The sequence below is a fragment of the Lolium rigidum genome, chromosome 1, assembly GCF_022539505.1.
Source record: "Lolium rigidum isolate FL_2022 chromosome 1, APGP_CSIRO_Lrig_0.1, whole genome shotgun sequence".
NCBI classification, from domain to species: domain Eukaryota; kingdom Viridiplantae; phylum Streptophyta; class Magnoliopsida; order Poales; family Poaceae; genus Lolium; species Lolium rigidum.
Window position 1 is genome coordinate 18290896 of NC_061508.1, and position 69869 is coordinate 18360764.

General features: G+C 45.5%; 8 protein-coding genes across 8 annotated transcripts; 3 read left to right on the forward strand and 5 right to left on the reverse strand.

Moving 5' to 3' along the window:
- Window positions 1-3669: 3669 nt before the first annotated feature.
- Window positions 3670-8793, reverse strand: LOC124685002 (SPX domain-containing membrane protein OsI_21475). Its single transcript, XM_047219271.1, has 10 exons — window positions 8681-8793; window positions 8236-8356; window positions 7071-7382; window positions 6809-6913; window positions 6223-6680; window positions 5395-5696; window positions 5076-5272; window positions 4285-4475; window positions 4011-4144; window positions 3670-3936 (listed from the first exon to the last, which is right to left on the reverse strand). The coding sequence occupies exons 1-10, from the start codon at window positions 8731-8733 to the stop codon at window positions 3698-3700; spliced, it is 2112 nt and encodes a 703-aa protein (XP_047075227.1). The 5' UTR covers window positions 8734-8793; the 3' UTR covers window positions 3670-3697.
- A 9760-nt stretch (window positions 8794-18553) lies between these two features.
- LOC124704734 (cinnamoyl-CoA reductase 1-like) lies at window positions 18554-22857 on the reverse strand. Its single transcript, XM_047237000.1, has 6 exons — window positions 22725-22857; window positions 22448-22617; window positions 21637-21822; window positions 20069-20234; window positions 18828-19017; window positions 18554-18740 (listed from the first exon to the last, which is right to left on the reverse strand). Exons 1-6 carry the CDS (start codon window positions 22855-22857, stop codon window positions 18554-18556), a joined length of 1032 nt encoding a protein of 343 aa, XP_047092956.1.
- A 5460-nt stretch (window positions 22858-28317) lies between these two features.
- On the forward strand, window positions 28318-29541 carry LOC124704745. The gene has a single exon (XM_047237008.1). It carries the CDS (start codon window positions 28318-28320, stop codon window positions 29539-29541), a length of 1224 nt encoding a protein of 407 aa, XP_047092964.1.
- Window positions 29542-32823: 3282 nt separating this feature from the next.
- LOC124685003 (pentatricopeptide repeat-containing protein At1g60770) lies at window positions 32824-37352 on the reverse strand. Its single transcript, XM_047219272.1, has 2 exons — window positions 37121-37352; window positions 32824-34491 (listed from the first exon to the last, which is right to left on the reverse strand). The coding sequence occupies exons 1-2, from the start codon at window positions 37334-37336 to the stop codon at window positions 33100-33102; spliced, it is 1608 nt and encodes a 535-aa protein (XP_047075228.1). The 5' UTR covers window positions 37337-37352; the 3' UTR covers window positions 32824-33099.
- Window positions 37353-37606: 254 nt separating this feature from the next.
- LOC124685006 lies at window positions 37607-42196 on the forward strand. Its single transcript, XM_047219275.1, has 5 exons — window positions 37607-37889; window positions 40344-40549; window positions 40642-40740; window positions 41250-41323; window positions 41934-42196. Exons 1-5 carry the CDS (start codon window positions 37607-37609, stop codon window positions 42148-42150), a joined length of 879 nt encoding a protein of 292 aa, XP_047075231.1. The 3' UTR covers window positions 42151-42196.
- A 2030-nt stretch (window positions 42197-44226) lies between these two features.
- LOC124685004 (BTB/POZ domain-containing protein At3g05675-like) lies at window positions 44227-45703 on the forward strand. Its single transcript, XM_047219273.1, has one exon. It carries the CDS (start codon window positions 44264-44266, stop codon window positions 45557-45559), a length of 1296 nt encoding a protein of 431 aa, XP_047075229.1. The 5' UTR covers window positions 44227-44263; the 3' UTR covers window positions 45560-45703.
- A 1213-nt stretch (window positions 45704-46916) lies between these two features.
- On the reverse strand, window positions 46917-48862 carry LOC124685005 (short-chain dehydrogenase TIC 32 B, chloroplastic-like). The gene is made up of 6 exons (XM_047219274.1): window positions 48495-48862; window positions 48158-48400; window positions 48012-48093; window positions 47825-47912; window positions 47571-47617; window positions 46917-47490 (listed from the first exon to the last, which is right to left on the reverse strand). The coding sequence occupies exons 1-6, from the start codon at window positions 48860-48862 to the stop codon at window positions 47245-47247; spliced, it is 1074 nt and encodes a 357-aa protein (XP_047075230.1). The 3' UTR covers window positions 46917-47244.
- Window positions 48863-67773: 18911 nt separating this feature from the next.
- LOC124668323 lies at window positions 67774-69414 on the reverse strand. Its single transcript, XM_047205490.1, has one exon. The coding sequence runs from the start codon at window positions 69354-69356 to the stop codon at window positions 68202-68204; it is 1155 nt and encodes a 384-aa protein (XP_047061446.1). The 5' UTR covers window positions 69357-69414; the 3' UTR covers window positions 67774-68201.
- Window positions 69415-69869: the final 455 nt, after the last annotated feature.

Genomic DNA, 69869 nt, shown 5'->3' on the forward strand with positions numbered 1-69869 from the left:
CGCTCCCCACGCCCAAATCCGGCGAAATTTTCGTCCGGATTGGATGAAGATTTGGCGTGGGGAGCGCCGAAGTTCCAGCCGTCCCCCCGGCAGGAAACCCCCAACCTCGACCATTTGACATATTTCAAACAAATTCAACATAAAATTTAACAAGTTCGGCAAACAAGAGGACGAAAATTGCTGAAACAAATTCGGCGATAACGAGTACAATGTTTAACAAGTGCTGAAACAAATGAAGCACACAAATTTCACAATTTTTCAAACAAATTAAGACAGACTAGTTGGCGTCGGCGTTGGCGTTGCCTCGGAGCCTCCATATGTGCTCCACCAGATCATCTTGCAGCAGCTGGTGCATTGTAGAGTCTCGAATCTCCTGCCGCATAGCAATGAAGGCGGCCCATGATGGAGGCACCTGGTGATTAGGCTGTGCAAGAGGACCCTCTCTCTCATATGGTGCTTCTTGCTCAGCCAGAGGAACCGGATGCTTTCGCTCATCTTCAATAATCATGTTGTGTAGGCACACACGGCAGTTCATCACCTCCCACATCTGATCTTTGGACCAAGTCATAGCGGGGAACCGGACGACGAGCAAATCTCTGCTGTAGGACACCAAATGCTCGCTCGACGTCTTTTCGGCAAGCTTCTTGTTTCTTGACAAACTCGCAAAGTTTGGGGGTGCTAGGGTTGGAGATCGTCTTCACAAATGTTGCCCACTTTGGATAGATACCGTCCGCAAGGTAGTATCCTTTGTTGTAGTGCCGACCATTGATCACATAGTCCACCGGGGAGCATGACCCTCAACAAGCTTGGAAAAGACCGGGGAGCAGTTTAGGACGTTGATGTCATTGTTGGATCCAGGCATACCAAAGAAAGAGTGCCAAATCCAAAGATCATGGGTAGCCACTGCTTCAAGTATCACGGTGCAGCCTTTTTTGTGAGCCTTGTACATTCCCTGCCACGCAAACGGACAGTTCTTCCATTGCCAATGCATGCGGTCAATGCTTCCAAGCATCCCTGGAAAACCTCTAGCTTCATTTGTTGCAAGGATCCTCCGAGTGTCTTCGACAGTGGGTGATCTCAAGTAATAGTCCCCGAACACTCGCTATGACGGCCCTGCGGAACCGGTAGAAACAATCAAGGGCGGTGGACTCCACCATCCGAAGATAGTCATCTGCGGTATCACCGGGAGCTCCATACGCCGGCATCCTCATAGCCACTGTGCACTTCGCGGTGACGAAAATCCAACCAAACCGAGTGCAATCCGCCTTGCATCCGAAGTAGGGATCAAAGTGGCGGATGGCATACACAATTTGCAGAAATAGCTTTCTGCTCATCCTGAAACGACGCCGGAAAACAGTCTCACCGTGCAATGGATTGTCGGCGAAGTAGTCGGCGTACAACATGCAGTAGCCCTCCATTCGCTGTCTCGGCTTGCACTTCCGGCGACCTCGTGCCGACCCACCACGCCGACGAGGTGCCAGTCCGGCGTACATGCTTGCCAAGCAACCAAGGATCATCATGTGCTCGTCGTCTTGGGCGGCTGCTGCCATCTCTTCTTGCATAAGCTCGATGAACATCTGCTCCTCCTCTTCGTCCGAGTCCATGGCCGGCGAGGCAAATGGAGGAACACCTGACGGGCGTGGTCGAGGCAACCCGAGCCGCGAGCGACGACGAGCAAGCAGGCCGGAAAACAGGCCGCCGGAAGAGCAGCCAGATAGGCCGTCGTCCAAACACGGCGGAATATAGGCAGGTGGGGAAGGAGTGGCGGCGCAATCTGGGCAACAAGCCGGCGGGGTGGTTCCGGCGGCGAGAGAGATACGAGGGGTGGGGGAGATTTTGAGCGATGTGGCGGTGGGGTTCGTGCGTCGAGTCACCGACAGATCGGGCCCTTCCCCGCTTTTCACTCGTCCGGAGTCCCCGAGCGCTCCCCGGGGGCCGGGGGGGGCGTGGGATCGCCGGATGAATTTAGGCCCAAATCCGGACGAAAACGAGGAACCGGGGGCGCGACTGGGCCGAATTACGCCGTCCGGATGGAAAAAACGCTCGCCGGGGGCCTCCTCGGGGGACGAGTGGAGATGCTCTCAGCACCAAGCTAGCTGCATATGCTTGAGTAGTTAATTGTGGAGCATGCAGCATGCACTGGAACAGGGCTCCGGCCACGCACGTCAGGATGCCCCGTGCCATTCAGATAGCAGTAACTATAGCTGGAATCACGTGGATCCATGCTGGGAGCATCCAAATCAAAACATATTGTCAGCATTGTATATACATTGGTGAAATATAAGCCTTTGGATCGCTCACACTGGCTCAAATATTGATTCCGGCCTTGATAAGCTACGGAGCACATGCGCCAGATATATGGGTATCTCAATTTCAAGAGTTTAATTAGCTGAGTCGGACAAGGGAAGCCTCGTTTGACTTCCAGTTAGTACCAGCGGCAAGCAAGCTGCTAGCTTTTGCTTTTCTAAGTTAATCAATCTTCAAAATTGGTCTGTCTCCCTCGATTTCAAGTTTGTGCGCACAACATCAATGCAAGCGCATGCATGCATGATCACTTTAAATTTGTTCAACTTTGTTGATATGCAACTTGGTTGATATTTCTGGGTGAGTGCTCCATAGCATAGTATGCTCCACATCAACAAAGTTGAACAAGTTTAATTCATGTTACTTCCTCCGACTCTAAATCCTATTTAGGTAAAATTTAGATAAAATCTGTCAAGATTTTTATTAGACATGTGACAACCGGAAACTCAAAACTGATCACGGATGCACCCACTATGTATAAAACATATTTCAAAAAGTAAAAAAAAAAATCCATATTACTTCCTCCGACTCTAAATACTAGGTAAATTTTAGATAAAACCTATGGAGATTTTTATTAAACATGTGGCAACGGGAAACTCAAAACTGATCTCGGATGCATATGCATCCGGTATGTACAAAACATATTTTAAAAATTTAGGAAGAAAATTTTGCATGTAGAGGAACATGTTTTATATGCGCATGTACAGGGCACTAAACATGTCAGATTATTGTTGAAACAACTTTGCTAGCATGTAACATATCAAGATACACACGAGATATTTTTTGTTTTTATTTAACATTTTAAAATATGTTTAAATGCATTTTGAATAAAGGGTGCATATGTACCCAGGAGCACAAACAACCTGTCCACCCTGCTTCGCTGGGTTATCCACGAAAACTGAAAACTGGCAATTATTTTGCAGTTTTTGCAATCTATGCTAGAGTTGCTGTAAGGGATGCTAGTGCGGGTGTACACACTTACCGCTAATCAACTGCGGGTACGTGCAGAAATTATGCGGCCCCGCATCATGTCCCACTTACAGCCTGATGCAGCATCTCAAGTTTCGAGCTCATGGCTTGATAAAGAATGGGTAGGCGAGTTTATGGCCAAATTAAAGAAATGTTTGCTACTCCCTTATATCCAAATTACTTGTCACAGTCAAAGAAAGACAGATTTTAGGCAATATTTTACCTAAATCTGGAACAAGACATTTTGCCTAAATCTGTGGTAAATAATTTTGATCGGAGGAAGTAACTGATTTGCTTGTCAACACAGATCAAAACCAATCAAAATTTTGTGGGAGGCTGCCCCAGAACAACATACACAACAACCTCTTAAGGCAAACTCAGAATCACTAGTCTAGCAGTGGCCAGCTAGATTTCAGAAATCAGATCAGAAGAGGGAGTTGTAGGTCAAGAAGGTGCATGCAATCGACACAGCGCAGATCACCAGCGAGGGCAACAGGGTGACATTGAGGAGGCTCCCGATGCCCAGGTATCCTGCTGCGGTGATGGTGCAGTCAGCAACCACCCTCGCCAGGGTCCCAGCCTCCGTTGAGAGGAGACCGCCGTTGTAGGTTCCACGGGAGAGGCGTGATGACATCACACTCGAAAGGAGGGAGAGGTTGACACCTGCATTCGGCAATAAGATTCTTAGACACTCGTCTCCATACAAGATTGGCTAGGATGTCGCATGGATTTGTTACCTTCAAGAACTTCAGCAGACACAAATGTAATGAGAGCTGAAATGACATACTGGACGACAGAGTATGTACTCGTGACTTTGAAGCTGAAAATAATGCCTACGAGCAGCATAATTTGAGAAGCCATCAAGAGTTGCCTGTCGAAACATAAATAAGCTTGGTAAGGAAGTCTATATCTGCAACTTTGTTGGCACAGGAGGCAAAAAGAACCTTGGTCCTTATGGGCTTATGGTAACACAAAAAATAACAAGGCTTCAGAAACATAAGATTCACAAACCTGTCCTCAAACATGTTGCTGATGTATGTCCCAACAACGGCGTTAATAGGCAGTACTGTCAAGCCAAGAATCGCCAGAAATATTGCCACTGCGCTTGTATTCCATTTGAAGTAGTGACTGGTAATAACGCTCGACTCAGAAAGCAAAATCTCCATTGCGTATTTGAGCATGAAGTATATCAACAACTGGACCTATATGAGCAAAGTACAATAGGTGAACAAGTGCACAAAATGAAAGAAATGATTTTCGAGAAAACTTAAAAATCAGCACAGCAATGGTTCCAGGCCTTGCTTGGATGAGGTAAATTAGCGTGAAATAATAAATTGGAGACATTCACTCTACATCACATCTGCACGATGGTGTTCAAATCCGAAAACCTTGTTGTACAGCTAAATTAAGGGCTTGAGGAAACCACATAGGTATTTTATTCCAATCTACCATCCTGCTGTATTTCGTTTTTTTTTTGGGAAAAAAACACACTTCTTAACTTAAAATTTATTCCATGTCCTTCTGAAAATAGCAGAGGCAACTGGCATTAATCAAAACCACCTACCATAAAGCCCACTAAGATATTACAACAGAAAGCTAGCGCTGCACTTCCTCTGTTATTTGTTAAAGCATACGAGGAAGAAATAAACCCACCTGAAGGTCATCTTGAAAAGTAAATACTAGATAAACTGAAACTATATACAACCTACTTCCAGCACTTCACCATCCTATCCCAACAAATTCTAACCAGGCAGGTAGAAAAGACAAAGAAGCAACCTATGGATAGTTTAGCAGGAACATACCTTTACTGATGGAGTGAGCAATCTGTATGCTGAACCAATCGAAGTTGCAGGTTTCCGAGAATCTTGCGCACATTCTTCACTATCGTCTTCTTCATCATCATCATCATCATCTTCTTCTTCATTTTCTTTAGTCTCAGAATTTCCAAGCAATGGCTGTGCAAGTCCATTTTCAACCTGCTCGATATCCACTCGTTGTCCTGCAATCATAATGACCACCCAAGTTAAATCAAGAGAATATACGAGAGAATTTCCATTACAAATTTATAATACACGATCTAGGTGGTAATGAAGGCAGGAACACACAAGATAATGGACTTACCAGAAGCAGTATTTTGTTGGGTATCATAGACCTCATCAGCACGATTTGGTTCCTTAAAAGAGATACATAGCCAAACTAAGTACAGTAGCCATGCAACTGCCATCAACCAACCAGGTAGAGTTGACTGACTGAATGTAACCATGTAAATCTTGAATCTCCACTGAAGTAAACCAGCCAGCGCTGGCCCACAAGCCATGCCAAGTGCACTTGCACTTACAAACCCTGCTGAAGCTTGCATGCGTATCCTTGCAGGGACACAATCACTAATGTACCGACGGTTGACAGCTCTTGCAGAACCAAACCTGCATAACAATAATCACATTTTCACTGAACATGAAACATAAAAGTGCTAAAATTAAAGTTAACTGGCACAGGGAGTTCGGAATAACGGAAGGTCACAGAAATCGCTTAACTACTGGAAAATTCAATCGCTTTAATAGCATAAATATTCTATGAATACAATGATATGAGAACTTTGCAATTGTATCATTGCATGTGAATGCTCAACCATATGTATATCTCCTACATACCTAAATGATCTGACATATTCACATTTCCCAATTGTACGGAACTGTATCATATCAATAATATTTAGAAAGGAAAAGATACTTGCTACAGAAGATCTTCCTACTATGGACTCAACCAACAATATGACAGGTTATTATTAATGATATGGCATAGTTCTCTGATAGGAAAATGTTTTGATCTTCCTAAAAAATATAGAGCAGACAACAATATAAACTTAAGCAAAAAAAAAGGCAGGTAATTACCATACATCTAAAATAAATTACGATAAGAGAACAAATGCCTCCATGTATAGGTACTTACCCACAGAGTAGGCGGCCAATGATAAGGACTGTCAGGGAGTTCATATCGTAAGCCATTGCATAGCAAACATTCCCCAAGAAAAGAACAATACTGCTGAACACAAGTGGTCTAAAATATGACTTGTTGGACCATGCACTGAAGTACACTGAGGAGAATACTTGTGCAACAGCCATTGAACCAATAACAACACCACAAACAGTAGAAGCAGCACCAAGGCTCACTGAGTAATCATCTGCAGTTGGCACAATGATGTATGTGTTGACCATGTACAGAAATGTGTTCACCAAATTCAACATAAGAGATATGAAATGATATTTCTGGTCTTCTATTTCTTCCTCTCCTGCGGTACTAGGAGACTCCTCATGCGCAATTAGGGCATGTTGTCCCAAAAACCGCAGAAAATTAGTTGAGCGCGTTAACTTATCCACTGATGAGTTTATCATATCAATGATGGGGTCCTACAATCAATAAAGAATGGCTCACTCAGAAAAAAACTCTATTTCTTTAAGCATAGTGAAAACTTTAAGGGTCAGAAGAAAAATACTATCACTTTAGCATAAGGAAAGTGACGAAGAAAACAGCAAACCTTAAGAGCAGTAGTTGGTTGGTCATAAATAGATAGATAACTTCCTTGGCGCTCCTGAAGGTCAACAAGGTTACGTGACAAGGCTCCTACAACAGCTCCTACACCCTGGTTGATAATAGATTGTAAGATAAAATGATGTTCCAAGCTTAGAGGGATTGGAAAGCAAGATAACAGGTTAGAAACAAATACCGTATACAAAATGGAAATAAGGTGTATAACAGATGAACTGAATGACAATTAAATTCTGGAGACAGTACATTACCACGTGCTTAAAGACCTGCTGCAGCTGAGAGTACGGGTGATTTGATCTACTTGACACATAGTAATCAGTAAATCTGTAACTGAAGCGCTTATCAAACTTCTTCAAAATTTTCCTAATGCCAGTTGCATTCAGATCGACAAATTTAAGAAGTTTGATAAGGTCCAGACCAACTTCTCTATAAGCTTCTCGCAAATCAGCAATACCCGATATATCTGGCTGTTCTGCCAGTATCGCCCTTTGTTTTCCTAGCTTTTCTATCCTGCTTGCCAGCATTCCTTGTTGCTCCAACAGAAATAGGACAATCTTCTCAATCTGAATTAATAGAAAAAAAAACCATCGGGAAAAACTTAGATTTCAGAGGGAACAATTTCATGAAACTAGTAAGTGATGTCAGAGATGAAAAAAATTATGGTGATAACACCAGGGCAAAAGGTATTTTTTCATGAAAGAGTGGGAACGGTTTAGTTCTTTTCTTTCAAGTTTTAACAAAAAAGATGTCTAATAAAAGAAGTATTCAAGATCTGAAGGTGAATAACTTAAGTTGACTTATAATTACTTTATCTATGGTGACGTGGCTTAGTGAGATTAGGAGTGAATTTTGGAGTGAAGGAAGATATCTCACATCAATATATTTTCAAGAAACATACCAGATAAATTAGCACGGACTAACAACTCTGGGGTGCTATAGAGCATGGATTACAGAAAGAAAGCGTCAATTCCACAAAAAAAAAACAAAGAACAACTTATGCAATAGGTCAATAACAAGAAAGGTGCAATTCGTAAGTTCTTAATAGTGTGCCCTAGCATAATGTCAGATATGTACAAGTTTTTTATGAGCCATTTACATAGATGGCATGGCATTGCCAAACATACAACAGGAAAGCCCAGACCTATGAGCTCCTTCGGCAACTAAGGTCATATGTGGATAATTTTGCACATGCATGGTCAACCATAGATGATGCAACAGACAAATATCTACACACATGGTGGTATCATGTTGAGGCTGTGGGGTAGTTAGGTCATGATATACTAAATGCAGTGCAATTTTGTAAGTAATACTAATAATTATTATTGACGCCACAAGGTTGCCACTGGCAGTGGACTATGCACACAACAGAGGAACAAAATTCTGTACTCGGCATGGAGATTTATCTGTTAACATTACCTGATCATCAAGCATCTTCGAGAAATCCTTGAGAACCCGGCGGCGGTCTTTCTCACCCTGTTGGAGCTGCTGTCCGTATTGTTTAACTTTCTTCTTCATGAGCTTGTAGTTTATATAGTAGCTGCAAACATCGACATAAGCAAAACGCAAGCTAAAAGATTGGGTTCTGAGGACATACATAAACAATCTTTGACACAAGTAGATGGGCATAGCTCAATGGTGTGTTGTATGATAGTAAAGAATAAGACCATGATATGTGATTAAAGACAAATCAAAAGGTTCCATAATTCCAATGTTTGATTATCTGCTTGTTCAGTAAACCTGATAAGAAATCTAGATAACTTTCCGCAGATACAGTTCACATGAACTGCTATATGAACGAATACTTCAGAGAACTCATTGGCACAGATCGATTCAAAGCAGAAAAAGGAACCCTGGACCATACCCTCTCCACTCTGGAACTTGGTCGGCCGTCAACTTTTTCCCAAAGTTAACCATCTTGACTTGAATAAGTTAACCTGCCAGGAAATAGAAAGATGTGTGAGTAACATAACTAGAATGTCAGACTATACTGTAATCGCTGAGATGCAGGTGCAATAAAATGCAAGAAGTTATTAAGGCACCACTCTGCTTCGTACATCTCAGCACTCTGTGCAGTCATACTGAGCAGATGCATCATGTAGGAGATGGTCTTGGAAAACTCGGAACGGGTGTAGAAATTTTAAGTTGGACAAACAGCAAACTTAGTGAGGTGATGAACGAATGTACAGCCTAGGATTGGAAATCGCCACCCGACAGGCTCCTCGAAACTCCGTGTCCTAACACAAAACTACTCCGGTTCTTGCTATCAACGAGGCAGTTACAGTCAGAACTTAATTCTCCGGTCCTTTTCCACATGCCTAACATGCGTAACCAATCATAGAAGGATAACCAACATGTCACAGTCTTAGAAACCACTATAAAAAGACAAGTAGGCGCAAGCGTCCACTGCCACTTACAAGAGCACGTTTATTTCAGTCAATCGTGGAATTGATCAACGAACTGTCTTTTCCCAGCAATTTGAAACGCAGCATGTGGAGGTAACAGTAAGCAGAGCTACAATTACTAATCCTGGGAAACCAATTGGGCACGATTGTTGAGGAGCCGCAAGGAGAATGTTATTAGTGTTTGGTTGCGAGGGTCAAAAGCTCTGTAGTACAGCCCGACCCACTCCACACCACATGGCCTCAACTTTAACCTCGCTGGAACAAGAATAATTCAAGCAGAAACAAGAAAGACTCAAGTAAAACCAAACGCTCGTGGCTACTACCGAAAACTGGAATCAAGCGTCCGCTGAGCTCACAGAGAAGACAAAGTCTGCCCCGGATTAATTACGCCTAGAAACCTGGAAAGGCCTCCACATGAACCTTAAGCAATCGCAGCGTCTCGAAAGGGGAAGAAGAAAAAGGAAGGGATTCAAGCTTGGTAGGGCGGAAACAAAACCACACTCCGTACCTTTTCAATCAGTCAGCATCGTGAAAGCCTAGTCAGGTTTTTCCTTAGAGGCCCCAATTTGAAGGCCCAAAAAAGCACTCAATCCCTGGACTCTATCTCTATCTCTCTCTCGCCCCACCCCACATAATCAATCCCAGCAGGCGACTATCGGTTTCCGGTGCAGAATTCCGCCGGCGACGAGAGGACCAGGGAACCAATCCATTGGTCCCGAAACCGGACTAAGCGAAGGAGGGGAAAGGAGTGAGAGATGAGGGGCGAGGAGTGGATTTACCTGGCGATGGAGCGTGGGCAGATCGGATCGGCGGTGGGCGGGAAGGGAGGAGGGACGCGCGGCGGAAGGCGCGAGCGAGTATATGTTTATAGGCTGGGCAGAGAGGGAGGGGGCAGCCGCCGCCGCGAGGCGAGGCTAGGCAAGGCGAGCGGCGGTGGGTGGGCGCCTGTCGTCTCTCGACTCGACTGTGTGTTTAACTTTCCAAGAGATGGCTCTCTGATTAGGGTATCTCCAATGAGGACCGTTTGCGTCCGTCGAGCTGAAAAATGCGTCTGGTATCACCTCCAACGGGGCGATGCAAAGTGATCGTGCCGTCCGCGGCAACGTAAACCTACCTCGAGCTCCGATGAGTAGTTCGACGACGACGACAGCACGGACGACCTCCTCGATCCGGTCAGGGACGCCAAGGCCCTGGCTGAAGCGGAGAAGAAAGCAGAGGAGGAGCGGGCGGCCCATGCGGCGTTCGACGCCGAGATGGAACGTCGCGGAGCGGCGGCGGCCGCAGCCGTAGAGGACGACTCCGACTCCGACATCTCATGGTCTTCCGATAACCCTGGTGCGCCAGGAGGAGAAGGCGGCGGAGAGGCTATAGTCGAGTCCTTCGAGACCCTCAAGGACGACGCCGCCGACGCGAGGCTGCGGCAGTGCCTGCTAGAGGACGCGGCGGCGCACCGAGCCCTAGCGGCCGCACGTGAGACGGTAGAGAAGCAGACGAGAGAGCGACGCAACGACGAGGCCGGCCCATCAGAAAGCAAATAGTCTAGACTTCTAAAAATCGGTCGTCCCGCTGGGAGCAAACACAGACGCAAACGAACGCGCAGACAAAATATATCCACAAGCGACGGAAACGGACGATCGCGATCACTTTTGAGCGTCCAATATGTGTCAGATGCGCTATGCAGGTCCCGATCCCCGAGGTGTATGATGCGAAAATGGGCTCGCCGTCGTCCTTCCGCGGCCAGGTGCGGAAAGCAAAGCAAATCCGTCCGCCCGCTTTTTGTGCGTTGCGGTGCTTTACTTTTGTTAATCCGTCCGCCCGCCACGCGGCACGCCGTCCGCCACGTTCCGTTGCGGCGGTAGGCACCGGATCAGATCGGACTGTGGGTGGTATGATCTGCCCCTGCGCGGCAAACCCCTTCGGATTGTCAGCAATGGCAAATACTGCCCAACCCTTATCTTTTTTTTTTTTAACAATGCCCAACCCTTATCGAGGACAGTTGTGCCGTTCACCGTTTTAGTTTTGATGTTACACCTACATCAAGCCGTCCGCTGATAAGTAAATACGTCTATAAAATAGGAGACCATTTATTTCTCTCTTATCTTTTAGGCTGTTCATTCTATCATATAGTAGTATCATACATACGATACTTGTCTATGATACTATCTCTATAGTGGATGGTACTATAGAGTAGTATCATAACTTTTTAAATTTATTGTTTTGTAGAATCTCAACACAAATACGTGTACGAAATCTATTTAGCATTAACTTTTCTCGCAACGTGTGTTACGATACAGAACCTCCTATGGTACTCTAATCATATCTCTCATCTTTAATTAGATACCACATGAGCATTTTTTGAAGCCTAGGATGCATGAGGCTGGCCATAGTGGGTAGTATCATATAGTAGCATCATGTATATGATACTTTTGTATGATACTAGATCCATAATGCATAGTATCATAGACTAGTATCATAGTTTTGCTATATTAATTGATTTGTAGTATGCCAATACAAATTTGTGTACAAGATTTATTTGGTACTAACTTTTCTCGTGATGTGCGCTATGATACAGTATCTACCTATGATATTCTAATCTCCTCTCTCACCCATAATTACCTGCCATATCAGCATTTTTGGTGGGGCTAGAATGCATGATACTAGCTAAGATACTAGCACTATGGCTAGCTCGATAGTACCTAAGATACTAGCATTATGGGCAGCCTTATGAGTTTTCAATCTATTAATCGAAAGAGAAAAATAATGATTGGTGATTGAGGTGGAAAAGACTCGCAGTCGCAGTCTGCTCGATCGCTATGCCCCACCAGTCAGGCATCGGTTGGCCGCCATGATTTGTACTACAGTACTCAAAGTCAAATACAGTAGCACTCATGATGTTTGGACAAACTAGAGCGACCATCACAGATCTCGTTTCCCCTCTCGTTCCACGCAAGCTTACAAATGCACCCAACTTGCCGACGGGGACAGCAAGGCGGCGACGTGCGTAGCTACCTAGTCTGCAGGTACAGTATATTAGGCTAAGATTGGCGACGGTGATGTGCTGAGAATTCAGAAATGCACGCAGGAGGGAATCGCAACAACCGCCTATCTATGGATTATGTAAAATTGAGGGCTTAAAACATTTTCCCCGTATTGAGATCCAAGCTCTCTTTTTTTCTGTAAGATGCAACTTCTACGTACGGCATCATGTGCGTTGTGAAATGGAGGAGAGATGTTAGCATAAACTTACCGCTTTTGTATATAAATGTACTAAATGATACCGCTTTACATTTTGGCAACCACCACTTCACGGCTAATTTTTGTTATTCACGCAAATGATCGTTTGCTCAGATTGATACCAAAATTGGCAGATAGGACGTCGGTAGTCGAGGCGGCAGAAACAAGAGCAATTCCCTAGGTCCCACATGTCATCGCAATTAAACAACCACTAATTATCTAAAAAAAAAATTCCAACTCTCAATTCCCACCCGACCCCTGTACGCATGTTCGGTTGAATGTCAGTAGCCCTATCGTGAGGACCGCTAGTGTGCGTTGCAGAATGGCACAACAACTCAGTGGTGAGCAGGGCGATGCATAGCCGACAACAATGCTTATGCATGGGTACGGGCGAGCAGGGCGCTGCATAACCGACAACAATGCTTAGGCATGGGTATGAGCGGCGGCGAGCAGGTGTGCACAACATGTTTGACTGTGAGGAGCATGTCCAGAACATGACACCGTGGCAAGCTCAGCTCGAGGAAGCTGGGCTCCCATGGGTGGTGCCGGAGCTGCATCCATGGCCGCCCTTACTACAGTAGACGAATGCCAAGACATAGGAGGAAGACGAAAACCCCATGAAATTGCTTTTTAAGATAATTATTGTTTAATTCCACTAATGTGTGGGACCCAACCAGTTGTTGCTCCATTTTTTTTTGGAAACCATATTTCTACCACTTCAGCGTTGATAAATGAATACCATGGTTTCGGTGTTAATTCGCGAGTAAACAGTTATTTGCACAAATTATTAAAAAAAAAGTCATGAAGTAGTAGATTTTGGTTACCAAAATGTAAAATGATATAATTTACTCCGTAGTAAGTTTCGGCTACAAAAGTGACAGATTTATGCTAACTACTCCATGTAGGAAGCACATGCTACACTACTCACTATCTCAACCTCTGGCTGCCATGCATGCAATGGATGCATGCATCAAGTGTGCATGGAGACGATGAAGCATAACATGACAAATGATAATGCATATTAATTAATTAACGTTCAAATGGTTGTAGTTGTCGCCAGGTAGTTCAGCGACATATGTTTCTAATTTTTTTACTTTTGAATTTTTCCTTCCATTGAAAACTATGAATAGATTGGTGGACTTTTCACCTGTCTATCGGTTTGTACTAAATCGACCGGAGACAAGAATGTAAACAATCAATTCAGCTTTGAGGCCCGATGTACGATGGGATCGCGGCTGTTGGAGAAAAAGAATTGTGATAATGTGATATGACATGATCCTACCACGTGCTGACGTGTCGTGATCTGCTCCTGTTACGTTCATCTCGATCTATCTTAACCAAGTGGGCACGCAGCAGTACGTGCTGTAGCTGAGATGCGTTTTTGTCTTGTTTGGCTCGCCGGAGTGTGGAGTGGAAAATGATTGGCAAGCAAACCGCCTCGAGGCATGATTGGCACTTTGGCAGCAGGAGATACACGAGACGAGAGGTTCACAACGCGCGCATGTACACATGGGCACACCTCATCGATCCAGTCGTGTGCATATGGAACGAGATCATTTTACATGTTCTATACCAACTTGAGATCGGTATATATGCGCGATGGCATCTAGCTTGATATGGCATGTTAGGAGTACTTGGCTTCTTCTAACACGGGCCTACCAGAGTGATCGATCACGAATTCGAATCATCCTTTCGCAGCGCTGGAAATAATCATTCTTAGCTTGGGGCTTTGTGACTGCTGACTTGGCACATGAACGTGGGCTCCCACGTGGGATTGTTAGCATGTCGTCTTGCGAGTCCTCCAAGTCGTGTCCATTAAGTGTCTCATCAGCCTATCGAAGACGGTAATTGTTGACTTTCTTTAACATGTATAATTGTTATTAAACTCTAGACGTGAGCAAAGTATCGCCCGCTAGTCGTCTAGAGCAACAATCTTGATTTTGAACATAAAGTCTCAGCTCAACTTTATAATAATAAATTAAGCCACAACGGCAGATTATAAGAATATTGAGAACAACTTACAACCCAAAGAAGTTACAAGCGAACAACGGAGAAAAATGAAGAACAACTTGCAACACCATAGTCCTCTTCAGCGATTAGCTGCCCGGCACTAGTGGAGCTCGAGAGGAAGTCGGCAAGTGAGGCGTGACATGGAAAGCCCTAGTGAATCGAGCATCAGCGTCAACCTTTCCATCGCTATAGAAGGCTCCCCGCCCTAGCTCAAAGGGTGTCGTATCGTCGGCCGATGGCGGCCCTCCCCTGAGCTTGGCTGCACACTAACAACGAGGATTGAGGGACACGAATCCAAGCACGCCGACACCATGCCACACACACTGAGAAGCACAACAGCAAACCAGAGATTGAACGCGTCGGAGACGAAGCAGCGGAAAGCTTGAGAAGAGGACCGACGTCGGCACACCTCCAAACACACAACCTGCGCCCACAACCTACCCGAGCTCCCCAAGACCGCGCCTTCAACAAGGTGAGAAATTCTACGACGCCACCACAACCCAATCCAAGATTAGGTTTTCACCCAGGGAGCAAGGAGGAAGGGGGAGAGACAGTACCTCGGCAGCCCATGGACGTCGTCGTCCTGACCGGTGCACCGGTCGAGTATTTCTCATGGTCGCAGATTCCCGCCACCAGCAACTAGTCTGATACAGGACCGGCGAGCTAGGACACCGTTGATGAGAGAAGGGTCTAGAGCCTTCAGATCTGCGTCGGCGACCACTGAGGGGGGCCCGGACCATGGCTAGCGCCCACCGGCTCCGTGCCACCCACACGACCGCAGAGACCAGCCCGGACCCGCAAACACCGCTCCCCACCGGGTCGGAGTCGCCCCACCACCAGATCAGGGCCACCGCCCTGAGATTCCGAGCCCCCACCGAGGAGACCACCGGCCAAGTACTCGCGAACCCACAACTGAGCCAAGGCTAGCCATCAATGCCGGAGGATGAACCAAGAGGCCGCATCAGCTGCGGTGAACTTGGCGTGAAGCTCTTCCACCCGTACGCCGCGCGAGATCCAATGGCCCAGATCCCCGCCGCCCTCTTCACCGGCGTCTCGAGCCATGCCCGGCGGCACCTCACGGAGCGACGAGGAGGGAGGGGGGAGGAGCGACAATGGTGGAGGTTAGGGTTTCAAATGACGGCTGGAGGGGGCGATGCAAGGGGTGTGTTTTTCCTGACGGCTCCGACCCGCAACAACCTTGACTGGTCGCGTTGGTGAATTACTTGGGTACTCAGATCGCAACCCCATCATTCCAAGCTTCAAATGTCGGTAAACCAAATAGTCGTGATGGTACTGGTATACAATTGAAAACTTTGGCAACCGAAAAAATCCGGAACTCACCAAACTATCCAAATTAGGGTAATGTTCGGATATATATTAAAGCCCGAATTGACTGAGTTTTTACGCAATATAATATGTTTTGAACTTTCTTTACCTATTCTGAAATTACGATGTTGTGAAAAGCAGTTTTACCAAAAGTTATTTGTGGAAAAGGGTAACTCAAATGATGGTGAACCACACATCGATAAATAGAAAATTATATACATAGCCACTACAGAAAAGTCACAAGGTGCCGACAACCTTCGACCGTTGGCACAGGCTTGCGTCGATGGTGGCCGTCGGCCCAATACTGTCGGCATAGACCTAACAGCCGTTTGGCAAATCTAGCTCGGGGTTTTCTCATTTTTCACATGGATCATTTTTTAACTCTAACTACACTTAGGTCAAATTACACGAATGGTTAAATTTTTCGGTCGGTCACCCATCCTCACACTACTCCATCTCTATCACGCTTAACTTTTATGTTCCTTCGAGGTGAGCTTCCTAGAGAGGAGCTTTGTTGACAATTGAACTGTATCAATCCTATTAACCCTTGTTCCATGATATAACCTTCTTTATTTTTGAAATCTAAACAATTATTTAGTAAAAGTAATGAATAAGATAAGTGATAATAAATCTTAAAACAATGAAATAAATTTAATTTTTTGCCCAAAAATTAAAAGCTGAAAAGTCCCCGTTTTGAATTTCAGGGATCTAAAAATTGTCTAAAAGGCCGTTTTTCATTGTTGGATGTAAACTTTTCTATAGATATATTTTCATATAAAATATTTTCATCGGAGGTCGTATGCAACTGAAAAAGCCGTTTTACTGAAAGATGACACCATTTTGCATCATATATGAAAATTCATGTTTATTAATTTTCCTTAAAACACATGGCCATCTCGAAGGTTTTTATTTTTTGAATTTTCTACCATTTCTGTTATATTTTCCAAAACTGAAAAGGCGATATCGATGGGGGGGGGGGGGGTGCGTGAAGAAAAAAAGTGGTTGTGCCGTCGGCATAGGACCTACCCCCTAACGTCGTCTGCCCGCCTGTCACGGCAGAGGCCCCTGTGCCGACAGAACCGACGGTCTTTCGGGACCTGTGCCAATGACCTTTTTCCGTGCCGACGGTGGCCGTCGAGATAAACTTTCCTGTGCTGACGACCTTCTTTGCAGCCTGCCTTGTTCGAAACATGTGCCAATAACTCCGATAAAAAGTCATCGTCACAGATTTTGGCCATCGGCACCTTGACATTTTCCTGTAGTGAGCAACAGGTCTTACGTGAAGAGAGCAGAACGTAAGACAAAGCCGATCACCTCTGTTTCAGGCTCATGCATGTACAATGGAACATGATGCAGTTGTGATAATATAAGGCTGGTCCACATGCATCGATCAGTCACACAAGATTGAAACAAATTAAGAAAACAACAAATTTGCATAATATTTATGTACAAGGGGAAGAGAAGGCGAAATGAACAGGGTAGTACATGGAGCATGAGCTTGTTTGAACGAAAGCTTAGTAGTGCATCAATATTGTTTTTTTCTCTCAGCATTTCGAAGAATGAACCCTTTAAATTATTACAGCCCACTCTTATTTGGTTGATCAACCCTTAAATGTGAAACCGTTCAAAAATACCCCTTCTCTCATTTGGCTGATTTTGAACTAGGTTTTCTTGCCAAGTCAACATTTTTTCCCGTATGCCAACACAAGTACCACGTACAAGTATTTGTGTATGTTCGTATGCATGATTACATGTGGGATTGTGAGTCGGATATTCCATTGACAATGGCACGATTCTTGGACCGAGAAGGCGAAGATAGATAATAGCTGAAGAAGTAGAACAGTGATTCTAAAGATATATGTATAACAGGATTGATGCCAATTCCCTAGAAATAATGCTCTTTCCAACCATATGTTTGTTCTTCAATATTTTTCATGTTTTTTTTTGCGATCTTCAATATTTTTCATGTTAAATCAACATATATATATTTTTAAATATAATGAGTAGATAATAGATGTCTTGTGTTGCCATTGTACGGGGTTTAACATGCCAATGGTAATTTTACATCTCATCATTGACATGAAATAGCAAAATAGAACAACAAGGCTAAACATGCATGAATTTATAAGCGATCGGTTGAAAAACGGAATGTGTTTTCTCCCAATACTCATAGCAGAATGGAGTGGAGTGATAGAGTAGTTCCAGAGTAGGAATGGAGGTGGAAGATGTAACTAACAAGTATTGTGACATTAGAAAGGCACCAGCACTATGTCTAGAGATTTGTTTCGCTCACTCCACCGCAAGGCATGGATATTTAGCTAAAGTTACCATTCCGCATTATGTAAACTTAGTAAATTGATGCAAATCTGAAGTCAAACTTCTCGTAACTAAACAAAAAAAATCATAAATATGATCATCAGTTCATCACACCATTGAAAAATCACAAATACGTGGATACAAAAAAATGCTACCAAAAGTTAGAGAGAGACTGATATGTTGTTATTAACCGATAGAATATATTGCCACGCATGAAGGGTCGGTTTGTCACTAGTGAGAGTAACTGACTGGGAAATAAAAGTGGAAAGTGGAAACACATTACATATATACAGAATTATGGATTTAGCAAAAAGAATCATACAACAAATAATATAATTTACATCTACGCTCATGATAAACTGAATAGATGAGCCAGGACCCCAGGAGAAGGAACATATGGTGCTGTCCTTATTTGCAATCAGAATGTAGAAACTGTGTTGCCTGGTTTATTCCTGGACAGTCGGCACGAGGAACAAGAATGGAAGCCGGCAAGGTTCCGAAACCTGAAGGAAGCCTGCCTCTTCGTAGGATTCTACGCTGTCAGCAAGTGTCTCCTCCAGCTTCCTTGGTTTCCACCCTAGATTCTTCAGCCTATGTGAGGTCATTTCAATCCTATAATCCGCGTCAACGATCCTGCCAAAAGAAATAGGAGTGGTTAACCATGTATTGGACACAAACATAACCCACTCTAGCGTTTTTCGTAGATATGATGGCACTTACTTGTCTGCATAACTGTAATTAGGGTACATGTTCTTTAGGATTTCAAGCAAATCCTTCATGTCAAGTAGGTCTAATGAGCATAGGTATCTCTCAGATGACCCTGCCTTGTTGTATAACAGGAGTAGCGCATCAGCAACATCACGAACATCAACAATGGGCCATGATTTGTTGGTCATCGTGTCAGGACCTCCTGCGCGTCATCCAACATAATAGAATTGCATTTAGGTACAAATTTGACTTTCTTTCATCTTCTGAATTTTATTGTTCTTCTATAATTCAACAGTAAGGGAGTAGTTAGCTTTCGTGGACAGCTCTCTAAGATTGCACGCACAAGAACAACACTATTTACGGGTAAACTTGGAAGCTCCTAGTTAACTGATTTCTCTTTACATCACAGGCATCTGTTCAATAAAGATACACGCTTCTAGATTGATAAGAGCCGTTAGTTCGATGCCATCCATTACTGGTCGCCTCCTAGAAAAGATGTTATCGATTGTTCTATCGCCTACTATATAAAATGTCTACAAGTTTTGAAAAACATATGCCATTCTATGTTCCCACACAAATTTGTATTAAAACTGCTTGTAACATGTGTAAAAATGAAAAATTTCTGGTGCTCCAAACACGAGATTTTTTTCTTTTTTACACATTCCATAAAAATGTCTTTTTTTTCTACAAAACTTTGTGCGGAAACATAGAATGTTTGAATGTCCACCGGTTTATTAGGCTGACACGTAATTTAAGAAAAAAGTTAGACTATAAATTTAGTCAACAAAACATGAATTATATGTCAGAAAAATTATATCGTTGGATTCACATTCAAAAGATATTTCCAATGGTATATTTATATTCTTATTTTTGACACCTACGTGCTTGTAAAATGCGTTTTCATTTTTTTGACATGAAGATACCATTTGTTAGATTACACATATTAGATATGAAAATATGCATGTTCTAAGTACAAAGTATATTGATTATAAATTACTCAAGCAATGTGGACAATATATATGTTTTCCATTGCAACACGTCCTTCAGATAAGCACAAAAAATTACCAACAGTGGAAGAATCCATGTTGTATTCCATTAAGAGAGTAGAGTCTCTAACCCTTACTTGCTAGCACACCACCTCATGTCCTAGCAAGTAACCCATGGTAATTATTCTAGCAATATAGTGAGAAAATAAATTGTTCAAAGTATCTCAAAAAATTGTTGTAGAAAATAATGTGGACTCGGATGTGAACCTTTTATGATGTACACAAGGACCTTGCTGGTAGTATTCAGCACCATGTGCTGCAAGAGTGGGCCAAAAACAACACCAGGGCAAAGGCTGATGACTTGCAATCCGTTCTTCTTTCCGTATTCCAAGGCTATCTCTTCTGCTTCGGTCTTTGCAAGAGCATACCAGATCTGCCAACAGAAAAGTTGACACTAAGTCATTCCTGCGAGTCAGAATTCAAAAGTCTCTAAGAACTCACTTAGTACTGAAATTCTTATGTATTATAGTATGACCTTAAGAATACTTCCGCATGGACATTTATTATTAGCTGCATAGTATGTAAACTTTTCATGTTTTCCAGATACTTGCAATTTATATGAGTTAAAATTAGACGATGGTTACTTTTTCTGAAAGGAGGATGAACCCCGGCCTCTGAATCGGCTTATGTAGATGGCCATATTAAATGATCAGTATGAGAATTGATGATATACTATGTATTGGCCTGTGCACAGAAACGGTAATAAGGCTAAGAGAATATTTTCATCATTGTTTAGTTATTTTTGCGCCACATAGATAAAAATTTAGAGTAAATTCTATTTTTTACTCCCTAGTTTTTTATATATTTGTGACACTAATTACCCCATTTAACAAAAAACATCTTCTACTTACCTCATTAGTGCAACTTATGATAGATTTTACCCCATTTAAGATTTGGAAGCCTTGTAAGACGAGATGCAGTCATCGCGTCTATGTGCCGCCCTACAACGGAAGGCTATTATTTTCTTAGGAGGAGTAAAATCATATAAGACGCTTCAGTCAATCATCTATGCTTATGAGGAATGAGTCATTATCCGTGCAACAAACAAGCAAATGTGATAATTTATCACAACACAACCAACAAATTCGTGTGTTGAGCTCGTAGCAACCATAAATTGCCTCCTAGTCTTATTTTTTAATTTTTTCTATTAACTGAGATGGTTAATTAAGATGGAGAATGCTAGTGCTCCCGAATTACAGAAACTTTGTTGTGCGGTAGCCTCACTACAGCGTGGTGCATGCATGGTTTGTCTCTTGGTCAAGAGTTTAGTGTTCCTGTATAACCAAGGATTATGAACACGATCATGGCAAGCGTCGGTTCGAGGCCCAACTCTATGTCGATCTCTATCATTAGCCGAGAGTGGAGCACATCCGTTCCGACAATATGGCATACTTCTGGCACACCATGGTCACATGTTTTCATACCGCCATAGCTCGCAGCCGAAGCTGCATGAGGAAATGTTGAGGCTGTAGTTGGCCTACGAGCTCTCATCGCTATAAGGGATGTTGCAAGCATCAGCCCAGCGCCATCTCCCGTCCACCAATACACTTTCAGATCTTATGAAGGGTAAAATGTGGAATAAGTTTTACTAAATGGGCTTAATAGGTGGAATTTTAATTACATGTGGTAATTGCTGTCATAAATGGCAAACTAGGGGGTATAAAATGGAATTCACTAAAAAAAAAATAACCGAGTCCACATCTTGAAACACTAGGAAAGGTCTAAAAAACATAATACATGTATCAAATAACTAGCATTAGTTGCTGTGTGCTGACCTCATTCTCCATGCAGAACTCTTTGTCTGACCAGCTGCTCTCATCTCTTACTTTACCTTGAGGCCAGCCTGGGTTATAAACAGCAGCGACGACAGATGACACCTGAATGAATTTCTTGACGTTCATAGCCGAGCAAGCCTTGAGTACATTCCTGGTGCCTTCTATAGCTGGAGTCATCATCTCTTTCTGCACAGTTGTGTGCGGCACAAGATCAGTAACAGTCAAGCAGTTTTTTCCTAATACAAAACGATAAGTACAACAACCTAGTACTGACATATGTGCTATACTGAAACTGAAAGTCTACTCACATGCGTACTACGTAGTATACTACAGAAAGAGCATAATAAACTGCTGGTCACCTGGCTCAGATAAGGGAGCTTACATTGACAGGCATGTTCCAGTCTAATCAGCGCAACAATTAAATTTTATTTTTGGACAAATAGAGATAAGTGACCTTTGTAAGGTTGTCTGTGTGTATCTCCTCTGTGAGGAGTCTGGAAAAGAAATAAAATTCTACCTGGAAGACATTTACAATTTGGAGCAACTTGCTGCAACGTTGTACTCTATTTTGGAAGACTTACCTGCACCACAGGTCCCAGAGCTCTTGGTCTTTGTACGGGACAAAGATATCGCAATAGTGGAATGAGGAAGTGCAAGTTGGGATGGTGGTTCTTTTGTTGACTCGGTGAAAATGCTTCTCTTATTCCTCTATTTTCTATACTACTTCCTTGGTAGACTAGTTCAAGATTATCAGGGTCGGTGGTCTTGATACCAGCCCCAAACCTAACAGTAGAATAGATGATGCACTTGCCTCTGGATCAACCAGTTTGCCTTCGGGCACCGGAGAGGCGACATGGAAGACGCCTTCGCACCCGGCGAACGGGGCCGTCAGCGTGTCGTAGTCGAGCATGTTAGCCTTGAACAGGCGCAGGTTCTCCGGAGCCCCGTCCAGCTGCTTCAGGAACGCGTTCTTCGGATCACCTGAAGAAATGAGCAATATGCGGATCGAATATGTAGCATCAGCCATCAGGTGATCGAGCTAGCATGTAATATGTGAAGCCATGTCAGTGTCACCGGCCAGTACGTACATGGGTCGCGGACGGTGGCGTGCACGGCGTAGCCGCGGGAGAGGAGCAGCTTCACGAGCCACGAGGCGATGAACCCGCCGCCTCCGGTCACGCACACGCGCGGCAGCAGCGATGACGACGGCACGGACTCCATCGATCTCTGGTCGGCCGCTTGCCCCGTTTGGTATATGGATGTAGAGAGAAAACGGAGCCGGGATGTTGGAGAAGACAGACGATCGAGGAGAGCTATTTATTTTACTCCCAATCTATGACTCTACGCACACAATGAGACGACCGACACCACGTATAGACGACAAGGATGGCCCGCTCAGCCAGCTGATTGTCAATTGTTTCCCTCTAATCCTGACTAGCGCGGCGATTAAACTATGCTGGATCGTGGATTTACAGATCGCGTGATGGCATCTCTTCACGGGAAAACAGCAAGCAGAGTTGACTATGCTAGCTAGGCTGCTTAGTACAAAAAATTAAGACTATGCTAGGCTGCTATAGCTAAAGAATGCTTTTAGGCTAGTCATAGTGGGGAGTAACTTAGACTAGTAACATGACATATGTTACTAGTCTAAGTTACTACCTCCATAGTGGGTAGTAACTAATATGTGGTGTCATGCATTGTACTCCCTCTGTTCCATTTTATAGTGCCTATAGTTTTTTAGCACGGAAATTAGCGCAAGAGTATTTTTTACACAAGACCCCTAGCTAAACGATTTGAGATCAACGTTAAATTTGGGAAATCCATATCTTACTAACTTATCATAACAAATTCGGGACCTGGACGATTTGGGAGCTGAACGGAGAGGGGGTAATTGAGAAAAAAACTAAGCTACAACTTTATATTCTGAAACAAATGCCGAAAATCTATAGGCACTATAGAAAGGAACGGAGGGAGTATCATTTACTATGGTGTAGACTCAACTTGTATTGGGGTGTGTGATGTTATGGTAACATAGCTAGTTACCACCTCATTCTCTTTCTTCATTCATTGCTATGCCATGTCACCAAAATACCTTGGGTTGTGTGATGTTACTAGCTAAGTTACTCCCACTATGAGCAGTCTTAGCCACGGAGGTCTGGCCGCGTCAAACCGACAACGACAAACATCACGCAGACTCGTGTTCATTAAATCCTCGCAACAAACGACAACAGCCCCGCGTAAAAATTGAAAGAAAAAAACAGCGCGCGGTTTCTTTCCTCCAACCACTAACGATATTTGTTTGACACGAACCGAAGCTTCCAGTGGGTGATTGGCATCCTTGCACAAAGATCAGAAAGCCCAGCAAATTTGAACGTCTATAGCGGCTGTTTATGTACGTGCAGGACACTACCAATCCATACAGATTATTTTTACAGTATGACATACAGTACTATATAATGCCAGCAATTTCTTATAACCTTCTTTAGAACAAATCTACATCCTGGCCAACTCGTCCAGGTCATATAGTTGGCAAGGACTCAGGCTGGTTGTTTATTAGTACTTGGTTTCCGAGGACCCTGAGGACATGCTGGTCTTCTTGAAATATCTCTCTAGGCCTCGAAAAACCTGCATGGCTTCCAGAAAATTGTTCACGTCAGACGATCCATCGTACGCGAGCGATTGATCACCCCGAGTGTTGATGTTGTTGTGCGCTATTTATCTTTTTTTTGTCCGGCCCATACCTTCCCACAAGAGCGGCGGGCTATCTGGCAACCGAGCATGCATGCATGTTTCGGTGAGCCATCAGTTGTTGCTAGGTACGGAGTAGCATACATGCCCACGCCGCAGAGTTATATGGCATGGGCCATTTTCAGTTTTTCTTTTTAATCATGTTATGTGTAGCACGTATGAGGCCTATTTTGCATGCATGATTTGGTGCAATGTGTACCTGCACAAAGCTAATTATTCTTGAAATTATGTTGCACTGCTACTTACATGAGGTTTTTTTTTGCGTAATCCTAATCACAAGCCTTTTTTGTTGTAGAAGACAAAAATGTATGCTACGTACATGACGATTTTGCATCTCTAGTTTCACTTTTTGGTTGTAATCGTCTAAGATTTTTGGAAATTTTGGATAGTTTTTGTTGCAAGTAAATCTGAAATCGCAGCAAAATTGATGCTTAGCCACTTTATTATTATTGTGGACACATATTATTTTCCTTGTAACTGCTTGCAATTTTTATTACACACCATTGTGTACACCAATTTGTTCGGACTCCGGGCACAGAGTGATGTAGTAAGCGGGATTTCCCCACAAGGTATGACGAATTTACACTAGTGGAAAACAGGGCTTTCGTGCAAGCCTTTTGTCACGGGCGCGTCTGCAGCCGCGACAAATGGCCTGGCCACGTCGCCCCGAAACATTTTGGAGCGCTCCGGGCCTTTTGTCGCGGGTCGTACCATGACCCGCGACAAAAGGGGTCTAAGTCTTTGTGCCACCTGCTGGCACCCCTTTTATCGCGGGTCGTGATACGGCCAGCGACAAAAGGTAGGAGGGAGAATTAGTGGTGGTGCGAAAAAAGAGAAACGCACGCGTGAGTAATCAGAGCGAGTGGACCGGGATTGATTCATCATCAGTAATAATTAATAATTCATCAAGATTGTAGCTATAGTACGTACGCGTAGGTTTGGATTTCCCCGGCCGGCCGGCGACACGTACGCGTCGTATGTACGTACGTACGTATAATGGAGGTGCTATAGATTTGGGAAGCAGTAGTACGTACTAGCTAGTCTAGTGGACTATATATGGAGGCGCTTAATTAATTATGGATTCAACTACTACGTAAGTTGGTGTCTACTGTACAGTAGTAGTACTGTCGATAATTCAGGATTCAGTTATTAAGTTGGAGGAATTAGTAATTCGCGTCAAAAAATGAATAAACAATAAATTACTTCATATTTAAATTCCTCAAATTTTTCTAATAATAATGGACATATTATTTGTCCAAATGCGATTTATAGATTTAAAGATATTAATTATGCCATATTATATGAATAATAGATATATTATATAATAATAGTAATAAAAATGAATAAAAATAAATTATTTATATTTAAATTCCTCACGTTTTTCTAATAATAATGGACATATTATTTGTCCAATTTCGATTTACAGGTTCAAAGATATTAATTATGCCATATTATATGAATAATATATATATTATTTAATAATAGTAATAAAAATGAATAAAAATAAATTATTTATATTTAAATTCCTCACGTTTTTCTAATAATAATGGACATATTATTTGTCCAATTGCGATTTGCAGATTCAAAGATATTAGTTATGCCATATCATATGAATAATAGATATATTATTTAATAATAGTAATAAAAATGAAAAAAAAATCATATTTAAATTCCTCACATTTTTCTAATAATAATGGACATATTATTTGTCCAAATGCGATTTACAGATTCAAAGATATTAATTATGCCATATTATATGAATAATAGATATATTATATAATAATAGTAATAAAACTGAATAAAAAATAAATTATTTATATTTAAATTCCTCACGTTTTTCTAATAATAATGGACATATTAATTGTCCAATTGCGATTTACAGATTCAAAGATATTAATTATGCCATATTATATGAATAATAGATATATTATTTAATAATAGTAATAAAAATGAATAAAAAATAAATTATTTATATTTAAATTCCTCATGATTTTCTAATAATAATGGACATATTATTTGTCCAATTGCGATTTGCAGATTCAATGATATTACTTATGCCATATTACATGAATAATAGATATATTATTTAATAAAATAGTTTTATTACTTATTCTACTTTCATTAGAATTTAATATTATTATCTTATAAATTATTGTTTACTTAAATAATTGTTTTTGTTTTTTTTCAAAAAATACAGAAAAGTGACACAATGGTATAAGAGTTAATAAGATTGATATGGTAGTATTGACAACAAGGTACAATCAGCTTCGCGGGAACACAACAAGAAAGAATAGAGAAGTTAAGCGTGCTGAGGGTGGAGTAGTGTGAGGATGGGTGACCGACCGGGAAGTGTGACTAAAATTTGAATTTGACTAAAGATTAAGTGTAATTAGTGTTAACAATGGTCCATGTGAGAGAGTAATGAGTCAAACAAAAAGAAAAAAAGAAAAAAAGAGAAAAGAAAAAAAATAAAAATAAAAATAAAAAAATGAAAAATGAAAATGAAAAACCCTAAAGGAGCAGCTTCCTGCGTGCGCCATATAGAGGGCCTTTTGTCGCGGGCGGTGTTACCACCCGCGACAAAAGGGGGTGTCCCCTGCGCGCCCCGCGACTGCCACGTGGTGGACCTTATGTCGCGGGTGGTAAGCGACCCGCGACAAAAGGTTGGGCCTTTTGTCGCGCCTCCGTTGTCGCGGCTGGCCGCACGCGACAAAAGGGTCTTACGACCCGCGACATTAGGCCTGTTTTCCACTAGTGTTAATATCAAACTCTCAGAGAAATAGAATACCTCTAGTATCAACCTACAAAACAAGATGATTTTTCTTGTGTCCCCAACTCCACCGTAGTGGTTGTCAAGCACACCGCATGTAAGCTAGATGAAAACAAAACAAAGTAAAGGTAAAACTAAAATAAAATGCAATGATGTAAAAAATAGTGCAGCAGTGATGGGAATGGTGAATACAAAAATTAAACTAAAATGCAAGAGAGATAAATATTTTGGCATTATAGAATTAATCAATGCATAAAATAAAAGAGTGTTACAGAGAAATTGCGGGCCAAATATCGCAAACATTTCAAAAATGGTACAATTAGTTTTATTTTATGCATTGATTAATTTTATAATACATAGATTATAGGTCAGCTCCTTTGACGTGAAGTCCTCGTTATACAAAAATAAATTACGTGCCAAATATCCTAGGTCCTTTTGAAAGTGGTAGAATTATTTTTATATGTATGCTATAAAGAAATTGCACCAAATGTTACACGCGTATTTTGTAATGTTGTGTATTTTGTAATGTTGGTTGAGTGAGGCAAAGATGTTGTGTATTTTGTAATGTTGAGTACATTAGGCAAAGATATATTGCATAGAAATGTTGCAAAATGATGCCGCATTTGTTAAATGTTACATTCAGATTATTTTGTACCATTAACGGGAATTTTTTTCACTATAGGAAACAATGTTGAGGACAAATGTCACATACTCTGGAAAAAATTGATATATACAAACCATTTTTATGCCATGATCGAAATGCACGAGAATCACTCGCTTAACTGGATCGGACGCCTGAGGAGGCGACTGATCGAGCGTTTGCCTATAGTCTGTACCAAATCATGGTGTGCACTGTGCACTCGACCACATGAGATCGTGACTAGCAAGTTCCTTTGTGAAAACGATGTCGCTTGTCGCGGCAATGTCATCCGCGGTAGAAAACGCGACCGCGCGCAGGCGATGGAAAGCCAGCCCAACAGGCCGAAAAACTCAAACGACGCCCCCAAAAATTTCGCGGCCGCCTTATCGCCTCCCTTGTATAAACGATGATCGGCTCGTCCCGCCGCCCCACTACCTTGCAGTTCGATCTCATCGCGCAGCGCCGCCGCCGCCGCCACCGCGTCGTACTAGCACTAATAACAGATTGCCGCTAAGTCTCGGCAATGTCATCCGCGGTCCTCGTCCGCCGCGCGCGCTCGCGTTCCCCGCCCGGACGCTTCGATCCGTCGCGCCGCACGCGCCCGCGGGTGGAGGAAGAGCCCGCGGTGGCTCGCGTCGACATGGCGTCCGCGCTGCCCGACGACATGCTGCTGGAGGTCTTCAAGCGGCTGCTGCCCCCGACGGGCGTCGTCCGCTGCGCGGCGGTGTGCCGAAGCTGGCGCCGCGTCGTCTCCCGCGCGGGCAGTGGCACCTTCCCCGACCCGCCTCGGCATCTCGGGTTCTTCCGCAACTACGGCCCGTCCGCGCTGCCCCCGTTCGTCCACACCGCAGGCGTCACCCTCAACCTCGGGTTCCTCCCCGTATCGCGCGTCATCCTCATCGACTCCCGCGGCCACCGCCTCCTCCTGCGCGAGCTCTGTGCCGGGTTCAAGACGGAGCTTAAGCTCCTCGTTTGCAATCCACTGCAGAAGACGTTCGCGCGGCTGCCGCCCCTCCCCATCGGTGGGCACTTGGTGGCCTGCTGCGCCGTCGTTCCGGGGCAAGGAGCCGAGTTCCGTGTCGTCGTCGTGCTCGTCGGTGCCACCTCGCCCAACTTCTACGTCTTCATCTACTCTTCTGCTTCCTCTGCCTGGGAGGTTGCCACCGGCACGCTGAAGCGGCGCTTGACCCCACACCAAGGCCCGTCCGTCGTCATCGGTGACTTCGTGTACCGGCTGGACTGCGAGGAGAAGTACATCATGGCCGTCAACACGACCAAGATGACGATCTCCGTGCTGTCAATCCCCCGCGCCGGGATGCGCCTGTATACGGGCAACAATTGGATCGGCAAGACCGAGGACAGCCGTCTCTGCTTCTTCGCGATCCGGGAGCCGCTGATTATGGTGAGGTGGGTACTCGAAGCGCCGCGGAAATGGACGCCCCAGGAGCCGGTGGCACTGCGACCGCTGATGAACCCGGCCACGGTTGGGGACCTCCACGGCTTGAAGCTCTCGGCGAGGATCGCTGACCAGCTGATGCACGGGTGCAAACTTGTGAGCTTCGGTGGGTTCTGCGAGGCCAGCGGGACATTGTTCCTCATCATGGCTGACCGGGTGGTTTCGCTTGACCTCAAGACGTTCAGGATGGAGAGGCTATGGCTCAACGACGATGAGTGGCGCCCCCTTGGCGATGTGTTCCCGTACGAGATGGTGGCTTGGCCTCCGGCCATCAAGGATTCTATCTGGTGATGGGCAATTAAGCAGTGTGTGGGAGCGCTGTATCCTGATTACTGTAGAGTGTGTTTTGGTGGTGTCACTGAAAAGGGAATTTGGGGGGAAATCTCGTTGCGTCCGCACCCCATTTTTGTTGCGACACTTCCAAATTTTCAAAAAATACAAAATAAAATTCTAGACATACATTGTGTTGTATCTTGTGCATTTGTGAAGTTTTATCCAAAAATATGTCAATACGCGCATCTCGTTGTACACAGATGACGTGGTTTTGTTCGCCAAGGAAAATGAATCAGAGCTGCAGGCGGTTAAGGAGATTCTGGAGTTGTTTAGAGAAGCTTCGGGCCTGAAAGTGAACTATTTCAAGACAACCGCCACAGTTATTCAAGGGAATGAGGAGAGCAGGACTAGAGTTCAGGAAACATGGGACACTGAGAGGAATAGACTAGCCTTCCTTGTAGGTTGACGGACCCTGCCTCAAAACCGTCAAAGTGGATCCTTGTAATCAACCTTCTTCCTCTTAATACAATGACGCGCAGATCTCCTGCGGGTTCTCGAAAAAAAAGAGTTCAGGAAACCTTGCAATGTGAGCTGGCGGAATTTCCCTTAAAATATCTTGGGTTACAGTTAGCCCTAAGACCTCTTACAAAGGCCTCAGTGGCAAACTTTACTTGACGGGATGATCAAATGGATCCCGGCATGGCAGAGAGGCATGATTGCGAGGTCCGGGCGACTGATCCTTATAAAATCTATGGTCACGGCGCGATCGATTCATCAATTCTTCGCTGCGGAGGCGTCGTACTGGATGTTGGAGGAGCTGGATAGGTGGCTTTGCGCCTTCTTTTGGGTGGACAAAGACAAAGTGAACGGCGGGAAGTGCTTGGTGGCATGGGACCAGGTTTGTAAACCAACAAGCTTTGGCAGTCTAGGGGTTAAGAATTTACGACTTTAGGGTTTGGCCTTGCGTGCTAGGTGGGAGTGGCTTCAGCGCACGGGAGGGTTTGGTTTTGGAAGGATATATGGATCTTGGGTTTTACGATGGCGGAGATTGCTCCGGAGGTGTTGGGTTCAGTTGACACCAACCTTGGTGAACAGCAGATGGAAAGACGATATCGGAGAAAATATGTCGGAGGAGGGATGTGTGCAATGTTTCATGCTTTGGCTTCTTGTTAGAAGTATCGATCGGAATGAAGGGCAACCAGCCAAGTTCTTTTGGAAGGGGACATCGTCAGGAAGGTACTCGGCAAAGTGAACATATAACCTGTTGTGTTAGGGCGGCATTAGGTTCAGCTTGGCGGCGCCGATATGGCGCTCCTTTGCTCCGCTCAAGTGCGGGATTTTCAGTTGGCTGGCTATTAGGTTCAGGCTTTGGACCTCGAACCGAAGAGCGTGCCATGGGCTGCAGGCCTAACCTGATGCCTGCGCTACCTCTCTGCGGGAGGAGGACAATGTCGACCACGTTCTGGTCAGATGTTGAACTAGCGGAACCGCATGGAGGAAGCACTATGGAGGAATGGTGGTTACACACGAGAGGTTTGGTGCCGAGAGGGGACAGGAGGAAATTCGATACACTTGTGATTGCAACTTCATGGTTGATCTGGAAGCAGAGAAACGCGAGAGTCTTTGGTAACCGGAGAGAACTATGTGATGTGTTAGACCTGGTGGATAGAATCCATGATGAGTTTATGATTTGGCTAAGTGCGAGAGCCGGTGGGAGGGAGGGGGAGTGAAAACCTAGAGAGAGAGTAGGCCTTAGGTGAGGCGTGGAGTGGTGTTGAGTGGAGTTAGGTTAACCTGGTTGTGTGCAATCTGGCTTAACTTCTTGTACCTGTTGTTCTTCCCTTCTATAAAAATATGGCATGTATTTTGCATGCTCTCGAAAAAAAAAACCTCAACCACAGCCAGAGGGGGAGCTCAGCATCCACTGCGTGTGACATAGCGTCCGTGGGACTGGGAATAATTTGGAGTGTCTTGCGGGTGAAGAAACTAAGCAGGAGTGAGTCCTTGGTTCCTTTGCCTTGCGGGAGAAGAAAGAAATGGATGGTCGTAGGAGAATAAAAGGGCTTCCTCCCGATCAGCTTCATCCGATACAAAGAAACCTTTAACTGGCTTCTTAATCTCCATCATCGCCTGCTCGATTGATCGCGCTAGTTCATGCATGGGCCATCGCCGGAAAGAAGCCATGGGATCCTCCGTTGCCAGCGGCAAGTTCTTCTTCCGTCTACCTACTTCCATACCATAACATAACCAAACTGTTTGTTCATGTATGAGTGTTCAGGATTTCGTTGGGGCATCGGCGTCTGCATAGCGACCTGGTTGATGGGTCCTAGGACTGTCAGGGTCGTCGCTGAAGCTCAACCTGTTGCTGCTGCTGCTGCTCAAACCTCCTCTCCACCTCCGGTCGACGGTGCCTGCCACCTGCACAAGCAAGCCTTAGACGATGTGCGTATATATCCGGCTCGCTTCATTCCGGATTGCATCTCGAGCTTTAATTTCAACTCATCTCACGACCTAGTACTCCAGTTCTAGGGATTAGTAGTAATTATCCCTAACTTCGCTATAAGCATAATTGCAGTGCCTCAATCACGAGGGGAGTGATATCAGCAAGTGCCAGTTCTACATGGACCTGCTCAATGAGTGCCGCCGTAAATCCAACAGCGCCGCTGCGGTTGCCTCACCGCCTGTCTCCACTTGATGACAACCCTCCAAGAGTGTCATCGCCTCATTGGGAAGAGCCAGTAGGTGTGATCTGTGCTATGCGAAGCAGTGGTAAAGTAGGATCACGAGATTAGCTAGCGTGGCAACGTCCAAGTTCAAAACTAAAATCACAAGTATTCTGGCACTCTACAAAAGAAAGCTCAGACTGGAACTCCAGATGTAGCTTGGAGTGCATAAATATTTTCCTCAAGAGGGTGCTTAAACCACTCTTCAGAGGCATATATCCTTATAATAAATGTAACAATGTACTATTATCTCTGTTCCGAAATATATACTTCTTTTGCAGCATTAACAGAGGTAATAACATAGTGGAACCATAGTTTGTTTGGATATTAACAGAGATTATATAATCTGAGTAATTACCTTACATCTTTTGCGGCATTAACAGAGAGGAGCGATCGTCACAGCGTACTCCTATTACTTAGGTTCAGTATGCAAGTAGCATACATACAAAACAAATATGATCCAACCTTTTCATAAGATTAACAAAGATTCTGCGAAATCAGCAATTTGCCACTTGTTCCCTAGATCCTCATACCACAGAAATAAGGACACCGCAGTCAGAGCACATCGAATTAAAAGTTTGATTTCAACAAGCAAAACATGTGCAGTTCATTCCGCCAACCACAGACAGAACACTGGTACAACTGAAAAGCAGATCATTTCAAACAGAGTGCTTCACGCCCATGGACGACTCCCATGGTGTGCGGAAGCAGCCGATAAACAGAAACAAATGTCAGGCTAAATTTCAGTATACATCCTGGCGTTACAGAATTTGCAGAAGAAAAAACGCAAAAGAAGAATTGAAGCATCCTGCTGTCTCTTATTGAGATGAACAAAAAGAGGGATGCTAATCAATTAATCCACACAGATGGAATCAACCAGCTTGGAAGTCTCCTCGCCAACTTCCACGTTTTCGATCTTCAGACGGTGCCGCATCCCGGGGAATTTCTTCCCAGCCGCCGCGTATGTTCGTACAAGCGGTTCAAACACCACCGTCCCCAGATCTTTCTGCACCTTCTTGAGCACATCGACGAACTGCTCAGCTCCATCTACGTCTTTCTTCTTCTCAAAGTAACCCATCAAGGTCTCGGTCACGTCACGTGGCGGCACCCAGATCCTACCACTGCTGTGCCCCTTCTTGATCGCACGGTCAGCGCACCAGTGAGCATTCTTGAGATCCCCTTCCTTGAGATAGTGCTCCATGAAAATCTCCCACGTCTTGGCGTTAAGCCTTCCTCCACGCATCTTGGCACGCTTCTTGAGAGCAATTGCCTTGTCAAGCATACCCTCTGAGATGTATGCCTTGATCAGAGCATTGGCAACCCGGATGTCATATTTGGGGTGTTTCAGGTCAAGCTCCTCTGTTCCCTTCTCCTTGGTTCCCTTAACATCAGAATCATTGTTGGATGCGTTAGTTGTAGATTCTTCGCCCAACTTAGAAGCTTCAGTTGTCACAGCATCAGTTGCTTTAGTCTTGGGTGGACGGATGTACCGGGCTTCCCACTCTTTGAAACAGGCCTCAGCAGCAGGCAGATCCTTCAAGTTCGCCAGAACTTGAATCATGTTGAGATAGCTCATGTTTGCCTTTCTAGGATTATTCCGCTTCAATGACCGCCAAACACGATGAACTTCCACTAAATTTTTCGTTCGCCCATACAATGTGATGAGGAACTGGTAGGCTTCAAGGTCATTGCCAGTGTTCCGCTTCTCTAGTGCCTTCAGAGCAGCTTCTGCCTTCTCAGTCAACCCAGCATCAACGTATATGGAAGCCAGGTTACTGTATGTTGTCCAATCAGGAGCAACACGTCCATCCCTTGCCATCTCTTCAATCACCCTCTCGACCCCTGATATGTCTTGACGAGCTGCAAGTGACCTCATCCAAACATTATAAGTGTAGACATCTGGTGATACATCCTCTGCCTTCATGGCCTGGATGATGCCGGGGACCTTTTCAGGTTGGTTGACCTTAGTGTACAGTGTCATAAAGCTGTTGTAGGACATGGCAGTGAAAGCAAAGTTGAGCTCCCTCATTTTTTCCATAAGGGCCAGGGCCTTCTCAATCATTAAATCCTTGCAGTAACAATTGAGAAGAGCTCCATATGTGAGATGAGTTTTAGAAGTTTCTGGGAGATCCATGAAGTACTTCTCAGCAGCAGCTATGCCTCTAGACTTAGCAACAAGATCCAGGCGGATTGCTTGATCACCGACTGTAGGATTCATGCCTCTTCTGCTCATAACTTCAGTAAGCTGCAGAAATGAACAATAGAAGGGGTTAAAGAACAACTACATGCAGATATGCAACATTCAAAATTATATAATGATCTCCATCTGGAGCATGCTATAAGCATTTTATGCTCTGATTCACTTGACACAGGCACAAATTATCATAGTGAATCAATGAATACATTAAAAAAACTACTTTAGCAAAGTCATTCACAAAAATGAGCAGGGAAAAGAAAAAAAAAATTACTTCACTTAGTGCTGCTCGAGGTAAAATAAGAAAGGAAATACAATGAAAGTCCATCAATGCAAGTCTTTTATGCTCACATAGTAGTAACATGAATAAGAGGGAAGCCATTCTCGCAACAGCATTTACACACACATTAGTTTTTAGCATGCTACTGCTAGTTTGGACTTTGGGGGTGGGGATTCAGCTAGACCAAACATAAATCTGTGAATGGTTTTAGCATAAACCGGGTTACATGGTTTAGTTTCTCGTTTTGGGTTTAATTGGTTTGGCTGGGAATGGCTGAGTCCGTCCTACAGTTTGGATTAGTTATGGGTCTTTTAATAGTTACAGGTAGAACTGACCAGGACCTCAGGTTAAGGCCCGTTTTTTCAGATGGGTCTGAGCAGTTTTCTTTTAAGTTCAAGGCCTAGGCAAGAAAGCAGCAGTTTGATTTGGTTCGTGTTAGACTTATGAGCCCTCTGCATGTCGCGTGCATCAGTTGTGCTGCCATAAATATTGACTAGCTCATTGGAGAAACGAACTTGCTTTGTGCTGCTAATCATAGGCCACTAGGACGTAACTAGCTAGCTATCTAGCAGAGCAAGCTTTACTACTACGTGCAAGTCAACATGCCTTGGCTAATAGCATCAGGCAGGAAACAACTCTCGGCGAGTAATACATCGCCTCGAGTTGATCAGCAAGAAAGGCGGAGCGAGACCTGCGACAGCAGTTTCAACAGAAAACTAGGAAGTTTGACACATAGTTTGTTAAGTGGTTTGGTTTTGGTTTGGGTGGACGATGTATACAGGTTGCTTTAGTTTAAGTTGTGCAGGGCGGCCAGGGGTGTGGTTTAGCTGTGGTTCTGAACTGCATGTTGATTGGGTATGGTTCTTGTTCAGTTTAGTTATAGGACCATTGCCAGGCTTAACAAGCATTAGAAAAAGCCCATGAAGCAAAAGTACTATAGTCAAGTGTCATGCAGTCATGGTAATATTTTGAATGCCATTGCATGCTTCTGACAGACCACGCCACAATGCACATATTACTAGTCCTTTGAATGGACACCATTTGCATGATTTCTGTTCTGTTATGTGGCAACAACTGGTCTATAATGTCAAATATATGGTCTAACTTAAAAGGTAACGAAAAGGACAAAGAGAGGGAGAAGTCTTTAAAAATCATGCAGCAGAAACATTACCTACACTACAGCACACCAAAACTCAAACAAATGTGCTCTCAAATAAAACTAAAACAAATTTCTAGCTAAACCATTTGGCATTGCTAGAAAAGCCAGATGCCGAGCTAGGCCATTACCTCAGGGTGGTCAACTCTAGGTGCAACTAACGCAAGAAAATGCCAAAAGCAAGGTTCACATCAAGTATGCAAAAGGTGCAGCGAAGAGATTATTTACACAGCTCATCGCGATAAGCATACTAAAAAATTAGCTACGGTATACTAAGTGCTAATAGGTATGAGAAAATTTGAAAATTTAAAACATAAAAACTAACTTGTGAGGACATAGTACGTAAACTCCAAGAAAGATTAATATAAGATTAAATATGCATAAGAAGTTCAGTAACTTACAAATGATACCAAGAGAAATGAGAGTATAGGTTGCCGTGACCATTCATGGTGACAGGTAACAAAGTATATGCAACCATCAGCATGCATATTCAGAATGAGGAAGTACCAAGAATAAACAAGAAGACTAAGAACCTAATTGTGTAAGAGATGGTCCAACTTTTTTGTAAGTCATACAGAGAAGCTAAAGGTGATTCATAAACCGCAGATGAAGCATTATCAATACAGTGAAACACGCTGATGAACAGACCAGCAGTAACACAGAAATGGTGGCCTTCCAGCAGTGAAATGGGACTAAGCCTGTGGACAATTAACCATCTGGACCAACCAAAGTCTGCGATCCAGCATTTGCCGTATTTCAGAAGCCTATACTGTAAGTCCATCAAAATATAAGCAAACATGACGCAAAAGACACGATTTTATAAGTCTTATACACCACTCAGCACTATATTCCACAACTGAACCAGTGGGTAGAGAGGGAGACATAAGTGAAAGACGCCTACAAGGGTATTTTCATTTCACCATTTCTGAGACTCTATCATCGTTTGCACTCGGCAATTTGACAAAGGTGTCGCAGTAGCACATGGATAAAACATCAAGACGATCTTCAGGTCTAGAGATCAAACACGCAATACAGATAATCGAATCGAAGCCTTCCACTGGGGCTAAACAACTCAGTAGGCCTGCGAAGCAAATTCGCAATACAAATCTTGATCTAGCACAAGGTGTACTCCCTTCCACGATCATACTACCGCCACCAGATCTAGCCTACCACACTAATGGCACCACGAAGCACAGCTCTGACGATAAAGGGATCGGGAAGGGATGAGGCGGAAATGGTTTGACCTTGAGGGCCGGGCGGTAGAGCTCCTGCCGCCGGAGCCGGCGGACGCAGACGCCGACCTCCCACTTGAAGGCGCGCTTCCGGCTGTCGAGGAAGCCATCCACCTCCTCCCGCACCGCCTGCGGCGTCGAGCCCCGCCGGAACAGCCGCTTGTACAGCGCCTCCTCCACGTAGTACTTGGTCGACCGCTTCGCCAGGTCCTTCGCCCGCGTCGCCATCTCCGCCGCCTCGCGTCGCCGGCGGCTCCTCGGTCGGGGGTTTTCAGGGTTTTGGCGGCGCGAGGAGGGTCTCACCTCCCACTCTACTAGCTCGGTCGTTCCGGGCTCGTTGGGCCTGGGCTTCCCCAACCCGTCGCAGCTTCGGGCCCATTGGGCCAGCCGTGGGCTTCAAGTGATCTATCTTCCCCGTCAGCCGAGGGCAAATCGGTAACTGAAAAAAAGGAGAGCTGTGAGGAGAGAGAGGCGACGTCGCCGGCGACCGGAGGGGCGATGAGCCGGAAGGAGGCGGCGGCGGAGGATGCAGGAGGAGGGGAGGGGTCGTCGCGCTCGGAGGGCGGCGGGGAGCTGGCGGAGACGCTGGCGCGGCGGCGGCTGTACCGGGAGGTGACGCTGGCGCTGCGGGCGGGGCTGCGGGACGCCAGGGCGGAGTTCTCCTTCCTCCGCGCGCGGGGGCTCCGCAGCCTCCTGGGCTTCCTCCGCGCCACCGCCTCCGCGCCCGGCGACTCGCAGCTGCTCCTCTTCCGCCACTCCCAGTCCATACCCGATCTCCAAGGTAACCGCGATCTCCCCGCGCGCCCACTTGCCGGTGATGTGATGTGATCCACCCAATGCGAAAAAAGAGCCACGATATTGAGGGTTCTTGGTTTCTCCTGCTTGCGTGGTGATGGAATCAATGCGGTGGGATAACCAGTGGGAGCTTGTATGGGATCATTTCAGAATGCTGTGGCTGTTTAGTAACAGTGGATAACCAGTGAGAGCATCGAGGCAACTCTTGTTAGAATTTAAATGCGTTAGGCTTCGGGTGATTTTGGCGGGTGCGGCTGGTTAGATTGCGCGACTTGGAGACCACGATCTCCCCGCCCATATCGGTTAATCTCACGCAATGCGAAAACGCTCATAATATTGGGATTCGGGGTTTGTTCTTGACAATTGGTGATATCAAGCCAATACAAGAACAAGTGGGTATTTGGATGGAATTAATGGAGGATGCTTTTCGCTGTCTCGTAACAATGGCTACAATGCGATGACCAGCGCGAACATTGGGGAACCTCTTGTTAGAATTAAAATTAAAGAGACCCGGTGGAAGAATCCCTGGCTTATTGATTGTGAGTACGACCTGGTATTGCGAGCGCGGAGGCTCGAACCCAGGTGGGCAGGCACACATCAGCCTGTGCATACCATCCAGGCTACGCCACGGTTCTCACCTCTTGTTAGAATGTAACCCTACTATCAGCGCAAGTTTGGCTGGTGCAGTTAGTAGAAATACATGATTCAGTATTAGTTATAATTATCTCAAATAAGTTCATTATCTGTCATTCATGGTATTTGGACTCATAGCTGGGTGCTAGATTGGACTTGGCTTGTTATGAATGAAAAATAATCTTGCTGACATGGGTGCATGGCTGCTAGAGGGTTATCCCTCAAACATCATGGTGTGCCTAGCAGCAGTGGAGCTTGACAAAAAACTTAGGGCGGGCTAAGAAAAAAATTTGGGGAGAAAACAGTATGGAACGGTGAGCTTGGACAGAACTAATTTTGTTTTACTACTGAAAAATCATTGGTAGAAGGAAAATGTTTGTAGGCAGGGCGGGCCATGGCACGGGTTTGCTTCAATGAAGCTCCGCTAGTGCCTAGTGGTCCCTAGGGAGAAAGTTATCCCAATGCCTACATTTTTAAGGCACAAAAACAAATAAACACAACTTAGAAACTACCAACATGGACTTCTGACACTTGGGTTGGCAATTGAATGACTCGGGCCTCTTGACAAATATGCCCTTCTCATTTCATCTCTAATTTTTGGGATACCATATTCATCAATTTGTCTCCGCATACCGAGAACCACAATTGCATTAGCAAGATTAAGTATCCGGGGAACACAAGCTTCACGAGTTCCCTAGAACAACAACAACAACCACAATAACAACATCAAAGCCTTTTTCCCAAGCAAGTTAGGGTAGGCTAGATATGAAACCCAACGGAAACATAAGGAAACCAAAACAAGGAGAGAAAAAAACAAGTAAACTAAGATTCCGGCACATGGATTGCTGATTTCCATGCGATCCTATCAAGAGCTAAATCTTAGGGACATTCCAATCGCTCGAGTCTCTTTTTACCGCCTCCGCCCATGTCAACTTTGGTCACCCTCTGCCCCTCCTTGTATTTTCTTAACTGGTGCTTCTAGAGGCCTTCACGAGTCTCCTACAACATGAAATTTGTATACTGAAATTAAATTCTAGTTCTTGTGCCTCCCTGCCTTGTTCTAACAAAATGAGCAGAGATAAATCAATTCCAAAAGAAAATTGGGAGGAATTAGTACCTTCTGCTGGTGCTTGGCGTTCTCCCGTCTCCATTTGCGGTACGTAAACACGCCAGCGTCAGCACCAATACTGGCAGTCGGGCCTTTCCAGTTGCACTTACCAAATCAGGCCCATGGCCCATCTTTCCATCCTCCTTCCTCTCAATCATGTACCATTTCGTCCCTGCCAAAAAAAGCTTTGCTGGCTCCTCTAGTGGCGCGTCGCGCCTGTGCCACCACATCCTTGGAGCGGGAGATGTAGGGAGGGTACCCTGCTCCACAACAGGGGTGCTGGGGCGTCCGCCCCTGCTCGCCCCGGTGGTAGCGCCGCCCCTGGCCTTAGTGATGTTTCCCCCAAACATGTATGTCACCAAGCTTGTTAGATCTTACTTTTATTTAGAAATTGTTCGCTCCCAGCCTCAGCTTGGGACACTCGATCATTCCAATGTACTTCAAATTTTGGAACAAACTGGTCTATAGTTCCTTATTTTGAATCGTAAAATCTGATATTGGATTTCTTAGAATCTTGTGGTCACGAGCATCTACTGTAGCTTGTTTCGAGATAACCTTTTTTTGTCGTTTGAGCCTTGCTGTAGTTTTTTGGCATGTAACGTTACCATTCAGTGTTTTAAGATGAACATGCATTTATCTGATATGTATGTGGGCACCTGAGTAAGTAGCGATTACTGACACGCTTATGTTCTGTGACAGTTATTACTGTTCTCTTTCAGAATTCATTGCATCAGGCAAAGGAAGATCCTGTTGTGTCATTGGATCATATATTTGGAGTCGAGCCAATCAAGATTACCAGCCCCCCAACTGATTCTGAAATTGCTCTAGCTCTTAGAGTTTTGGAAGGCTGTTGCCTTTTGTATAGCCGATGCACTGCTCTGGCTCACAAGTACAAGGCTGTGAAGGTATCTGCCACTCTTTTGTTCTGAAGGTTTACTACTATTGTGTTTGGTAATTTGGTTCTTCTAAATGCAGTTAACGACTTCAGTTTGTGTAGGTACTCTTGAATATATTAGCCAGCAGAGGTCCAACTGAGCAAGGGGTTTGTTTGGATGCTCTGATATCATTGATGTTGGATTCACCTTCAAATCAAATTGTAAGATCTATGTCTTTACCTGAATGTGTGTTATGGTCGTCTTAAATCTTGTATACGAAGATGTTTCCTTAAGATATATGATGAGTTTTCTGAATGTATGAGATAATTTGCAAATGCAAGCTTGCAGATAGCTCTGACATGATTGAAATGGCCGAATCTTTTATTTTGACATGTTACTTCCATTCAAAGGACTTATAGTGTGTCTTTCACTGACGTGCCAGTAGGTTTAAGTACTCCATCTGGTTCAAACTAATTGCCCAAAAATGGATGTATCTAGACATGTTTTAGTGTGTAGATACATCCATTTTTAGGCAATTAGTTTGAACCGGAGGCAGTATTAAATTTTGCTTCAGAACATGATTAATATTTGCTGTGAGTTTGCTTAAGAATAAAGAAGGACATAACATAACATTAATAAGTCGTCAATCTTGATTATTTCTGGTTGCTGCGGTTATTTTTCTCTTCAGCAGATGTGTAGGAGTACCTTATATATCTACTTCCTTCTGTAGGAGTTTGAGGAATGCAGTGGACTTGAAAAGGTTGCTGAGCTTTTGAAGGACAACCAAGTGGAAGAGCACATAAGGCAAGGATTGTTCCCAGAAGTGTTTTTAATATATATTTCAAATATCAATGCATGGCCAACAATTTAACCAAAGTTATTGTCCAAGTCGCATGTGAATTATATAGTTACTAATACATTTCAGTCGTGCGATTGATCTGTGTCTATATCATCAATAACTTGAAAGAATAATAAACTCGCGAAATGAAAAGGTGTAAATTGTGATTTGGTACCTTAGTGGTAAAAATGCTCACTGCAAAACTATCCCTGAAGAGTAGCAGTTGTTAACCTCTGATCGGCTCATTCCTTAATTGTACTACATCCAACTTAATGCTGAGACATAATGGTGCACAGTGAAATGTTGACATGAGCAACTAAATAGCATGCAATCCCAGTTTTGCATTTCCCTTGCGAAGCTCTTGGTCTCCAGCTCTTTCCTTATTATAAACAGTATAAATTGTATATATTTGTTTCTCCAATGTGCGAAAAGTACAAATTATGCCTTATATTTATTAATTTCCAATACAAAGCTCTAGCCTCTACTGGAAACAGTATTTATTGCATTTTTCTCCAGAGTTGTTTATGGTTGTTGGCTTGACTAATTTATTTTGACCATTTGGCGTTTGAATGCCAGGTTGAAATGTGGTGAGTTTCTACTGCTACTCATCGGACATGTTTATGCCAAGGAAAACACTCCCATACACGATCAGATGCGGAATCTACTTGGGGAGCAGTGTGCGTCGCTCATATGGGCAGCAAGCCGGTTCGGATCCACCCTGGACCCGGAGCAGAGGCAGATGGCCTTGCAAATACAAGCGAGGAGAGTTGTTGAATCCTTGGAGCCCTACTAGGACAATCGCAGGAATGTGTTCCATGTCTCTGGTCTCAGTTGCATGCTTCATTCTTCCCCCCGCGCGCATAAAAGGGGTGCACCCTCAGTTTTGTTGTCCATCACAAGGCCTCCTGTCCTTCTTTTCCTGTGTAAAGCAGCTAATTTTTATGTTTGTTGTTGGTATGAGTTTGAAAATGCCGTATTTGTTTCATGTATGTTGCAAAGATTGTCCTATTTAGCTTTGTGTTTAAGACCGTGGACTGTATAGGGAGATGGGTCTGGGTTAAAAAGTTTGAATAGCTTATCTGGTTCAGTTTGAAGGCGTTGATGAAAAGAGAGAGGTTTGATGGGGGTTTCAAACTTTAGAATATATCATCAACGAACGGTAAAGAATGAAAACTGCCAGGATCTATTTAATTCGATGGAATTTCATGCCTACCCTTTTGAGGGTTGTATAGTTGTCATGAGTTTTTTTCCTCAGTGGGTTGGTCGTGCGTGATATGTAGAGTCGTTTTCAAGGGTTCATTAACATTTGAAGGATAGTTTTATTTATATGAGAACTCCGCATGACATCCAACTTGAACAGAAATGAGGCGGGCAACAGATTTGCTTTTTGATTGATATGGAAAAAAGAGAGTGTAGAAGAAACAAAGTACTCTTGGCTTGAACAATATTCCGTCGACATACATATGTGACGTCGGCAAAATACTAGGGGTGTGTTTGGATTGTTACCAAATTATACCCTACCAATTTTTTGGTCATGACCAAAAGATTGGTTGTTGTTTGGATAGTTGCCAATTTTTTGGCTTGCCAATGCTCCACTACCAACTTTAGTTCAATTTTTTAGCCAATGTTGGCCAACTTGTATGCAAGAAATAGCTCAACCAAAATATTAGCGAATTTTTAGTGGGGCAATCTTGGGCACAAACCAAACACACCCTAGATATCTGCGAACTCCATGCCACCCCTTTCCACGTTCCACCACTCCAAGTTGCAGCCTCTATCGGCCACCGCTTCCTTCCTCGGCGACGGCGGCCGTACCCTCGTCCGCCCACCTCCCAGGCCGCCCTCGCCGCCGATCATCCATCTGCTGGAGGTACTGCGCCCCCGATCCACCCATCCACCCGGCCGGCTGCTGCTTTCTTCCCCTTTTCCGATCGCCGTCGCCGCCGCGCTCAAATCTGGGGTTATTCCGTCGTTACAACCTAGGATTAGGACGCGCAGGTACAAGGTAGAGCCTCCTCGTGATGCCGGCTTCGTTCCCCGAGGAGCGCGTCGGAATCGGGTTGGCTTGGTAATTGGAGGATGGATTCCAGTCCACTGGTTGCGGAAAGCGCGACGCACCTCTCGATTTCGCCTTCGCCTTCGCTGTTGGAGCGCCTGCTAGCTCATGGGGGGACACGATGCCCACGGATTTACAGCACGTGCGTATCGGATTTTGCTCGGGGGCGGGTTTCGTTGCAGGAATGCAAGGAAATGGGGCGGCTCTTTTCGGAGCAGACTAGTGGTGGAAGTTGTTTCATCTCAGTTATGGGCATGCCAAGTGTTCACTCTGACCGATTTGTGATTAAGAAAAAATGCGTAGAAACGACTCGGAATTCCAATGCCGTTGGTTAGTTAGTACCGCCAAATTGGGTTTAATGCAGAAGAAACTTTCGCGAGAAGAGGAAGGTTCCATACTTCCATAGTTAACCGAGTGTCTGACTGTATACACTAACTCGGATTCGGACTCAGTTATCGCTTCATGTAGTGGTTACCGGACGTCGAGAAGTATACCATTTATTTTCTTTCCAATTCCGATGCCAATAGTGCCCTCAAAATGGTTATTGCAGACGGTAGTGCAAATAAAGTAAGGTTCCCTAGTTAACTCATTATCCGGACGTCCACTCTAGCGCAGATTCAAGTTCTATTGCCGCATCGTTTATATCGGGTACGGGACGTTGAGGAGTATATTGTTTGCTTTGGTGGTAATGTTGTAGTAGGATTTATAACCAGAGTTCCTGTTTTGTACCAGCAGTCAAATCAACTCATCGTGTCTCCATTATGTGTGCAGGCTTGTGGAGTTTCTGTTGCAAGCAAACATGGAAAATCGTTGCTAGTGATCTCCACTGTGTACTTCGTAGTATTCAAATATGGTGGATGTCAAAGAAGGTGACGAATACAAGTTCGCTGATGAGGCTACGAGCGATGTCCGTGTTTGCTTTAGACGGGTTGGCGAGCAGCCGGAATGGTTTCCTTGCCACTCGTCTGTCCTTTCAACGGGCAGCAGTTATTTTGCAGAATTGCTTGGTCGGAGTGACATCCGTCCTAATAAATGTGTGGAAGTTGAGTGCCCGAGAGTTGAGTATGGCCATTATGTCAAGGTGCTGAAGTTGATGTATCTTCGTTGGGAATCGATTGTAGAGTCATTTGACTCTGTTAAGTTAGCTCTTGGCGTTCTTCGGGCATCGACCTCTCTCAAATGTAGGTTGATTATCGCAGGCTGTGTTGCATATCTTGAATCTGCTTCCTGGGACGAAAAGGAGGAGGAAGAGATTTTACAATTAGCTCAGAACCTGGGCCCAGAAGCGGAACCTTTGTTAGTCCGTTTGCAAGCTCCCAGTGAAAGCGCTGTGAAGAAGGTTTTCATCTCCGCGATACGTTTTGCTACGTCCATGGAAAGTTCATTTGCTCCTTTCTTTGATGACCTCAAGACTTCTGCCCAAGAGCAAATTGACTTCATGCTCCACGACGGTGACGACCCGTCTATTGTTATGATGGATGAAGGTATAAGGTCTGTGTTGAGGGAAGGTTTGACAAAACTGTTGTCAACATTTATAACTGGAGTAGATCTCCTGGCCTCGGAGTTTGATCAATCCCCTGAACAAGCAGAGAAAAGGATCCTGCGTAGCTTAGTTGACATTGACTGGATAACCAATGTCCTGACAAGGATTGAAATGATGACCGAGTTTGTTTCTGGCTGGTTAGAAACCTCAGATCATGTTATCTCTGTGGTCCAGGACAAGAAGTATAGCTCAGGTCTGTGGGCTGTCAAGGTAAAGCTTATTGAAGTGACAGGAAAGGCCTTGGATGCTGTTGGCTATGGCTCTGTTATTCTCCCGTCAACTTCCAGAGCCCGTCTGCTGAAGGCATGGCTTCCGTACATCCGAATGACAAAGTGCTTGCTTGATGGTAAGACGAAAGATGAGGCGTTTCCTCAGATGGATGCGGACTTGTGTCAGAATATTGAGAGTGCAATGGTTTCAATGATTTTAGCATTGCCTTCAGGTGATCAGTCAGATATCCTGTCCGAGTGGATGCTGAAAGCAGACCAGTTCAGATATCCTGACCTCACTGAGGCATTTGAGATGTGGTGTTATCGCAGTAAAACAGCAGTTAGAAGGCTGAAGGCAAGGACAGATAATGGTGGCAATTGTATTAGCTTGTAAGATTACCCAATAATTGAATCATTTTGGTGTAGACTGTAAGAGTAAAATTAGCTGGTTGGTACCAGGTATATGTGAACCAATTTCTCATTCTTGTATGTTGTAAACAGTCTGCCCAGGTTATATACTACCAGTTCTCTTGTAGTATCTTCATTGCCTCATCTAAAATCACCGAAGTCATCTAATAATTGTACCGGTGTGGAGATATTCCAGATTATAGTTCATGAGTTCATGTTGCAAATGGACATCTGCAGTGTAAAAAAGAAAAGTTAAAGCCTATAATGATTGATACTCATGTTTTATTTTCCTTATCATTACTTTTTTAACCAGGTTCAGAGTTTGTAGACTGAGTGTGCAACTCCCAATTCCAATCAGGTCTGGTATATGCCCCTTTTGTTCCAGAAACTGCTTAAGCATGGATCCTGAAAGACTTTGTTCCATGGCGTGCTTTCCAGGTTGTATGGCCAAAAATGCTAGCTCCTCTTTAATAAGCAAATAGACTGATGGTCTTTTTATCCAGACCTCACAGTTATTAATTTCGATAAACTAAATAAAATAATTGAAATGTTTTTTTTTGGTGTTCACCATTTTGTTCCTATATTTCTTTAGCAGTCATTCTTTAGGATTCCTGTACAACTTAATGAAGTGGTCAATCAGATAGGTTGGGAAATTTAGTTGATAGATATCAATTGTCTTCACTGAACCGCTTGCTTCAAATATAACACTAAATTATGGGTCATCCTAACCCAGCTACTCATTACATCATTAGCCAACTTCATTCCTAATCAAAACGAAACCATTTGGGATTTGGCAACTTCTGTGAAAGCGGCGCATTCATTAGTTGTCCCGTTGTGGCACAGGAATCTTCTTGGCCTCTTTAGCTTTTATCTTCAACTGATTGCAGCCATCATTAGGCCAATCTTGCGCTAATCATATCTTAAATCATTCCAGGCACTTGGCTAAGTACACATAGTAGGTCTGGTTATGTGCTTAATTAGAAGAAAGTGCTTTTTTCTGTGATAGCAGGAGGGAAATGATTGCTAGCAGATGTCCTGCTTAATTCTTCCAATCTCCTGATGTGTTAGGGCTAGCTAAAAAAGGAGCTTTCCTCCTAGTGGAACATAAAGCAGATGGTTAACAAGTGTTTTTTGTGTTAATGAAGCATCTTCCGCATCTTTTTTTATGTTGCCGACTTTTCCTACCCGTGCAAAATGAGATATAGAATTTGCAAGCTGCTCCATTTGAGATTGAGAACCAAATCTAAGGCCCCCTTTCTTTCTTCAGTTGCAGACAAGCAATTCGATGCCAGGCATGATTAGATGACGTGCGAACAGTGAATTCCACTAATTCAAGGGCCCAATTAAAAGAAGAGTATCTAGCTCAATGGAAATGATTATTACATGGTGGTGGAGTTGAACATTTGATCTGTAATCTAACCTATTCTATTCTGATTGATGGACAGGGAAGAACGTGAGACACTGATATCTGCATAGAAAGCTCTGATACACACTAACATTATACTGACAGTATACATATATGGTATGTATTTACAGCTATACCCTGATACGTATGCCACTACTGCTAACACTACCCATAGCAGTTTCTGAAACTATCATCTAGGTTCCTTGTTACAGGCCTCTTGAAGCTGTTTGCCGCCAGCAACATCAAAATTTCCGGTGCGACGCCTCCTAGGCGATAGCCATGCCGCGGTCGGCGTTGGAGTTCTGAACCTGGAGCCTGAAGCTTGTGGGATGGACAACGCCCTGCTTCTCCTTCTCAGCGGTGATGCCTTCGGAGAAGCTCCACAGCTTGGAGGCCTCCTTGGAGCTGGACGCTAGCTTCGACGGCGACGCCTCGTTGCAGTCCGCGAAGTACTTGCCCGACACCCCCGCCACCGCTGGGTGCACCGCCGCGTAGCATGTCGTTGCGGCTGCCTGCGTCGATGGACATACAAGGGTGAGTGGTCATAGCAAAGACTGTTGATCAGCTGAATTGGATAAGGCGAGTAACTGACCTGATGAACCGTCTTGAGGAGCTTGGATGCCAGGAAGAACACTGTATCTGCAAAAGTTGTTCCAGTGTACGTATAAGAACATTTGCTAGTAGGATTATTCGGGTAACTATTGAGGTTATTGTATCACTCGCTTGATCGAGTAGGAAAGCTCATCGTGTGAGTGACGCTGGGCCCACATGCCGGCCTCACATGCGACGATCGATGGTATTTTTGAAAACAGTTTGGGGAAAAGGTGAGAAGAGAAGGAGACGTACTGGTGACGAGGCCGGCACGGTCGCGGATGAGGCGTGTCCTGACGATGCCGGGGTGGACGCAGTTAGCCGTCACGTTCGCGCCCATCTCCTGTAGGTGTCAAAGTTAACAAGAAGCAGCAAAGCTATGGTTAATTAAGATGTTAATTAAGGTGATTAAGCTCTGAGAGATGATGAAGAGATGAATTACCTTGAGACGCTCGGCGAGTGCGTTGGTGTGGAGCACGTTGGCGAGCTTGGAGAGGGCGTAGGCCTTCGTCGGATCGTACGGCCTGGAAGGTTCGACCAAATTAACTCACGTGAATCTCAAGTTAAGCACGGTGACGTTCGACGTACGTGGTCTTGCGGGTGACTCGGTGGAGGTAGGCGAAGGGGTCGTCGGCGGCGGCGAACCAAGTGTGGACGGTGGATGAGACGTTGACGACGCGGCCCTGGACGCCGGTGTCCCTCGCCGTCTCCGCCATCCTCCCCAGCAGCAGCCTGGTGAGCAGGAAGTGGCCCAGGTAGTTGGTGGCGAACGTCATCTCCACCCCGTCCTCCGACACCGCCAACCGGTCCGCGAACTGCCCCGCGTTGTTGCTGCACATGCATGCACGGTATGAGTTAGCTAATTATACAGTGATCGCCGGCAAAGATGGGGAGAGTGGCCGGGCGGCCGGCCGTCCGGACGTACATGAGGAGGTTGAGCGGGAGGCGGAGGGCGAGGAAGCGCCTGGCGAAGCGGCGGACGGAGCCGAGGGAGGAGAGGTCGAGCGGCAGCACCACGACGCGGCCGGCGTCCGTGGCCGGGCCGAGCTCGGCGAGGAGGCGCGCGCGGGCGTCCTCGGCCGCCTTGAGGTTTCTTGCCGGGAGGACCAGCCTGGCGCCGCGCTTGGCCAGCACCCGCGCCGTCTCCGCCCCGATCCCCGACGTGGCGCCCGTGACGATGGCGGTGATATGGCTCAGGTCGCCGGCGCCGTCCGTGGCCTCCTCGGCGGTGGTGCGCGAGCCGAAGCCGCTCGGGCCCGCCGTGCCGGCCAGGTACCTCAGCGAGCTCAGCATGGTAGTGGTCATAGAGGAGGCTGGAAGGAAGAGATTGTGAGTTGTGGCGATGCGACAATCGAAGGAGAAAGAGGGGTATAAGTAGCCGGAGATTTAAGCCGCCTCTCACGGTTGCGCGGCGTGGGTGCACTCTGGAAAGCGACGTCAGCTTGTTCTCTTGGTGTTTGCACGAGCGGATACGTCCTAAGTCCTGTTGGTGCGTGTCAGTCGAGTGAGCATGGTTTTAAATAGCCAGCTATAGGCTATAGCCGCGAGCTTTTTCAAAACAGCTGTAGCTCGGCTATAACCGGCTATTTAAGGACTTTGATACCTTTAGTCAGGCTATAGCAGCATGCGGGAAAGACTATAGCGAGGCTATAACCTAGCTATGACCAGCTATTTAAAATAGAGAGAGTGAGTGAGTGACCGCGAGGCCGCGATCATCGACAATATCCTCTTATTTTCTTAGGTGTGCTTGACTCAGATGATTGCCTATCTGCTAGGAGTAGCTGCTAGTGCATAATGTATACATATACAGTAGTGAAATATTTAGTGGATCATATCCCTCTCCCGGTAGAGTAATTAATTGGTATGACTAATTTCTCGGTTAGGTGATATCATAGAAACTCAGTTACAGTCCATGCATGATGCAACTCGTGACTATAACAGATCATAAAGCAATCTAATGTTCTGGAGCATTTGCAACCCTTGTCGCAACTAATGACGAGCACGAATCACGGTCTACGCATGTAATTAGAAAAATCTCAGTTACAACCCATGTTGCAACTCATAATAGCACGAATCTAATGCAATCATACGGTATGTATTGCAAGGAAGATCGATCCCAATTTCTACCCATGTTTAAGAGTCGACTAACTAGTAAAGCCATAATTAATTTGGATCTTCGGTATACGGTATGTATTGCAAGGAAGATCGATCCCAATTTCGTTATTTTTGGGCCGCCAATATCACCACTCCCACGTGAGGGTGCTTCGTGTAACTGTGAAAAATGGAAAACCTAACTCCTTCTTGTAAATGTTGTGCGTGTTTTCGATGTCTTAATAGGCTCTTGAGATCATGTGGTTGGTAGTATCATTTTGATATTAATGTATATTTTCTATTGAAAACTATTGTTTTGGAAAACTTTAGTATAAAATAATCTTTTTTCAAAAATGATTCCATAACTATCTATTTTTCTTGACGCCAGGGGCCTTCATTCTATTGAGCATGATACCCTAGGGGCAGGCTAGCTGCAAAAGGATTGATTAGCTTGAACAAAACAAATCATGATAATGCTAATTTGTGTTGAACTTTCGAGAAAGGGTTAGCTTGTTTAAACCCATTCATGTATTTATGCCATACTCGGTGTTTGGCTCTGTATGTTTTACTCGTTGATTACGAAAGAATAGAACATTGCCAATTTTCCGCCTCTAGGCTGTATAGGGGTTAAGGTGGAGGACAAATAGGAGCTGATGTTGACCGGATGGTCTAACTATCAATTGCTTAAGATTTTTCTAGTTCCCATCTGACATCGTCAAATGTTGATCCGGCGTTGTTATATTTTCCCAAATAAAGTAAACTATTACAACATAGTGAGCAATGATTGCATTTGTATGAATAAACTTGTAGACTTGACAAAGAGTTATAGTTCTTAGTCGGATCAAAAGAAAATGCATTAGGTGGACAAACTGTTATAACAAACTTGAACATTTTGTTGACCTGTGTGTTAGGATTTAATTAGTTTACTTAATTAAAGGGAATCCTCCCTATGTAACCGTCGTCGTGCGGTTGCTTCGGCAACCGACGCGACGCTCCCTCACACCCCCACGATCAGTCGCGTCTCCTCTTCGCGACGGTTGACCTTGTATAAATACCCGATTGTCAATGGAATAAAGAACACAGTTCGATTCATTTGCTTCTCTCTCGATCGCTCTCAGTTTTCCTTCGAACACGTTATCAGCACGCTCTCAATCCTGAGCGATTTCGAGATCGGAAGAGACAAGAACAAGAAGAAAAGGTGAGAAACAATGCCTGCAGGAGGTTTCCTTGGATTCCTCCTTCGTCTTCTTCGCCGGGAAAGTCGCCGGAGCCGCCTCGTCGCGCGCCGCCGCCATGGTGCTGGTGGACTTCGCCGCCACAACCGCCATGTGCAGCGCCTTCGACATCTTGGTGGCCGTCGCCAAGTCTTCCGCCGGAACGAACGCCATCGCTATGGCTTCCACTGGTATGGAGGTCGCCGCCATGGCCCTCGTCGTGGTCGCGGAGGTGGTGATGGCGCAGGGCCATCAAACGCCCAAGTCGTCCCATCCACATCCGCCCCAATGGAGATGCCGGAGGCACAGCCGCTGCCGGCGTGGATTCTCGCCGGACCAGCCGCGCCAAACCTCTACGCCGACGAGGAGATGGAACCGGCGGACGATGACGTTGGCGTCGACGTCGACGACTCGGCCCTCGCCGCTCCGCCCCCACCCCTGCCTTGCCCGGTGCACGGCTGGGCCTGCCCGAGGCTTGCACAGCAGGGAATCCATGTCCAGGAGGAGGCCGAGCCCGTGGTGCCTGAGGCGGCGTCGCCGGACCTGCCGTCCCCAACTCCGGCGCACGAGCCCGGCCCGTCAAGCGTCGAGTCCGCCACGCCAAGCGCTGGACTCGCACCGATGGCCGTGCGTGACGCCGTCCTCGACAACGACGCGGGAGGCTCTGCCGCCGCTGCACAGCCTCCTCAACGCCGCATCCGCTTCATCGTGCCGCGCGCCGTGCTGCAGGCCAGCCGCGCCGGCCGGCGGCCGGGGGAGTGGAGCCCGGCGAGGCTCTCCAACGGCCACTCCAACGGCGTCGCCCCGGGGACCCTGCTCCCTGGAGGATCCTCCGACGAGGAAGAGGACGGCCAGAACACCCGTCGCCGGTGATTGCTGATGCGGCCGGCCGGCCTCGTGCTCTCCGCGTGGTTTTGAGAGTGCATACGTGGCCATGTGCATGCGGAGACACCAGCAGGCCTTGCTGTCTACTCCGTATTTACTACTAGTAGCTATTTGCTTTATTGCTTCGTAGTACTAGTTCAGCTTATTAGCAAATTAGTCTTATAACAGTGGTTCTAATTTAGTCCTGTTTAGACTCTGTTTAATTCAGTACAAGTTTTTCAGTACTGTTTTTCAGTTCAAGTACTATGTGTATTACTGAAAATGTGTGATGTAATACATTTCCGTGTGTGCACATGTTGAGATTTATTACATTCACTGTTTGCAATTGAGATTGTAAATTTCTTGCAAACTGAAATGCAAAATTCAAAGTGATTTCCTTCAAATTGATGTCTTGGGATCATGATGTGGTGTGTAGATTTATCTACCACTACTGTTTAAGCCTACATATTGTCATTTTGACATTATGATTGCCAATATGCTCTCTCATACATTTTCATTAAGTTATGACACAAGACATTCGAAGTGTGAGTATCTATACTCCGCTAATGCTGCTAGATCTACTCCAAATTTTCTTTTGGAGATTATCTACAACGTGCCATACTTAACAATTTGAGGTTCACACTAATGAGTTCAAACCCACTTCTTGAAACTTCATTTATTTTGCATAGTTCATTACGACATAACCATGATGGATTTTAATTTACGAATGTAAATTAATATTCTCTGGTTTACCATGTAGGTAAACGATGGCTCGAGAGTTCGATTCACTCGCTCTCAACGGCCACAACTACCCTATATGGGCCATGGACATCAAGATCGCCCTTGCGTCCCGTGGATTAGTGCGTGCAATCCAGACTCCAGGATTTTAAGTCTGTCGGGGAGTACAATCACGAGGTTCATAAGATCAGTTCCAAGCTGCGCTTTTGCGGGAAGGAACCTACTGATGCGGAGAAGATAGAGAAAACTCTGTCGACTATGCTCCCATCTGACAGAATCCTCCAGCAGCAGTACCGTGCTCGCGACTACCAAGTCTATTCCGATCTTATTCATATCTTACTTCAGGCTGAAAAGCATGATGAGCTACTCGCTAAGAATGGCTCTCAGCGTCCGGTTGGTTCTCAACCTCTACCTGAAGTTCATATGAATGTCGCGAACGGACGAAAGTTTGATGGTGGTTTCAAAGGAAAGCCCTCTAACTTCAATGGTAAGCGAAAGCGCAACCGGAACAGGAAGCCCAGAAACTCAGACCGTGGGAAAGGCACCGCAAAGTCCAAGTTTGACAAATCTAAGCTTTGCGACAAGTGTGGATGCTACACGCACCCCACTGACAAGTGCAAGACCCCAAGGCATCTGGCCATTCTGTACCAACAATCCCATGGACGCAACGCACCTCGAGGGAAAAGGTTTGAAGCCAACTTCAACCTTCATCCAGATGGCACCGATGGAGCTGGCTGTTCGCAAGACGTTCCCTCGGGACCAAGCAACGCCGTTACTCTCCTTCCATCAAAGGACCCTGCAGGAACGGAGGACATGATGGTTGAGTACACCTCAACCGACGTGTTTGGAGACTTCGACTAGTCCCGCTACCTCCTTAGTGACTCATATATTCATGTCCATTTGTGATGTTGTAATAGAACATAAGTATTGTTGTCATTTATATTGTATCAGCACTTTGATATAGTAAGATTGTGATCTATGTATTTAAATCAAGGATTCTTATTGAAAATTCTTCATTTTTATATATAGTTCTCTACGGGGACAATCCGATGGAAGAGGAATTATGCCTTGTGGACAAGTGCTACCACAAACTCCATACCGAGGGAGTTAAAATATTTTCGGACTCTGAAAAAGATGAATGGAGATATTTTAACTATCGCTGGACGCGATACGGTAATTGTTGGCACTGGACGTGCCATATTTACCCTCCCAAACGGTACACAAGTGATCCTTGAGGATGCCTTGTTGTATCCCGATTCTTCACGTACCTTAATCAGTTATCGAGATATTCATAAGAATGGATTTCACATCGAAACCCATGAAGACAACAAAGAGGAGTATCTACTCTTCACAAAAGATTACGGATATGGCAAGCAAGTACTTGAAAAAATTCCTTCTCTGTCGTCCGGATTGTACTATACGTACATCAAGCCCGTAGAACATGTTGCTTACAATAGAGGCATTTTTCTGAAACCTTCCCAGCCGACCCACCTCGCCGCCGCGGATCCGGTGGTTTCCCCTCCTCCGCCGGCTGCTCCGGCAGCGGGAGGGTGGGGGAACGCCGGATCCCGGTGTGTAAATAGTGTAGGGTTTATTAGGAGCTCAGCCGGCGGCGCTTTGGAGGCGGAGGCGCGGCCGGTGCGGCGTTTGGTGGCGGCGCTCATCCCCTTCGACGACGGCGTTCTCTGGAGCTCCGCCGTGGAGCGGCCGCTCTCCTCGCGTCTGCAGCTCTCGGGAGCTGCCGTGCACGCTTACCCCTGGCCGGATCTGGGACGACGGATCCGGCGATCAAAGTTGAGGAAGATGGTGATGTTGCTTGGCTTGTCGACGACGGCGGCCTCCGGGGTAGGTCCTTTGGGACCGGCGATCGGCGACTTCCCGTTCGTCGGGGGTCTGCTTCTGCTCCAAGGCGTCAAGAGGAGCAGCTGCGACGGCGCGCCACCGACGGCTCTGTGGTGCTGGCGTAGTCGGCTTGCAGAAGGGCTTGGTTGTAATTTTTTGTCTTTGTGGACCTTTCTGTATTTCTGCCAAGTTAATATCAGTTTCTTTCTCCGCAAAAAAAAAAGAACATGTTGCTTACAAGGTAATTTTCCAGAATGTTGATGCATTCCAAACCTGGCATGATCGCCTAGGCCATCCTGGTATCGGGATGATGAGGAAGATTACTAGCAATTCCATTGGTCATAATTTGCTTGAGTCCAAATTTCCTCAGTCTTCAGATTTTGTGTGCACATCATGTGCCACGGGAAAGCTTATTTTGAGGCCTTCGCACCTCAAGATACAAGCTGACCACTTCAATTTCTTGAACGAATTCAAGGAGACATTTGTGGTCCCATCCAACCATTATCTGAACCGTTTAGGTATTTCATGGTTCTTATTGACGCATCTACACGATGGTCACATGTGTGCCTTCTTTCCACACGGAACCATGCATTTGCCAAGATAATGAGGGAAGTAATTAAGTTACGAGCCCATTATCCAGAAAGTCGAATTAAATCAATTCGCATGGACAATGCTGCAGAATTCTCCTCACGTGCTTTCAATGACTATTGCATGGCCCTGGGGATTGAAGTTCAGCACTCTGTTCCATACGTCCACACTCAAAATGGTTTGGCTGAATCCCTAATTAAGAGGATCAAACTCATTGCAAGACCTTTGTTGATGAATTGCAGCTTGCCAACATCGTGTTGGGGTCATGCAGTTTTACACGCTGCCGACTTAATACAATTGCGACCTCATCGCATATCACAAGATTTCCCTCTCGCAATTGGTACGTGGAAATCAACCTAGCATTTCCCATCTGCGTAAGTTCGGATGTGCTTCATACATCCCGATCTCACCACCTCAGCGGACATCCATGGGCCCACATAGGAAACTGGGGATCTATGTGGGGTACAAATCGCCGTCGATTATTAAGTACCTGGAACCTCTTATTGGGGATCTATTCACAGCCCGTCACGCTGACTGCATATTTGACGAGGAACACTTTCCGGCATTAGGGGAGATTTCATGTACCAAAAAGAATGCACGGAAATTGATTGGAATGCTATCACCATTTCAGCCTCTCATCCACGTACCCAAGAGACCGAACTACAAGTTCGGAAAATCATAAATTTGCAACATCTTGCAAATAATCTGCCAGATTCATTTACTGATTTAAAAGGTGTCACAAAATCCTTGAATCCGGCCAGAAATGCGCCCGAAAGAGTGGAGGTACCAACTAAAACCACTCAACTACCCGTTCCCAAAAAGAGGGGGAGTAGTACGGCCTCTGACCAGGATCCTGCTTCTCGCAAGCAGCAAAGGAGAGTAAGGAGAAACTCCTCAAAGTCGAGTAGATGCAAGTCAACTCAACGTTGACAAACACCTTATGGGTAGTATACACCCGATGGAAGGGCAACCTCCACAACCCAGCTCCAGCTTGCACACACTGGCTGGGACATCGGAACACCTAGACTCACGCGTATTGGGAAATCACGAAGAGTTATCAACGGTGCACGAGATATCCATCAACTATATCGATTCTGGGGAATCATTCAACCGTAAGTCTACGATTGTCGACACTTATTTTTCTGCTACAATTGCAAATACCCTTCTTAATGATCATGATCCAAGGACTATCGTTGAGTGTGAAAAACGCTCCGACTGGCCTCAATGGAAGGATGCAATACAAGCAGAATTAGCCTCGCTTAATAAAAGGAAGGTATTCACAGAAGCAATACCTACACCTCCCAGTGTTTTCCCTGTGGGATTCAAATGGGTTTTCCTCCGGAAACGGAATGAGAACAATGAGGTGGTGAGATACAAGGCAAGGCTCGTAGCACAGGGTTTCACGCAGAGACCCGGCATTGATTTCAATGAGACATATTCTCCAGTTATGAGTGGTATCACTTTCCGATATCTAATATCTTTGGCAGTACAAAATCGTCTATCTATGCAGTTGATGGATGTCGTGACTGCATATCTTTATAGGTCACTAGATTCGGACATATACATGAAGGTTCCTGACGGAATCTCTGTCCCGAATGCAAGCGCAAAACGCAACATGTATTGTGTAAAACTGAACAAGTCTCTATACGGCTTGAAACAGTCGGGACGGATGTGGTACAACCGACTTAGTGAGTTCCTTCTTCGCAAGGGTTACTCCAATAGTGATGATTGCCCATGTGTCTTCATCAAGAAGTCCTCTTCAGGATTTTGCATCATTTCAGTGTACGTCAATGATCTCAACATCATTGGCAACACACAAGATATTGATGAAGCACACAATCATCTAAAGACAGAATTTGAGATGAAGGATTTGGGTCAAACCAAATTTTGCTTGGGTCTTCAACTCGAGCACCTTCCCTCAGGAATAATGGTACACCAAGCTGCCTATATCCAGAAAATATTGGAGAAATTCAATATGGACAAATCCTATCCATCTAAAACTCCCATGGTGGTTCGATCTCTAGACGTAGAGAAAGATCCGTTCAGGCCGAGGGATGATGGAGAAGAGATGTTGGGACCCGAGGTTCCATATCTCAGTGCCATTGGAGCGCTTATGTATCTTGCAAATTGTACGAGACCTGACCTCGCATTTGCAGTGAATCTACTTGCTAGACACAGCGCAGCTCCTACCAAACGCCATTGGTCGGGAGTAAAGAATGTCTTTAGATATCTCCAAGGCACAAAGGATCTTGGCCTATTCTTTCAGTTTCAGAGAAATCTGGACACCAATATGATTGGATACACAGATGCTGGCTATTTATCTGATCCCCATAATGCCAGATCACAAACCGGCTTTGTGTTCCTACATGGTGGAACTGCAATATCATGGAAGTCTTCGAAACAGACTCTAGTTGCAACATCCACCAATCATTCTGAAATAATCGCATTATATGAGGCATCACGCGAATGTGTGTGGCTTCGCAGGATGATAAACCACATACAACAATCATGTGGAATTGGTTCTATCGAATCACCTACCATTATCTACGAAGATAATGCAGCCTGTGTTGCACAGATGCAAACAGGATACGTCAAGAGCAATATCACTAAGCATATTGCCCATAAGTTGTTTTATCCCCATGAACTCCAAAAGGGTGGGGAAATAAACATCTTGCAAGTCAAATCATGCGATAACCTCGCTGATCTATTCACAAAGTCTCTACCAACTTCAACGTTCCAGAAATATATTCATGGAATTGGTATGCGCCAACTTCGGGATTTGCAAGAGTCAGGGGGAGTATCTTCCTGAACTATTCCTGTTCAAAGCATCATATTACACTCTTTTTCCCTTTATGAGTTTACTTTACAGGTTCTCATAAAGGTTTTTAATGAGGTAATATCAACATAAGATTATATGTCATATTTTCTGTTTTCCCCACCGGGGTTTTTAGGAAAGTATACACGACATATTTATTGCCCTCTAAATTCTATGGATATACTTCATATCGAGTTAACGGAGGCAATAATCATTATATGTTGGATCATTTTCTCCTTATTTTCCCACAGGGTTTGAAGGAGTTTTACCAAGCATATCCTACACTACTTCTCATATTTTTCCCACAGGGTTTTTGGAGAAGATTATTCCAAGGATGATCAATCACAAGTACAAGGAAGGATTAGGGGAGTGTTAGGATTTAATTAGTTTACTTAATTAAAGGGAATCCTCCCTATGTAACCGTCGTCGTGCGGTTGCTTCGGCAACCGACGCGACGCTCCCTCACACCCCACGATCAGTCGCGTCTCCTCTTCGCGACGGTTGACCTTGTATAAATACCCGATTGTCAATGGAATAAAGAACACAGTTCGATTCATTTGCTTCTCTCTCGATCGCTCTCAGTTTTCCTTCGAACACTGTGCAAATAAATTTGTAATCTCGGCACTACTTAATCCCTCTAGAGTTAGAAAATAGTGGATTCCATTTTTACTCACTAGTTATGCGTTTATAACAGAGTGAAAATTCGTCTAGATTGTCCCTTTTAGAAGATTTTTGCCCTTGTTTCTGATGTGTGACAGATTGGGTAAGGGCATCTCCAGCGGCGCGACGCAAACGGTCGCTGAGCGACCGTTTTCGTCCGCCGTGACCGGAAATGCGTCTGGGCATGTTCCAGCGGGGCGACGCAAAGTGACCGGGCCGTCCGCGGAGACGCAAACCTGGCCCAAATATGCGCCAGGTTTGCGTCTCGGCGGACGTCCGGAAACGTCCGCTTGTGTCTGGCGGATGTTTCGGCTGGCCCGCCTGGCAGCGACCCTGCGTCGATGCGTCTTCTCAAACGCGCCAGCGACTGCAAAGCTGCGTCGCTGCATCGTTTCGGCTGGCCCCCCTGGCAGCGACCCTGCGTCGATGCGTCTTCTCAAATGCGCCAGCGACTGCAAAGCTGCGTCGCTGCATCGCTTCGGGACACTGCGCCACTAATGACGACGATGCCTCGGCTGCCGAGCGGCCGCCCACCTCCGCCAACCAGGTTAATGGCGACGCCACGCGTCCCGCAGCCACCGCATGCCGCTGGCCTATATAAAGGGGGCGCGCGTTCTTCTTCCTCATCCACTCCTCCAAAGAAACCCTAGCTAGCCGCCACAAAGCTCGACCGTAGCGCCGCCTAGGTGTTCCTGCGACGCAGCCAAGCCCGCGAGGAAGTCCATGGCCGGTCCTGGTGGCCGGCGAGGCGGTCGAGGCCGCGGCCTCGGGCGCCCCCGTGGCCGGGCAGGGCCGCCGTGGTGGAGCAGCTACGGCCCCACGCTCGCCGTCGCCGCGCCCTCCTCGTCCTCGCAGGAGGAGCGCTCGCTCGAGTTCCTCCTCCGCATCGACGACGACCCACTCGCCATCAAGCGGCTATCGGACAAGTTCGCCGAGTTCGCCGACGGCGTCGAGCCGGCGCACTTGCAGCTACGGGAGGCCAGCTGCAACTTCGCCGCTGGACCGTGGAGGTCCTGTTCGACGGGCAGGGCAAGATGTACCTGCACACGGGGTGGGACAAGTTCGCCCGTGACCTCGACCTCGAGCCCGGCTGCCAGCTCACCTTCCTCTACGAGGGGGACGGCGAGATGATCGTCAAGGTGTTCGACGACACAGCCTGCCGCAGGCACTACTACACCGACGACTCCGGCTCCGACACCGAACGTCGAGTGTTCTTTCTTTGCAGCGAATCTGGCTATAGGCCAGACGAAGCCAGTAGTGAAGGTCTCTGTCTGTTCTTCCTCGGTAGAACCAACAAGGGCACCGTCTCCTCCCGCTGGATTTTCCAGTTTGGGTGATTGGGTGTGCCCTCGAATGTTCTTCCCTGGCAGCGAACATACGGAAATCAACACAACTGGCTTCTATTTTTTTAAATTTTATATTTGTGTCAACCATGGTTCAAACTATGTGTTAGTTTGTGTAAATCATGTGCCTAACTATGTGTTAGTTTGTGTAAAATCATGTTTTAAAATGTTATATTTGAAACTATGTTTAAATGGAGAAGAGGGAAGAAATGAAAAAAAAAATTAAATGCGTCGCCCCGCTGAAGCAGACCCCAGACGCAAACGGACGCGCGGACAAAAACGGTCATTTCTACGTCCGCAGCGCGACGCAAATGAACGCTCGCGGACATCAAAATGTGTCGCGCCGCTGAAGATGCCCTAAGGTGTGAGGTGATGTATGGGGTTCAAAATCTTAAGACAACGAGGAGGAGGCATGGAACAAAAAACAAGTAAAATGCTAAACTAGGGTAAAACCGCGTTCAGAGTCTCCTAAATGATTTTGCAAAAAAATAATCCAGATGAGGTATTTCAGTAAAAAAGTTAATAAATAGAGTAATATGTGCCCCAACTACGCGGTAAAAAGTGAAATTCACTCGAGAAAATTTGGATCCTTCGAGCCGTCGCGATCCTGGCAACATAGGCATATGTACTCTACGTTATATTTTTTGTTAATTGGTTCCACAAGTGGTGTGTACTTGTATATCTTGCATGTCCCTCTCCGGTATTAGCTTCCCCCTATATGTAGCACGGTGCGGTAGGAACAGTCTGGGTGTGTATTCTACCCCAGTCCATCAGAGTTCAAATCCTAAGTTTAATATTTGTGTGTCTCATAAAAGCGAAATATTTATTCTGGGTCCATCGACAGCGAGGCGTCTGTGGTAACTTTGTCAATTTTCAAGATTCAATCCGCCGGCTCAGTCTTCCGAAGGTACTCATAGGGGTAGGGTATACGTGAGTACGTTCATAGGGATGAGTGTATGCGTGTGTACGTGAGCATCTATATTTGTACTGTGTTTCTCAAAAAAAAAAATACAAGAGAGAAACGTTGTTGTTAACCTTCCTTCCGAACGTGGTTCCAGAAATTTCGTGCGTACCCAAGGAATTTCGTCTGTGGTTCGAAGAATTTTTTCTGTGCCCAAGAAATTTCGTTTTACAACTAGGAATTTCATCAGTGGTTCGAGAAATTCCGTCCGGTACCATCAGTGGTTCGAGGAATTTCGTCTGTGGTTTGAGGAATTTCGATTTCCAACTAGGAATTTCGCGCGTACCAAGGGAATTTCGTTTGTGGTTTCAGAAATTTCGGCCGTGTACCCGATGTGCAAAAGTATTATTGGTGATAATCTCGAAGGTGGTGTTTTGGCTCATAGGTGCATATGCACCTATTATAAAAAAAAAACAACTTTAAAATGTTAAAAAAATCTAAAATAAAATTTCAGGGGTACATCCTGACATTCTATGTTCGTACATAAACTTTTCGTGGGAAAACAATGTCTTATGTGGCATGTATAAAAAATACAAAAATGTCCTATACGTAGTCGTGTTGAAGCATCAAAATTTATCTTTTTTACATGAGGCAGAAAAAATAATTATTTTCTCGAAAACTTGTGAATAGAATGTCTAGATATGCATGGAAAATTTTATTTTAATTTTTTGACACTTTAAAATGTATTTTTACACAACGAGTCTGTGAAAGAGGAATTTCGTGTCTATAAGAGCAAGTCTAATAGACCTCCTAAAAGGCCCAACCTCGTAAAATAACCGCTGATATACGGGGTAGAGTTCTATCCGGCCATATAGCAGACCCCGTAAATCAGCCCCCATATCGAATTTTTTTAGTTTTGGCTACGGGGCGGCTCTTCGCCCCCTACTTGTGCGGGGCGGGAAGGGGAATAGAGGGCCAAACCACCATTCTCCCCCTCCACTGCGCGTGAAGGGTTTCAGCAAAACCCAACCGCCGCGCCCGATCTCCTCCGCCCCGCCCTTCTCGGCAACGACGCGGTCGGATCTCGCTGCCATGGATCCCCGCAAGGCCCGCCGACTGCCGGCGGTGCACCATCTTCGCCCGCGGTGGTTGATGTCCCCGTCGAAGGTCCGCCAAACGCCGGCGACGTGTCGGCCATGATCTCCGCCACCATCCCGTTGAAGAGGAAGAGGATCACGAAGCAGTTCTTCGAAGCCCCTGCGGCGGCCGCAGCTCCGCCGGCTGTGACTGCTAGAGCTGCCAAGAAGGGGGCAGGACGAAGACGAAGGTGGCCGGGCCGAGGGGTGCCCCGCTGAGCAAGGTGAAGACAAAGGCAGTCAGCCGCATCTGCCTCGCGCCTCCACCGCCCTCCAAGGCCACGACCCCTCCTCCCTCCGTTCCATCCGTGGCGACGCCCGCGCCGCCGCCACCATCCATGGACGTAGACAAGGTGTTCGATGTTGAATCCACAACATCGTACATGGACATGCTCAACTATTCCTCGATGGACTTGGACGCCGTCATCGATGCGTTCGATGGGGAGGACAATGTCGAAGGGATTGATGATCATGGCGAGGAGGAGGAGGGTGAGGGTGACGAAGCGGTCGATGACGAGGAGGTGGTTGAGGTTGATCCAGTCGCGCCGCCGAAGCCACGCACTTCGAACTACACCGAGATTGAAGATGTGACCTTGGTTCGTGCTTGGGGTAGGGTGGGGATGGATGTGTGCACCGGAGTGGACCAAGCCGCCAAGCAATATTGGCAACGCATCGAGGATCTCTACCACCAGCTGAAGCCTCGCACCAAGAGTATGGCCGACAGGTCCTACCGCTCCCTTGAAGGCCGGTGGAACACCATCAAACCAGCTTGTTCTCGTTGGAGTGCTGCCATGGACCAAGTGGCCGACAACCCCCCTAGTGGATGCGTGTCGGAGGACTATGTAAGTTTTCCAAGTTTCTTGTTGTCCATACTATGTGTTGATGATGTGCAAACATCACATTAATATTGTTGTTGTGCAGCCCAATTATGCTCAACCGAGGTACAAAGACATGGCCGGCTCCAAGCACAAGGAATTTCAGTTCCAACATTGCTTTTCCTTGCTTCAACATCTTCCTAAGTGGAAGTTGAGGGAAAGTGAACCAAAGTGCAAGAAGGAAGCAATGCTCAGCATGGATGATGAAGCGGAGGACATGAGTGCGAGAAACAAAGGCAAGCCCGAGGCCTCCAAGAAAGCCAAGGAGAGGATGAAGGTAGAAGGCAAAGCAGCTAGCTTCAAGGAGAAGTTGGATCAACTCATGAAGTCCAAGGAGGCATTGACGATGAAGACATTGGAGACCAAACTCCTCATCACCGAGAAGAAGAAGGAGGTGAATCTTGCCATGGTGGAAGCAAGGCGGGAAGATGCCAAGGTGAAGGCCGAAGTGGAATCAAGGATGATCGCACTCAAACAAGCCAAGGCGATGAAGGAGCTCTTGGCCGAGGAGAGGGAGATCATGATGATGCGCACCAAGGACATGGACGAGGATCAGCTGGTGTGGTGGAAGGAGACCAAGGCGGACATCTTGGCGAGGAAGATGCTCGCGCGTCAAGCTCGTGCTGCAAGTGTTGTTGGTGCGTCGACTCCTCGAGGTGAGTCTCCGGCGAGTGGTGGCGGCGCTGACGATGGACTCGTTGATGGTTGATCGCATTGATGGTGTTGGTGGTGGCTTGAACATTGGCTATGATCACGTTGTGATGTAAAAACTATGAATTATGCATCACGTGTTTTGGATGTGCTATGTTTGATCAGAAATAGTTGTCTAAAACCCTGTTTTGAGGGGTTGGAAACTCGTCCGAGCTAGCAGACCCGTATCCCCACCCCGTAAAACAGAATCTTCCGTAGGATTCTGTTTTACGGGGTCTGCTAGCTCGGACGAGTTTTCGGCCGGTGGAAAGTGAATATAGGGCTCTCTACTCGTGTTTTACGCGGCAGAAAAATAGGGGGTCTATTAGACATGCTCTAAATGTGAGCATCAAGGTGAGGGCCGTGGGTAGAAAGGGATGTGCCGCCACAAGTCCAGCACCTCTCCGAGGGTGGTTATTACCAACACAAATATTTGTACAAGTGAAGATGCATGAATGGTTGATTGAGTCTCCGAAAATAGTGTTATATACATGTCTTAGAGGTTGATAAATATCAAACAAATTGGAGTAGTAGTTGTTAGTTAGTAGTGGGAGTTGGGTTTGATTCTGCAAACTGAAATTAGTAGTGGGGCTTTCAGATTGGTCTCAAATTGAAGTCCCAATAGGCCAATTGGTGGTGGGTGGGGAGCAAAGATAGCTCCAAGACTGGGAGCAAAGTGGAGTAGATCATATTGAAACAAAAATAACTAAGCAAAACCAAGCAAATAAGGCGGGAAAGACGGAGGAGGTGATGGAGACTGGAGCTTAATTATGGAATAGTAGTTGCAGTGGTGGTAATCCGAATCTGGGAAGGGATTTCATGAGCATATTGTTTTGGGTGTGTGCATGGTTGCATCAGAGAAGTAACAAAAAGGAGTGCAACACCCATACAAATGGGCTGAACTATATAACTTTCTTCATGTGCCTTTTCTTTTTCTCAATTATCTGATCTTCTAGATGGCATTTAACCATGGGTGTAAAAAAATAAAACTATAGGAAAATTGAAGGAAATGGATGTGAGAGTTATGCAGTTCCAGTTGTTAGCTGAAGTTACGTCGGGAAAATAGGTACCTATTTGACTGAACCTATACCCCTTACCTAACTATTACTACCTCTGATCCGTATTAATCGACACGGCTACCACTCTCCACATGCGCTGAACTAACTCCGCATCGATCAAGAGCGAACGGAGGAAGTACATAACTTCTATATTTACTACTATTTCTTTGGGATTTTTCTCTTCATAGTTTGATCACTAGTCTATGTAAGCATGCACCACCAGCCCTGTAGTTAGCTCATTCTTCTCCCACAACACAAAATTAAAGTAAATATGCTTAACCCAAGTATAATCTTCCTGATTATCAGTGACATATTTGGAAAGCATTGCTCAAGGAGATCCTTCATTTCTTTTTTGCTGCGACTCCTAATTAAGCTTCTTTTCTGGAAGGAGGCCCCATGAGGATCCTCTATGACTCTAAAAATCAATATGTGGAACGTTGCAGATCTTCCACTTAGTGTGACGATATATTATAAGCTTCACAACTTGGAGCTTATATTTTGTGACCTCGCCTGAAAACAAAACTGAATACGGTAGCAACTTTGCAAATAATTGGTTTTAAAGTCGAAACAACTCTATCAATTCCTCCCAGCAGGTAACCCACCTATTTTATTCAGAACAGTTAGATCTATTGAATAGCTCAGGGTTCTTTTTAAGAAAAAGGTCACAATCTATCAGGCCAGTAGTACACCCAAATTTTGTTTCAGAAACACCAGGAAGGTCACCTTGATGGATTCCTTCTCTGCAATAATTTGCTTGACTTCTGTTCTTCCTTTTGTTCTCATGTTGTTATGCAAGTAAAACCAATAGAAAAGAGAATATATAATATTTTTCCATGAGCCCATGGATGATAAAGAATTCAGCAAGGTGATGGGGCTGCATGACCTGTGAAGGTGATGCCCATTTTGGCTACAAATGGTTGTTGCAATCATTGCTCAGTCCTAGCTACTTGTATAGAGTTCAACCTTTCCTTGTTTATCCTGAAGACTAGAAAGTAGTCTGACTATTGGAGCACCTACTCCAGTTTGTTAGATAGAGAAAATATTAGTAGGATGTAAGACTAACAAGATCACCCCAATCTGTATTCTCACATTCTTCTGTATACATATTTACATGTGAATAGCGAAAACCATGATTATTATTTCTGAGGATACCATGCCTACTTTCTTGTCCATGCAGATTCATACAAATATACAAACTGCAATTGGCTAAAAAGAAACTATATGTAACAAGAAAACAAAGTGGGCGTCTAAATCTAGGTGGAATACACGTCAGATGAATTGGTTTCAGTCAGCATCCTTCAAACTTGTTCCTACAAAACAGGCATCTCTCCTTGGCTTCTCTTGCTACTGAATCTGATCTTATCAGAACAATAACAATTAAGAAATACACTAATCACAGCTGCTAGTGCATGAAAGAAATAGTGGAGAAGTAGTGTACTTCCAAAGCCAAATGCGATCCCGAGGATGGTGGATTCCATTAGATTTTCTTTCCTGGTGTCACCTGCTCTTCCAACAAGCACACAAACCAACACAAGCCGATCCAGGTGACGATAGCTGTATCTTAATCCTACCCCACACTCCACTACGAGCATCGATGAAGTTTGTCCCAAATCAAAGCGGCTTCGTTTTGCTCACAGAATAATAATATGCTCACCTCCATCTCCAAGATTCTTCCCTGATGCCGTGATGCATGCAGGTTTGGTCTTTGGACCATTCTATCATGTACTCACTCTGAGAACACGCGCGCCATACTTGCTCCTTTCTTGGCACGGCAATACAATACTTCGATGGCTTTCTCTTGACTTTTCAGCTAAGATACAGAGCATGTTGTAATGTAATGCAAAAGAGAGTTTAGCGCGTGCACTGACCGAAAGTACATTCTTTGCCACGAAGAACCAGTATCGGCACAAATCTTCGTTGATAGGAATAGGATAAGTGGCAGAGTCAAACCCATTGATGAACATAGTAGCTACAACTTCCAAAGCCTGCAAAGTCATAGATTAAGCCTTAGTGATGAGTGACTATACAAAGTAGTGCTAAATTGTTTTCAAGTGGAAGATACAGGATGAAGTGGAGAGTATCTTAGGCTCTCAGCAAACGCTTAGCACACTACAGGTGGTGAAGGCATGATCGGTCTAGGAAGTGTGAAAGAGACTGAAGACAGGTAAGCACTAGCGCAGTCCAAGTTATCTCACCATTCTGCAGCATTAATAAAATGCCTTCTTTTAATGTATACTCTCCATTTTAATAAGGGGAACTAAATGTTTCTCCAGACACAGATAATATAACAGAAGAAAAAAGAATATGATGGAAAAGTGTTTTTCAATTTATTTTATTTTAGAAAACAAAAATTTGGATGATAGTATGATGATCTTAGTAAAACCATGACTGAGTGCTGCTGTGCAACAGACCTTTTATTTTATCTGAGGAGATAAAATCTCAACAATAGATGAAATCTCAATAAAAACTATAGAAGCCGAAATCATCCAGTAAAAACATGTGAATATGCTCTTCTGAAATGCAAACTGACAGCTTAACATGTTTGTTTACATTACACAACATGTATTCAAACGGAAGAATGGATCCATCAGTACATTGCTGCACATGCGGTCAGTATAAACAAGGTAGATATTTTTAGAAATCAGTTCGAATTTAAACTGAGGGTAAAGGTCAAATGTTTCTCAGCTTGCTTAGCACACTAAACTACAGGGAACAAGAAACAATTTGATGATGAGATGGAAAACCAAATGTGATGTTCATTCAGAAAAGAGTAAGATCTAGACAGAAATATACATACCATATGGATCGTGCCGTGCGACGATAAGCAAGTACTTTAATCACTATAAAGTAGTTTTGTCAATCAGAAAGTATAGGATGAAGTAGTCAACATCCAGTACAAACAGAAAGCTGAGGTCGGAAACTGAATTCTTGCAGTTGTGCAGCTGGAATATTTACCAAAAGAACTGTATTTATAAGGTAGATGCGTTAGTGCAAGGAGAACTGCAGCCAGACTACTTCCTACTATAATCAGAATACTGGAAGTGAGAACTCAGACAGAACAACCATCAACTACTTGGAAAGTTCAAGAGCCATGTTTAATTTTTAAAATTATAAGAACCTAGTGCATATGTAGATTTGCAATAGGTTACTAATTAGTAACTACATAATCAAAGAACAGTGGCATATTATGTAATACAAGCATGACAATGTGCAGATTTGGCTCATGATAAACTATCTAACAGTCTGATGATTTACATCAAGATGGCAATTTCAATCTAAACTTCCTCTAAGCTAGCTCAGAGAAGAAGAAAAAATGTGGCATGCAATTTGTCAATCAAATACATGGTAAGTTCCAAGAGCAACACACTTGAGATGAAACACAAGAGGAATTTCTTTTCTTCAGCTGGAAGCACAATATTATACACTGAACCACTTACATTCAGATGATTTTATATCATGATACAATGTACATATTCATTCCAATTGAGAAAGAAATGATTCACTCGTGTCTATGAAAGAGGATACAAGTGAGAATACAACAGGGTGACTGACCAGTCAGTGTCTGATTGTGAAATATCTCTGCCCAACAGTGTAAAAAAACTGATCTTACATTGCTTCTCCAGTAAATAACAGGCCAAAAAAAAAAAAGATCAAATCTCCAATCCAACATTGCTCTCGCAACAAAGTAGTGGTACATACCAAAAACTTGTGCCGCCCTACCAAAACTCCGGCAATCCGGCTTAGAATCTGGCCCTTCAGTTACAAGTCCATCGGAACCAATCGCACAGTAAAGGAGCTAAAGAACATGATTGATTGGTCACAAGACAAACGTCCATCCACGTTTGTAGAACACAAGTGTGCCCACGGTCACCGCCGACCACACCGCTACGACCCAACGGGCCGCGAGCAATGCCGCCTCCTTCATGGCGACGGACCAGCCAACGAGCCAGTCCAGCCCTGCCACTCCCTCAAAGAAGTCCTTCCCTTGCACCCACCACAGCGCCAGCAGCGAGAGCACGAGTAGCGGCGGCACGACGAACTGCGTGGCCGCCACGCAGAGATGGTGGTTGTGCAGGAACACCTTGGCACGGCCGTATTCGGTGTCCGGCGCGCGGTTGGCGTGCAGGCGCTGGTACCAGCAGAACACGGCCTCGTTGAGGTACATCTGCACGGCCCCCCTGGAGGCCAGCAGCTGGAGCCCCGCGGCAGCCGCCAGCAGCTTCGCCTCCAGGTCAGGGCCATCCACGAACCCGCAGCACTGCAGAATGGAAGCCCCGGAGGAGACGAGGACCGCGAGGTGGAGCAGCAGGCGCGCGGGGGCGGAGGAGGCGAGGACGGCCAGGCCAGTGCGGGGCTGGTCCGTGCCGAGCCAGAACGCGCGCGCGAAGCGCGTGGCCGGGAGCGCCGCGAGGGAGGCGACGGAGCCGGCGAAGGGGCTGGAGGACAGCACCGTGGTGATGAGGAGCGCGGCGAGCGCGGACGCGAGGTGGGCCGGGCGCGGGGAAGACGAGGTGGAGGTGGGAGGGAGCAGGACGAGGCGGACGAGCGTGAGGAAGAGGAAGGCGACCGGGAGGAGCGGCGCGAGCGGGGAGAGCGAGGAGGGTGGGAGGAGGAGCGCGGGCGGGAGGAGCGCTAGCGGGAGGAGGAGGGCGAGGTGGAAGCCGGCGAAGTGCGGGCGGGAGGCGAGCGCGGTGTGGGAGAGGCGCAGGCGGTAGAGCTGCGCGGAGTTGGAGCCGTCGTCGAAGGAGGAAGGCGGGGCGGCGCCGCCGCGCTTCCCGGCGGCGGAGCCGGGCGGGCGGAGGGCGACGCGCGGCCCGGTGGAGGGGACGGCGTCAGGGTGGATGTAGGTGTGGACTGCGTAGAGGAGGAGAGAGGGGATGTGGAGGAAGTGCAAGACGGCGGCGAGCAAGAGTGCTGCGGCGACGTGGAGGGCGGACGGCGGGATGGGGAAGGGAAGCTCGTAGATGGCCATCGCCGGCGGCCGGAGCTGGGCGGTGGGTGGATCGATCAGCTGAGCGGAGATCTGGGGAGGAGTGTGACGGACGGAGTAAGCAGAGAGACGACGAGGGCAGTAAATGGGCTGGGCCTGGGCTGGGTTTTGGATGCTGCCCAAGACCATGTGCAAACCACGATCAGACTTCAACTTTTAGTGTGACATCAAAATCTTTAAACAAATGAGATTTACTGAAACTTACTCCATCCGTAACTAAAAGTAAAAGTATCTAAAACTTACTCCAACAATTGTTCAATAAATACAAGGTTTTATGCCATACTTTTTGTTGCACGTTTTCAAATCCGTGTCTGAAAGGAAACGCTTTGCCCCTCGTGTCACCCCCTCCTAGCAAGGGTGTGAACCCTAAACCCTAAAGCATTATTTGCAAACGCTGAGCTCGATACCAATGCAATTTGAACCTTCTTGATATACTCTCTTCGGTATCACCGTATCTACCAGCAGCCGACACCAATTATTTCCTAGAGCCCAAGC

Coding starts and splice junctions, on each gene's coding strand:
- LOC124685004 (XM_047219273.1), top strand. CDS start 44,264: ATGGTGGATGTCAAAGAAGGTGACGAATACAAGTTCGCTGATGAGGCT.
- LOC124685002 (XM_047219271.1), bottom strand. CDS start 8,733: ATGGTTAACTTTGGGAAAAAGTTGACGGCCGACCAAGTTCCAGAGTGG. Junction 5,273..5,394: donor CCAACAAAATACTGCTTCTG/GTAAGTCCATTA, acceptor TTATGATTGCAG/GACAACGAGTGGATATCGAG. Junction 3,937..4,010: donor GTCTGCTGAAGTTCTTGAAG/GTAACAAATCCA, acceptor TGCCGAATGCAG/GTGTCAACCTCTCCCTCCTT.
- LOC124685005 (XM_047219274.1), bottom strand. CDS start 48,862: ATGCTGAGCTCGCTGAGGTACCTGGCCGGCACGGCGGGCCCGAGCGGC. Junction 48,401..48,494: donor CTCCCGCTCAACCTCCTCAT/GTACGTCCGGAC, acceptor ATGCATGTGCAG/CAACAACGCGGGGCAGTTCG. Junction 47,913..48,011: donor CACTCGCCGAGCGTCTCAAG/GTAATTCATCTC, acceptor TGACACCTACAG/GAGATGGGCGCGAACGTGAC.
- LOC124685003 (XM_047219272.1), bottom strand. CDS start 37,336: ATGGCGACGCGGGCGAAGGACCTGGCGAAGCGGTCGACCAAGTACTAC. Junction 34,492..37,120: donor TCTACCGCCCGGCCCTCAAG/GTCAAACCATTT, acceptor TCATTTCTGCAG/CTTACTGAAGTTATGAGCAG.
- LOC124668323 (XM_047205490.1), bottom strand. CDS start 69,356: ATGGCCATCTACGAGCTTCCCTTCCCCATCCCGCCGTCCGCCCTCCAC.
- LOC124685006 (XM_047219275.1), top strand. CDS start 37,607: ATGAGCCGGAAGGAGGCGGCGGCGGAGGATGCAGGAGGAGGGGAGGGG. Junction 37,890..40,343: donor GTCCATACCCGATCTCCAAG/GTAACCGCGATC, acceptor GTTCTGTGACAG/TTATTACTGTTCTCTTTCAG. Junction 41,324..41,933: donor CAAGTGGAAGAGCACATAAG/GCAAGGATTGTT, acceptor TTTGAATGCCAG/GTTGAAATGTGGTGAGTTTC.
- LOC124704745 (XM_047237008.1), top strand. CDS start 28,318: ATGTCATCCGCGGTCCTCGTCCGCCGCGCGCGCTCGCGTTCCCCGCCC.
- LOC124704734 (XM_047237000.1), bottom strand. CDS start 22,857: ATGGAGTCCGTGCCGTCGTCATCGCTGCTGCCGCGCGTGTGCGTGACC. Junction 20,235..21,636: donor AGTTCTGCATGGAGAATGAG/GTCAGCACACAG, acceptor TTCTGTTGGCAG/ATCTGGTATGCTCTTGCAAA. Junction 18,741..18,827: donor AATTACAGTTATGCAGACAA/GTAAGTGCCATC, acceptor TTCTTTTGGCAG/GATCGTTGACGCGGATTATA.